Genomic DNA, 72,089 nt, shown 5'->3' with positions numbered 1-72,089 from the left:
ATGCAGTCCATTCTGTTACCTCGTTTAAAACTTTTCTATGCCACTTTCCGCCCCACTCAGGGCTCCCAAGTTGGCAAACATTACTGCATTAAAGCATTCCAAACACTGAAACTGCATTTAAAATACAAATATACTTTTTAAAACAGTTCAATAAAACTTATAAACTCACAAAGAGGGAGGAGGTCTAGTAAGAGTTAGTAATGGAATGCCGGGGGGGGGGGGGACCCACTGAAGTCTTTGCCTGCTAGAAGAAAGCAGTGCTATAGGAAGGGTGACACATCTCCCTCAGGAAAGAGTTCCAAAGTATTTGTGCCATGATTGAGAATGCCCTTTCTTGAGTTGCCACCCACCTAGCCCCAGACAGCAGGGGCACCCAAAGCAGGACCTCTGAAAATGACCAGATCGGTCAACATGTTTCATATGGGAGGAAGCTGGCCTTTAGTATGCTAGCCCCAAGCCAACAAGAGCTATAAATATCAGCACATTAAATTGGGCCTGGAAGTAAATTAGGAGCCGTTGTGAACGGAACAAGATAGGAATGATATGGTCCCTGCAGCCCACTTCAGTCATTATTCTGGCCACGGCATTCTGTGCCTACTGTAACTTCTGGACAGACTTCAAGGGCAGCACCACATATAGTCCAGTGCAGCAATCTAATCTTGATGTTACTAGGGCATGCATTACAGTGGCAAGATCCTTTTTGGCCAGGAAGTTCTGCCCCTGACTCACCAGCCAAATCTGGTGAAAGACACTTCTGGTCACTGGGGCCATCTGTTTATCCACCCGGCAATCTAGGTCCAGCATCACTCCCAGACTATAAACCTGCTCCTGTAGGGAGAATGCAACCTCATTCAGAATGGGAGACATCCCAATTCCTAGGTCAAACCTCCCCCTACCAGTAGCACCTCTGTTTTATTGGGATTAAATTTCAGCTTGTTAGCCCTCATCCACCCCAAACTGCTTCCAGGCAGCTGTTCACAGTTTTTACACCCTATCTGAGGTCTGCTGGAAGAACAAAATGGAGCTGAGTGTCATCCGCATATTGCTGGCAACTCCGCCCAATTCTCTGGAGGACTTCTTCCAGCAGCTTCACATGTTTAAAAGTATGGGGGATAAGATGGAGCCTTACCAGACCCCGTTGGCCAGAGACCAAGGGATGGCCCATGTCTTTTCATGGCATAGAGGTAAATAACATCACCTTGTAAATAACATCCTGTTAAACCTCTATTAAAGATACAAGATATTTTTCCTCTACCTATTTACTCCTGACTAGAGCTTCACAAACACTGTTGCAGGGTGCCGATTATTGGAAGATCCAATCTCACATTAGAACACAAAAACATTTTCTTTCGAATACAGGCAGTTGTGAATATGAGCACTCTTTAGAATTCCAAGGCAGAGAAATAAGCTTCCTTTTCACTAGGGATCATTTTGTAGAAAAAGAGCTGGAGGAACGCATTAGCATAACTCTTTAGCATAACTCATTAGCATATGACACGCCCCTTGCCAGCACCAGAAGTGTGTCATTAGCATAACTGATTTGCATATGCCACAGCCCCTGACATCACCTATCCTGGCTGTTTTGGACTCAATCCTGGCCATTCAGGGCTGAAATTGGGCCCAAAACAGCAAAAAGGGGCTGAAAAGGGCCAAAAGGGGGCCCCAAATGGTCAGGATCGGGCCACTGCTGAGCGGGCCAAAATGGGCCCAAAATGGCTGAGTCAGGTGGGCAGGGTCGCCTGTCATGTGACCTCTTTGGGGAACTGCAGGAACTGTGTTCCGGCACGTTTCCCCTCAAAACGAGCCCTGCTTTTCACTAGTATTCAGAAAGCAAGGATGGGTGCAGTTTCAAAGGCTGGCTTGAGCATCATCTCATCCTCTTAACAGAAAATAGGAGCCCTTGCTGTACCACACCGATCTGCCTGGCATTAGCAACTGTAGCCCTCTTTCTAAAGCTGTCATTTTGTGTTAGCTTGGGCAGCAGCTGGTCACCCCTGATTAGACTAAGGTGGATGATGACCGAGCAAACAAGGAACTGTTACTTTTACAAGATCATTGCAGCTGTTGGATTAGTGAGGGGTGGATAATCCCCAGGGCCTCTTCCAACTCTGTGATTTTATACCTTTAGAAGAACAATTGAGCAACTGTATGCTTAGATTCCACAGATGTCAGTGGTTAGTTATATAGGGTGCCAACCCATAATATAGTTTGTCTGATGGTGTCCCTTTAAGTAAGTCTGCTTATTTTTTAAACGCATGGTTGAGTGATGACTTCTTTCTTCCTTTTCTCCCCCCTGTAGAATGCATTAATATATAACTTTTACATCTGGCCCTTTTGATTTTTGCAGCCGTCTGCAGATGTACATCTTGAACCTGACAGCAAACTTCCGAAATGACTTATAGACTAGCCGAATCACCATCAGACAGCAAGTTTGGAAGTTAATACATACATTTTTTAAAAGTTATCGAAGGTGCTGAATGGATTTAGGTTATTCTGCCGTGACATTTTTTTTAAAGTAGTAACATCCTGTAGTGAATTAATTTTCGAAACCAAAGGTGTCTATAATCACTCAAGAAACAGCATCAATTAAAAATCAGATCTTGCTTAACCCTGTTTCACTGAAATTTGTAACATCACACCATATATCAATAGCTGTTAAAAAAATTAATGCTCTACAGCATCTGAGATCTGACAATTCCCCACCCATTTTCATGACTAATCCTATGTTGTGTTATGCAAGGGCCCCAGGAGAACCCAGTGCTAAAGGTCATCAAGCCAATTCCATGTAATGTATTGTAGGGCTCTGTGATGGACTGCACTTTTTAAAAGCTTAGAAGTGCTGTACAAACAGCTGAAGGACTGTGAAGGGTTAATCTTCACAGAAACAGAGAATCTTGAGTGACAGGCTACTCCAAAGAATCTGATTGGGTACCATGAGCTGAACAGAAAATGATTCTGAACTGGAAGCTGGGGAGAAGAAAAGACTAATTTTAGCCCTAGCTGAGAGGAGCTGAGTACTGACAGTTTTGAGATTCAGCCCTGACTGAGCGCAGTTTAACACAGACAGGAGAACTAGGGGAAAGTTGGCAACGAAGTTTGGGAAGTAGGCGCAGACTCTCATTCAGGCCAAAGAAAGGGGACAGATCTTCTAGTGAGAGGAGAATTTCCCTACCCAGTCAAACAGGGAGTTAGCTCTGAAGAGTGAAGAGATCTCATCTTGCCTCTTTGGAGACCTTAAGAGTCAGTTAAAAACTTAAGACGAATACTGGTGTTTCAAGAGAAGGGGCTTGGGTAGTGGAAAGAGGATGACAGCCTTCTGGAAACCAAAAAGAGTAAAAGAATAAAGTGTACTAGAGTGATTGGGAAAACACTGGAACAAAACTTCCCAAAATAAAGATTTAAGTAACTGTGAAGAGCTTAAGAAACTCTCTGAAACATTAGGCCTAAAGTCTATGCATGTACCAATTGTACCTCAGAATTATCCATATTAACTTACCTCAGAAATTTTCAATCCTGGTTTCACCTGACCTTTCCCATCTAGGTTAAATAAAATATTTTGTTATTTTTGAATTTAAAAATGCCTCTAGTCCCATTTACGTTGTTTAAGTCAAGGGGGGAAGGCATCATAGGCTCAAACCAAGACGCTGCCAGGTAAGACACAGGTTCTTTGCCACCTGTACCACTTGAACTGTTGGTCAAGCCAGGGCAGCCTCAAGACAGCCCCAAGCCCTACGGGCCCAGTGTCTCAGGCTGACACTTGAGGGCAAACCCAGGGGTATCTGATTTGTTTGTTTGTTTATGTCATTTATAGTCCGCCTTTCTCACTGGGACTCAAGGCGGATTACACAGTATGAGATTAATACAATCAGTATCAAGTGCATTTCAATACAGTATCAAGGACATTTCCATAAACAATACCATAGGGTAAATAGATACAAGTTTAAAAGACATAGTATTAGCAAGAATCCAATACAGAGTAGAAAAAATACTGAAGCAGAACATAATCAATTCGAGGACTAACATTAGACAACATGGAGCATTGGTGGTACATAGGAGTACATGTTTAAAGCAGCAAATATAATGTAAGGCAATGTAGTGATGAAGTCTAGGGTCCCTAACTCATTAGCGAAGCATCTGAGACCCCAGCCCTACAATACAGCCCTTCCATTTGAGTAAGAAGCCTTTTTGAACAGTTTGGTTTTGCATCATTTACAAAAAGCCAGGAGAGTGGGGGCTCTTCTGACTTTCTCAGGAAGGTCATTCCACAGGATAGGGGCCACCACAGAGAAAGCCCGTGAACGGGCTGCTGCTGACTTCACCTGTGTGCAGCCTGGAACCTGCAGGAGGAGACCCTGTTCAGATGAGCGAAGCTGCCATGGAGGAACATAGGGAGCAGGGCCACCAGCTTTTCCCATTACACATCCAGACTGGAGGTATTTGGTTTGTCTTGTTTGCTCATCCTCCCCATAAGCATATTGTTGGGCCCAGCATCCCCACCCCTAGCTGTTCAGGGCTGGGATCAGCATACCTCACAGTGGGGTGGCTGCCAGGGCCCAGTGCTGCTGTTTCCCCATCTGCCCACTCGCTCACACACTCTTCTACCACATTCATTCCCACCACTCTCTGTCCAGGTCCCCTCAAAACCTGGAACCAGCTCTGCTAGTTGAGGTGTCCACACTTTTCCTGCTGACACTGAAATTAAAATGATGTTTCTGCATGGTACTTAATAGTGTTGTAGATGATAGGCCTGTAAATTAAAATAGCATACTTTTAATTCCAATGAGGCACGAAGATTAAAAGCCTAAATAACAGAAGCTCTTCATTGACTTTGGTGGGGTTGTAAAGGCCGCCTCAATGATAGATCAATGTAGGAATTCTCCTCTGTCCCTGTCCTAAGTTCTGCATAGATGACACCCACAACACTAGCCTTGGCAGTTTCCCATCTCTGACAAGTCCACACAGGAAATTTCAATTTCTGAGCAGTGAGTGGGATGCTCTGGAAATCAAACTTTCTGGAGCTTGCTAAGCATCATCCAGAAGCAAACAATGAGGAGACTGCAGGTGCTGGCTCCACCAATTCTGCCTTTTCTAGTATCCATAAAGCACACTCATCCCATTGAACAAGCTGCTTGGATAGCAAACCTACCAAGTTAATCAACAGTATATATCTCGAAATAGTAAGGAGTCCAGAAGTACCTTTAAGACTAACCAACTTTACTGTAGCATAAGCTTTCGAGAAGCACAGTTCCCTTTGTCAGATGCAACTGTGGTTCTCGAAAGCTCAGGGCTTTTTTTCAGCAGGAACACGGTGGAACGGAGTACCGGAACCTCTTGAAAATGGTCACATGGCTGGTGGCCCCGCCCCCTGATCTCCAGACAGAGGGGAGTTTAGATTGCCCTCCGCGCTGCCGCCACGCAGAGGGCAATCTCAACTCCCCTCTGTCTGGAGATCAGGGGGCGGGGCCACCAGCCATGTGACCATTTTCTCCGAGGGCAACCCACTGAGTTCCACCACTTCTTTTCCCCAAAAAAAAGCCCTGCAAAAGCTTATGCTACAGTAAAGTTGGTTAATCTTAAAGATATTACTATTTCATTACTACAGACTAACACGGCTACCTCCTCTAGTATATATCTCATAGCTAATATTAAGGTCCAATCTAAAATTACACACAGTGGAATGCATATAACGGATACCAGGAAAAAGCAGAATCAACAGCACCCACTTCCACATTGAGAAGTGTACGCTGTAAACGGAAACCACATGATTGTGTTAACAAATTCAGCAGAAGCGTTTGTAAAATAAATCAAATCCATCTCCATTTGTAGGTGACTAATTATTAAGATCCAACTTGTCCTTTTTTCAATAAATATTGCTTTTCAACAAATGATCTTTCTTTCCTTTGCCTGTGTTGACTGATTTGTATTATGGCTGCTGTAATAACACCTAATTTCCATATAGATTAAAAATTACCTTGAAGCCCATTTACACCCTGATGAGCCAAAGACGATACAACAAAATGCTGATATACGGGTTCCATTAAATCCATGTTGCATGAAATATTAGAATGCCTTAAACACTGGGATTTACTTCCATGGGTCACTTAGGCAAATTGGACTTTGAAATACCATCACTGGGAGACTTTCATGACAGAAACAGCCACTGTATTTTTTAAAAAGTCTTGTCTGGTCATACACATACATGTGTATGAATGGTCTTAAACACATTCATGGAAGAAAGATCTACCAGCAAGTATCTTACCACTCCACTGAGCAAAGTTTGAAGCTTTCCACCAACCGAAGATGCCTTCCTCTATCCTAAGTGGCTCTACTTCCAACAGAAGTGCCACTTAAGATGCAGGAAAACTCCTTGGGTTGGAGATCCAGAGGAGTTAGCCGTGTTAGTCTGTAGTAGCAAAATAGAAAAGAGTCCATTAACACCTTCAAGATTAACCAACTTTACTGTCGCATAAGCTTTCGAGAATCACAGTTCTCTTCGTCAGATGCATGCATGCATCTGACGAAGAGAACTGTGATTCTCGAAAGCTTATGCGACAGTAAAGTTGGTTAGTCTTAAAGGTGCTACTGGACTCTTTCCTTAGGTTGGAGGAGCCATGTAGAGTATATGACATGGGCTATTAGCCATAAGAACTTAAAAACAAAAAACCTCAACTTTAACAGAAGGTATTATTCCTCTACTAACAGGTGCTGGACGTAAGTAGTAGGTTATTTCATTATATTCTGCTTATGAGCTTTGCAGAGGTATCTGGCGAACCGTTGTTGGAGACATGCAACTTGATCTTGTGTGTGGCTACTCAGAAGCCCTGTTGAATTCCTTAATAAAGGTGCTTTAAGGTTGCAGTTTTAAGTCTAACTGTAAGCAGGATTGCAGCCAGATGATTATTTAGACCAGGAAGGCTCTTAAGTTTGCCACCCAGGTAGGTTGTGGTCTTATATGCTTTTGCGTCAGCTATTTCTCTTCATACATGATGTTGCCATATTCTGTTGGCACAAGATATAAAAGAAATGCAATGTAGATAACTGAAACCATATCCATTTGCTTATTCATTTGCTTCCTGTTCTTGGCATCTGCTTTAGTTTTAAGATGAAGTAGATCAGTAAGGATCTCTCTCTCTCTCTCTCTCTTAGTCCATATGGCAGGATGCAACTGACCTAATCAAGTGCTCCACAAAAGAATTTTTAAAAGATAATTTAACTAGAAAGCAAAATGTACAGCAGTTAATCCACCAAGAAGGGCTTCATTTGCAGAACAAGCTCAAGGGGTGCAGGGTGAAGGAAGAATGGCAAAGACACAGAGACACCAAGTGGAGTTAAAAGGGCCACAACTTTATTGATTAAAATTTGCTGGAGCCTTGGCACAGCAGGGGGCTTAGATCCAACCATTGGCAGACCTGCTTGCCAGTTGATTGCCCCTTCACCTCCACATGAGCATAAGCCTCTGCATGGATCCCCTGCCACCTGGGAGTGAGCATGCCCGAGCTGGGCTTATCCCCACCAAGGATCACCCCCCAAGATCCCTTAAGGGGACCATCATCTATGAGGAAATACAAGCTATGTTTCCCCCAGAAAGGATCCATGCCCACTGCCAAAACCACCAGCCCTCAAGCTGTGACAAAACTGGAACAACCAAGGAAACCAACCACAAAACCCATGTACAAGCTGACAGCACACAACCGCTAACAACACCGATACCAAGAACCAAAGCAGAGGGAAGGATGGGTAGGATGCCACCTGAAACAACTGCCAAGGGGCCCTGGGCATCTAGGCAATTTAAGCCAAGCAGTGGACCTGACTAGAGACTGCACTCTCCAGGACTACCAGCAGGGCCTACCCCCAAAAGCCTGGCCAGCATAACACCTATAGGCTGGCCGGGCAATTTGAATCAATTGGCTACAGGGAGCTGCCTGGGCCCCAACAAGATGGCAGCCACCCCGTCCCTCATCTGGTACACCGACAGCAAACTTGGGGCCCCAGGTGATTCTGGAGCTGAGGCTTATCATATTTACATTTGTGGGTGTTATCAGCTTCCTGTGGCATTAAAAATCAAGAATTTTTCTGAAATGGAGTATAATCAGGATATTTTATGCTTAAGAGGTCTTAAGTAATTTTCAGAAAGATAAATTAAAACTTACTCAGAGATATAACATCTTGGTAGAAAAGTGCCTTTTGGGGCCACCCCCAAAGCATGTGGACTAGATCAGCTATCAGTGTTTGGCAGGGCCAACAGGCATCGTTCTTAGTAAGACCTACGTGGCCAGATCTAATGGGGTACAATGTACTTGTAAAAGAGGTTTTTGATGAAGAAACCTTAGATGGAAATCCAGGGTAGCAGATTTAATGCATTTAAGTACATTTTGCCATCAAGACAAGTGGACTGGGATATTCAATTCCAAATTCCACAGGGAATGGGTGGAATCTCTATCATGTTTGGTTCGGCTTCTTAAAAAGGTATATATAATGAGAGTACACCTAAGGAGAATTCATGAAGATTGAGACAGAGAAAGCAGTGCGTGGGTTTCTGAAACAGCAAAAGCCTCCGGACCAAATACAGAGGTCAGACAAGATGAATATAGTTTGGTGGGTAGCTGTGTAGCTCTGCAGTGTCTGGCTATGGATGGCAGGCTATGGCAGATAGGTCCCTGCACCGTTGCAGCAAGAAATCCAGGCTCTTGGTTAAATGGCTTTATTCAGAAATCAGATCATTTCCACAGATATGTCCATAGAATTACTCAGAAGCAAGGTAAGCATCTAAGCAGTAAGAGCAAGTTGACAGGGATAATAACATGTGGGAAAATCCTTCCTCTTAACACTTAAGTTTGCTCCTTCCCCCTCCCAACAGCAAAACAGGACTTTTGGCACGAACTTGTCCTGAGAACGTCTGTCATATTTGTACTATCAAGTTGAGACACTGAGAAAGCAAGAGATCAAAGTTGATACATAGCAGTGCATGGGAGTGAGCAGAATACAAGGTCAGAAGCACTGAAAGTTTCTACAGTCCATTAGAGAAAGCACCTGTGAATAAGCCTGTGAAAGAAACAGTTATGGCACTGGCAATATGACATCAAGTTATAGCACGAAATATTGGTTCAGAACAACAGTTCAGCATCAAATAATGGCATGGATGGGGCACAGACATGACATGCAGTAGAACAGCAGTCCAGTGGCACCTTAGAGACCAACAAGATTTTCAGAATGTAAGCTTTCGAGAGTCAAAGCTCCCTTCCTTGGACACTCAAAGGCGTACACCCTGAAAATCTTGTTGGTCTTGAAGGTGGCACTGGGCTCAAATCCTGCTGTTAACTGAGTGTATTACCAACTACCTATAGCTAAGAGATTACATTCTGTGCTGAGAGTGCACAGGGTTTGAACATTATCATTCAGTCTAATAACTGAGATAGGAACATTAGATCACTAAGCCCCCACCCTCCTCCCCCTCCCTTCTCCACCTATATATCTGACCAGTTTCTTCTTACCCTCCATGCATCTGAAGAAGAGAACTGTGATTCTCGAAAGCTTATGCTACAGTAAAGTTGGTTAGTCTTAAAGGAGCTACTGGACTCTTTTCTATTTTTGCTGCTACAGACTAACACAGCTAACTCTTCTGGATCTATATAAACACGCACTGTTTCCAAAAAACTTCATTGTTTCCTATCTTAGGATTTTTCCAAATAGTTAGATCTTGGTGCATGAATGGCAGTTTTGATGGGATCAATTACCTTGATTCAGTAGTTTTTTTGTGAATGTGGTGACTGTAGTACATACAATGAATCCGGGGTATCTAAGGGCTCCTCACTCATCTCAGTGGAGACGAAAACCTCATTAGGCAAAAGGATGCCCAGCAGGAACTATTGCTTTCTCTGAAGTGCATAGAGAGAGATGCCCATTTGTGTTACACTTCCTTACATTCATTAGAACTTCTGAAAAGCTCTGGATAAAAGTATATTGGCCCATTAGCAAGGTCAGCTAAGATTCAAGGCAGGACTTCCTTGTTATTATACCATGCACAGCTTTCCTTGTTTCTTGAGCTGCTCCGCTTCTCTGATGCCTGCCCTTAATTGCAGCTTAATAAACTCTTTCTTTGGATTTACACATCTGTGGGTCTACTCAATGTAGCATTCATCTCCAGCTCTGATCCTCCCAGGATTTGCACTTCAATTCTCCAGCCACCTGTGCCCAAATGATGACAATGACCAGTGAAGGACAGTTTTTTGGTGTTCTGGAACGGGACCATTTGAATTTCCCCAGTCGACAGCTGCAGGTCCTCTTGTCCTGTCTGCCATCTTGTCTTGTGTTTCACAGCTGCCATTAAAATGCCAGTTGCTGTTAATAGGGCGAGACTGGAACGTTACTGGAGAGACTTCTTTGGGCTTTGGATAAGGTTAAAAAGAGTGCTTTACAAAACCAGAAGCTGCTGAAGTGACACAGCAGGGAATGCAAATAACAGATCCTTGCTGAAAATAATGAACGGCTTCTTTTCCAGGACTGGAGAGGTTGGAAAGAAAATCTATTCCCGCATCCAATTTGAATTAGATTTAGATCCTTATGATTATGGTCTAATAAATTCAACCAAATGGAATGTGTGAGAAGAGAAAAGGCAATATGCTTCAAAAGTGGGTTTGTAAAGGTTTCAGGTGTGAGGTCCTGTAATAACTATCATTGGTAATTACATTGAAGTGTTTATCCAAAATTGCAGATTCCATTTGCCAGATAGCTTGGTCCTTTGTTACCTGTAATTCTAGAAATGCCATGGACTTAAATATATATATATAAATGAATCGTACTGAAATCCAGACAGAGATCATTAGATCACAAATTACCAAGATTCAAAATTAAATTGTAAGGGAGGGGGTATGTTAACAATGTTTGTTGTAGGTTTTTTTGTTTATTATGAATTCAATGTTATTTTTTAAACAAGGAAGCAAGTCGAGCTCTTACAACATGCTAATTATTGATTCAACTTTACTATCTTGGTATTCAACTTGTTCAAAACATTGTTTCAGCCATACACATACGGACCTTGGGATGGAATGCTTTCATCAGATGATAATCAATAAAGATTTATTTCTGCAAGCCTAATCTTTTAATGATTACAAAATGCTCTCTGGGTTATGAGCCCAAATGTAAATAAGTTCTATTTTTTTAGTTCATAAAGTACAAGTAAAAGTCAGTTCATTCCTTTTCCTCACTGTTTCACTGTTTTTGAGACAAGCTACAAGTGATGCCTGACACAGGTTGGACACTTGTCAGCTTCCCTCAAGTTTTGATGGGAAATGTAGGCATCCTGGTCTTGCAGCTGTAATGGACAGCCAAGCTGTAAAACCATTTCCCTTCCAAACTTTCTCATCAAAACCATTTCCCGTCAAAACTTGAGGTAAGCTAACAAGTGTCCAACCTGTGTAAGGCATCACTTGTAGCTTGGCTCTTAGACTAAGGTAGAACTCCCAAACTGATGTTATATGATTGTACCTCATCCACTCCGAGGTTTGGCTCTGCGTCTGCTCTCCTCCCCTAAATTGCAGCAATTTCTTTACTTCTGCATGACATTCTTATGATCTGTCCGTTTTCCAGGTTTCCCTCTTTCATGCTGTAGCTTTCCCAAAATACCACAGAGCATTTACCTTGGCCAGTTGTAACATTTTGCCCTCACCTCTTCTGAAAGGGAAATAATTTCATATCCCCTTGCTCTCAAAATGCTTTTGATTCTGCTAACTGAACACAATCGAAAAAGTGGATAGTGTGTTATTATTATACGTCCTATTTTACAAGGACTTTTGTTCTATATACATTACCCCAATTCTATCTAAGTTCACAGGTGGATCCTATAAACTTTATACATCCTTCGTCCTCGCAGACGGTAAAACACCTTTAAAGTGGCTACATTCTATCCTTTGGCTTGGCTAATAAGAAAGCAGACACTTCAAAACTTTTATTAATCAGCATGTATTAATGAAATTAGAGTATAATGAGGCTATAAATGTTATTGTTTGTATGTAGATTTCACATTTGTGTGTAGACCGTGCTGTTAAACTGATGTTGGCTGATCTTTGGTTGTAATAAATGAAATGAGGATGATGACATTTGCCCCTGCTTCACTTAGGCGTTTGCCAAATCTGTGTTTGTAAAATCTTTCCTGAAAGAACATACTTAAAGCAGGCTTGGAAGCCATATGGAAGGGAAAGTGTGGATTTTCACACCTCCCTGCTCAGATCTGTTATATCACATTCAGTACCATTTTTAAATTGGTAGTAGGTGATCATTACAGCATCATTATTTTATTCAAGGTAGATTACACAGCGTGAGTCAGCACAATTCAATAAACAATGCAGTAGGGTATATGTTATGATGTGGCACAGGCCTTTTTATATTAAGCTGGCCTGTGATTTACCTTGTCAAAATCCAGCCCCGGGGAAAGCCAGGAAGGAAATAGCAATAAACACTGTTTGCTCTAATTGACCTCCTGGACGGGATGTTCTTCTAGCCGTTTGGTACCATCATACAGCTAGAGATCTGACGGATAAGGAAAATGAGACATGACAGCCAGCTAGCCACAAGAGAGAGACTGGGTTTAGGGGAGAGAACCCCGCTTCATTGGGAAGAGAGGGTACCAAAGGCTTTTTGGTGTGTGTGCTTTGGTGGCTCAGAAGGGAATGGAGGGTCCGAAGGGACAGGTTTGCCTTCTCATTTCCCAAGCCCAGAATGCCCATCCCAGCAGGGGGATGTCTCAGGTATTATTTAGTAACTCTTTACATGGTAGTAGCAACTTTCTGTTCTTTCTTTTCTTTTACTTAGCTGAAAGCTTGGTGCATAGCAACTTCCTATGTGTTGTATGCTCTCTATATTTTATATTCACTATAGTTCAAATAAGATTTTTTTTGGTCAAGTTAAGCTGTGCCAACATATCTTCACTCATGAGCCTTCTGTGTAGTCACTTGCTAGCACTCTGTACACACTCAGAGGCTCATCAGCTTTCCCAACAGTTGGTGAAGGGAAAAGCCTGTTTCAGTAGCAGGGGGTGACAGCTCTACTGGGAGAAGCCAATGATTGAGATGGGCGGAGGGAAGTGCCCCTGCTGATCATACCAGTATATAAATGTAAATTTGTAAAGATTTAAAACTAGCAAGAATCCAAAACAGAGTTGAAGAAATGCTAAAACAGCATAAGCAAGTCTAAGACGGACATATTAAACAACACAGAAACTATCCAGTAGGATCATACTTACTGCAACAGACAGTCCATAGTAGTAACATCTATAGTTCCTTCCCCTTTAAAAAGTCCTCTTCAATAATTCAGTTTTAACAGTTTTCAGAAAGCCCAGAGAATGGGAGGTTTTCTCTTCAGGTAGGCTGTTCCATAAGGTGGGGCCACCACAGGGAAGCACATGTATGGGCAGCTGTTGATTTTGATAACAAAGAAGAATCAGTTTCAGATGGGTAGCCATGTTGATCTGTAGTAGAAGAGCAAGATTCGAGTCCAGTCACCTTAAAGACCAACCTTAAAGATTTCCAGGGTATGAGCTTTTGAGATTCAGACAAAGGGAGCTTGGACTCTCAAAGGGAGCTCATACCCTGGAAATCTAGTTGGGTCTTTAAGGTGCTACTGGACCTGAAAGAGAAATCACAAGATGATGACAAAGTAGAAGCCAAACATTATAAAACAAGACAGGTCCAAATCAAAGTGTAACAAGCAGAAAAGACAGGAATGGCACAAAGTTGCTTCTGTTTGCTCCACTATCTTAACTGGAAGTCGTAATTCTAACAGTGCAATCCTAAACCGAGTTACGCCAGTCTATGCCCATTGACTTCAATGGGCTTAGACTGGAGTAACTCTTCTTAGGATTGCACTGTGAGTTAAGACTTAAACATTACAAAATCACTACCAATTTTTTAAAAAGCATAAAAATGAAGGGGTGTCATTCAAGTTTATGGGGATAGTAAAATATTGTAGTTGGGGACAATGGTTCTTTCCATAACACATACATACTTCACCTGTCATAATCATCAAGAAAAGAACGGACTATAATTTGTCTGCTAACATCCCTCACTAAACAAAAGCAAGGAGAATGTACTGAACACAAAACACAAAAACTCATGTTGTCAGCAGCTGTCATTTATTTTTCACAAAATAAGGGCCAGTGACCTGCTGATTAGCAGGGAGGCTGCAATTTCAATAGCTATTAAGCTCTGATGAGTTAGATTATTTTTACAGCAAACAAGGGCATTTTTTTATCTTTTCCTAATTTGTCGTGTATGTGGCCAGCATGGTAGTTCACAAATATTTGTGTGTGTGAGCTTTCCCCCCTCTTTAATCCCCACCCCACCATAAAGGTTCAGGACCAGCTATAGCAAAAGTAAAAAATCACCTTCCTCTTTCACTTTATCCTTACAACAACCCTGTGAGTAGGAGTGCCATTCCCCTGCCTGGGGTGGGGGATCTCTGCTCCCACCTTCCCCCATGCCCCCACTTACCTGGCTAGTGGGGGGCATCCCCCAGGGCACCCCCCCGGACAGCGCAGCGCACCCCCATACCCCCAGTGGCTTGATTCACACCCCACAGCAGTCCCATTTTGGGCCGAATCATGCCCCACGGCGGGGTAATTCAGCCACTTGGTGAGCACAGGAGTGTGCCTTTGACCCGCGTGATGATGTCACTTCCTGGAAGTGATGTCATCACACCAGCCAGGAGCTAGAGGAAACACAGGGACAGAGCTAGGTAAGAGCCAGCATCCCAAACTCCTGCCGGGGTAGTGAAGGGACCTGACAACCCTACCTGTGAGGCAGATTAGGTTGAGAGAGAATGACCAGCCCCAATGACTCAGTGAGCTTCACGGAACAAGGGGAGATCCGAACCTGGATCTCTGCCAGTCATATGCACTTCTGTTGTTACATGCTCCTATCATACAAACCAGGAAATTCTTGATACACATAATACCCATTTTCTCTGCACAGGGCATTCCAGCTTCAGTATATGGGATCAGAAACTTTGAATTTCCACAGTACACATTTATGTGTACTGAAATTGGAATAATCATGCACTGACAAAATGGTGGTTGCATATGGAAACAATCACGCGTGATAGGAGCACCAGAAATGTAACAATTTAAAAGGGTTCATGTCTGGTGGTTTGACTACACTGTACTACACCAACAGCACAACCGTACAAGGACGTAATTCTGCTTAGGATTGTACTGCCACTCGTACTGCTAATGAGAAGATGTAGACATGTCAAGACAACGATTAAACAACGAAAAGATTCTTATCAGGAAGCAAAGTACAAATTTGAATTGCATAAACAAATCGAACAGTCCCGGCTGCAGAAGATTTCATATTATATTAAGAAACAGAACAACAAAGTCCTCCTAGCCCAAAGTTTTTGTCCGAAGATAGATCTTATCATGGTTGCAGAAGGCCTTTTTCTGGTACAATTCTGAAAAAAATCTCTCATAAGTTATTCAAAAGTAAGTGAAAACATGTTGGTTACTTCAGTTTTCAATAGCTAATTTTCTGCTGAAATGGTGTTTTTTGCTGGGTATTAATCTTAAAAATTGATTATGATATTTAACCAGATAGTTAAATTTTAAAAAGCAACTGAAAATGTATTTATTTAATTAAAATATCTGTACCAACACTCAGCTGAACTATCTACCAAGACATAATTCCAACATAATTAAAACAATAAAGCATATCAAACATTCAATAACATTTTAAAAGACCAGCAGATACAATCACACATGAAACATCAACATTAAGGTATGAAAAAACAACCTTTAAAAAGTTCCACAGCAGAATAAAAATGACTTCATAACACAACCTATAGAAAAATTATCATATAAAAATCAATGCAAAAAAATAATCCTATGGGGATGGCTATAGAATGCCCGTTTTGCTAGCAGAAGGTCCTGTTATGAAGCCTGTTAATATGATTTATGATGGAACAAGACTGCCTTCTATTGGGTATGCACCAAATGAAGCACCAAGTTCCATTCCACTAAGATGAAAATAACGCAATGCCTTTCAGATGGAGAGGAAGGAAGGAAATACAAATATAGAAATATATTGGGATCTTCTTCACTCTTGATGCCTGACAGTCAAAGTCAGGGCCACACTATACATAATGATTTGTAACATAGGCTGAACCAGACGTTACATTTATGGGTGAGGTGAGTTGGGTCTGTGTTTTCCTGACTCAACTTGTGTTCCCCGCAGTCACACAGCTGCTGCAGGGAACGTCATTTTAAAGATCAGAGAGAGCCTTTTTGCACTTGGAAGTATGGCGTAGGGATTGGAAGGCCTTTTGCTTCCCGCACAAAAATACTGAAATGCTAAGCTGAAATAACCACCCCCAGAAAGGAATTATTTATATAACTTTGGAGTAGTTGCCAATGAAAGGGGGGACCCAGTGCTCACCTTCTCTCCGCTCCTTGTGTGCTCCTTGCACTTGTGCAATGACATCATTTCCAGGAAGTGACATCATCATGCAGGTGGGAGAGTGCGTGCATGAGCTTCTCAGAAGGCTGATTTGTGTCCCAGATGGGCCCAATTCGGCCTAATTGGGGCCATAATCGGCCTGCTGCCAAGGCAGAAACGGTCTTGGAGTGGTGCGATGATGTCACTCAAGAGAGTAACATCATCACGCTGCCCTGGGAGCATGCCCAGGAGGCCCATTCCCTGCCTCCCCCACCCCACCCCGCTGGCCAGGTGGCAGGAAGTAGCTGGCGGGAGTGGGAGATCCCCTACCCCATGGGGGACCTGGGATCCCTACTTTGGGCCAGCACTTGGAGTACTCCAAGTAGGGTTACGAGGTCCCTTTACTCTCCCAATGGCAGGGAGGGACATGGTACTCACTTTTTTCCAATGTCTTCACGCACACACTTCTGGAATGACATGATCTGGGAAGTGATGTCATCGTGCAGGGGCTGGGAGCACTCCTGTGCTTTGCAGCCTGAGAGGCCTATTCACCTCCCAGCCAGGTGAGGGGAGGGGAGAGGGTGGAAGTTGGGATCCCCCCATTGGGGGACCTGGGAACCCTAACTCCAAGCACATGCCCAAATAACTTCCTGCCTGAGCCTTTAAGCTTCTCAAAACATATTGGGGGGGAGACAGAAGCCTCCCCCCGCAGTTCCATGCACAAAAGGCCACCCTCTGATATTTAAAATGGCATTCCCTGCAGCTGCTACAGGACAGCAGGAAACACAAGTTGGGTCAGGAAAACCCAGAGACAACTCTAAAATGTAACATCCAGTGTGGACCTCAAGCCTGTGGAACCTGGATCCTACATATTAAGTAAAATGTAGTCATACAGTATAGTTGGTCAGCCTCTCTTTTGTAACAAATTTTGTAAAGATGGTGTGTCTATAGTATCAGTTTCTCTCTTGTAGATTGCAGTCTTTGGTAACTACCCTACAAGACGTATAAAAGAGTTGTTCAGGAAGGATAAATAAGAATGACTCATGGTGCAAGCCTAATTTCACACTGCCTAAGGGAGGCCCACAACATCACATTTTGAGTGCTAGATGCTAATTTTATAGATCCCGTTAGTACCATCACCTCCAGCAAAATCTGCTGGGAGGAGATGTCATAATTCATGAAGAAAGAATCAAACATCCTAGAGAGCAAATTTATATGCCACATCCTGTCTCTTACTGCGGGACTCAGGCAACTAAGTGCACCTAATTAATGTCTGTATGAACAAGGTGGCCTGCTGATCATCAATCACTACGCTGAAGCTCCAGTTAAGAATAGAAATGAGGAAGCTTGCTGAATGTTTATCATATTTCTTGAAGTGAATCCATTAAGGTGTAGAGAGGAATGTGAACTTTTTATGAGTCACAAAGATGGGATTTTGTGGCTTCCCAGTAATTTTATTACCTTCACCAATGCTATCTTTAGGGTAATGGTTTTGAGGAAAGTGTACTAACATTTTCTGCTATACCTAGAATTGCCAGGTCTCCTTGCCCCCCACCCAGTGGGAGGAGGGACGTGGCACTCACCTTTTTGGGTGTCTCTGTGTGCATGCTTTGCATGTATGTGCGCTCCTGTGCTTTACTGTGGACAGATTCGGGCCCCAAATTGGCCCAATTTGGCCCATTTGGGGCCCAAATTGGCCTGCGGCAAAGTGTGGGAGCAGTCCCATAGTGGTGCAATTAAGACACTCCCAGGAGTGATGTCATCGTGCTGCCCTGGGAGCATACCCAGGAGGCCTATTCCGCCACATTTCCCTCTTGCTGGCCACATGAGTGGTGGTAGGAGGTGGAGGGTAAGAGTGGGAATTGCCCACCCCCACCGGGGGACCTGGGATCCTTAGCTAAACCCTGGAAACAAGCAGTATAGTACCTATCAGTACCAGTATGGAAATTCCAGGAGATTTGGGGATGGAACCTGAGGAGGGCAGGGTTTGGGGAAGGGAGGGTCCTCAGTAGGGTTGCCAGGCCCCCTCAATCACCTGACAGGAGGTTGGAGTCCCGGCACTCACCTTGTTGGGGAGTTCCCAGCAAGCATGATGATGTCACTTCTGGGAAGTGACATCATCACACAGCTGCCCCAGGAGCATGCCTGTATTCCGCAGGGGGCCAAATCAGCCTGATTCGGTCCAGATTTGGGCCTGAATCAGGTCGAATCAGTGCTGAATCAGCCCATAACGGCTGCTGCAGAGCACAGGAGCACTCCTGCACTCCACAGCGGCCCTATTCGGTCCAATTTGGCACGAATCTGGCCTGATTTGAGCCTGAATCATCCCAGATTGGTTTTGAATCAACCCAGATCGGGCCACTGCTGAGTGTGGCAGTGCTCCTGCATGCTGCAGCAGCGTACTCCCCCCCCCACTGGCCAGGTAAACGGGGGTGGGGGTGGAGCAGGGGACTGGCAACCCTAGACCTCAGTGAGGTATAATGCCATAGAGTCTACTCTCCAAAGTAGCCATTTTCTCCAGAGGAACTGATTCTTGTAGTCTAGAAATCAGTTGTAATTCTGGGAGATCTGCAGCCGCCGCCACCTAGCAATAGTTCTAGGACCTGGTGTTGCCCAGACTTACAGCACAATCCTTAAATCTTCACAAGGCCATGGAAGTCAATGAACTTAGATGGGTGTAACTTTACTGGATTTGGTAGATTTACTCCACTGTTGTAGGTCATCATATAAGACTGAATCTCACCAGCATTCCCATCCATTGTCCTGGGAATTGGGTCTGTTATCCCTTTTTCTCTAGGCAGTTGGGACTTGCCATTACAGCACATAAAATAAATAATTGCACATAGCTGCACTGGTCTAAATCAAAATCCAAAAGCAAAAGCCACGTAAGACCAACAAAAACCAAACAAAACAGGTTTAAACATCTAACCTAATGAAGCGTTGTGGAGAACTTAAAAACTTGCACATTGTTCTACTTCGTTTTGCTTGGTTCTAACAAAAAGTATGACGTGCCTTTTGCTTTTGAAAGAAGATTCAAATATATAGTAATAGAATAAGAAAAGGATGACTCCACGGGAGAAATATACAAACGTGAATGGGACTCTACTTCTGGGAGCTGCTTGGGTTCCAGTCGAAAGTTTTTAGGGGCTTGGATTCTGTAAGCATCTGCCAGGTAACTCGCAAAATGACTTAACTGTGTGAGTTAAAGAACTTTATTGACAAGCTACCAGCTTCAGGCTCTTACTTCATCTTTGACAGGAATGACGTTTCTCTACAAACGCGGGACATATATAGGATTCTAAGCATGGGTGAATTCCCAAATCCCTACTCCTTTCCCCAAGGGCACAGGATTGCCAACTCCAGGTTGGAAAACTCCTGGAGATTTGGGGATGGATCTGGGGGTGGGGGGTGGGTGGGCAGCAGGGTTTGGGGAAGGACCAAGCAGGGTATAATGTCATACAGTCCATCCTCCAAAGCAACCATTTTTTCCCTGGGAACTGATCTCTGTTGTCTAGAGACCAGTTGTAATTCTGCGAGATCTCCAGTCTAGGCCCGCATGGAGGTTGGCAACCTTACGCAGAGCAATGCCTTCAATTAATCTCTTCTTTACTACAGGGAGCACATTTTTTTCATGTGCTTTCTACTTATGTGTGCTACATTTAGTGACTTCTGAATTTCATATAGCATTGGGGAGAAATTTAATTAACTTTTCTATTCACAAAGGGAAAATGCCATTTCCCTCCTTTTCATAGGAGTCTTCAATGCAACAAAAAGTATCTAATCTGGTTAAATCTGAAACACATCCTGTATTCTGTTGTGAGAGTAGAATCCCAGTTTTCCCATCATGCCCTGAAACTAGTTTTTCTATTCTTCTCCCACCTACTTTTTCAAATTGAACATCAAGCCTGATGAAGAATTCTGGAGATTGCAAAAGCTTGCACACTGTTTTGTGTTACTTTACTCGGTCCTACTAAAAGTTATTCCACAATTTTTGCTTTTGAAATACAGTAGAACTTCCACTTTGCGAATAAACTTAAGCAAACCCCAGCCTTTTCCATTCTAGCTTTGCCTCAACTGCATTTCCTCAACTGAGTTTTACTTCTCCCAAACAAAAGCGGATCTAGAGAGGACTGATGTTATTTTGATCAATAGTGGTGGGTGGGCAAAAAGTTTCATGTTCCTTCTTTTTGCTTTTTAAGCAACCTGACAAAAAGAAATCAGAAGATAAAGGTTTTTATTACACGAAGATAAACATCTGCTAATGTTTTCAGACCAAGTAAAGGGAACTGGAGTGGCATGTGCTGGTGTATTGAGGTTTGACCTAGAAGCCCTATTTTCTGTGTCTCTGAGAAGTATGGAAGGTGATAACCAGAGGCAGGACTTATTCAATGCAATGCAATGCAATGCAATGCAGAGTTTATTGTCTATAGCCATAGGCCGTCACAAATTTTCCAAACATCACATCAACTAATAAACAGTTAACTTCCAGTACCACAATTTTAAAAGATTAATTAAAACTGTACAGTATACCAAACTATCCCAGGAGTCACGAAACAGCCTCATTCAGTACCACCTTAGATCTTCTTGGCTGCAAGTGCAAACTGAGAGACTCTGTAAGACACATGATTATCTGCGTCTGGTAACAAGAACACAATCTTCTCAATTTCAGAATATGTGTTTGTGGCTGGTAGGATTCTGGCCAAGAATTTAGCTCTGGGCACAGTGTATAATGGACAGTAAAGTAGGTAGTAGGGAAGGTTCTCCACTGTAGATGATCCACAAATGCAGCGGCGGTGTTCCATAGGGATGCAAGAATAATGCCCTGCCAAAAGAGCTGATTGCATCGTCTGAAAGCGCAGAGCGGTGGAAGACACTCTGAGATTATAATGAGAAATGCTGGCTAGGTAGGTGGCTCTTAAGTGATCAAGTTTAATTAATTTATACCTTATGTTAGAAAAAATCTGTTTGTGGTATGGCAAAAATATAAGATGTTTTTAGGTGAAGAAAGACCATTGTGGATAGTACCAGCTGAAGTTGTGAACCCAAGTCTGGAATATAAAGGAGGAGAATGGATAACCTACAAAGAACTGTTGAGCTGGGATAAAAACGAACCTAGGATTAAAGACAATATAGAGTTACCATTTCAATATAGCTGGTTACAATTTAGGCAAATTAAAGATCTATTTGAAACTGATAAAAGAAAGAAAGGTTTTAGACAGGAGCATGGGGACCTAGAAGAACTTTTGTTAGGTGATGGCCTAAAAATTATCTCTAAGATATATAAACTTTTGTTGAAATGGTACACGGAGGATGAAACAGTCAAAGTTCAAATGGTAAAATGGGCAGTGAATTTTAATAGAGAAATTACAATGGACACTTGGGAATATCTTTGGAGAAACACAATGAAAATATCGACAGCTACTAGTCTAAAAGAGAACGGCTATAAAATGATGTACAGATGGTATTTAACACCAAAAAAACTAGCAAATGCCAACAATCAAATGTCAAACAAATGCTGGAAATGTAAAAAACATGAAGGTTCAATGTATCATATGTGGTGGACTTGCAAAAAAGCTAAGCTATTTTGGTCTAAGATTTTTGCTGAAATGTCATCAATTTTGAAAAGTAATATAGCAAAAAGCCCATAACTGTTATTATTGGGGTTAAATATGGAAAATGTTAATGTTAGGCATAGAGTCCTGGTTTATTACATGACGGTGGCTGCAAGACTACTGTATGCTCAACACTGGAGACGAGGAGCTACCAGAAATTCAAGACTGGATTCAGAAATTGTTACACATGGCGGAAATGGACAAATTAACAAGGAAATTGAGAGAACGAGATCCAAGGGAATTTGTGGAGGATTGGGGTAAACTTAAAATATATTTAGAAAAGAAATGGGACGTGAAAGATCAGTTGTGGTCTCTTGATAACTATTAAGAGATTTAGAAATATAAGATAAAACTTTGCCTTAAACAATAGGGGGAAAGCAACTTAGACTAGAGATAGTTACTAGGGGAAAAGGGGTCAGAGTGCTGTCAACAAGGGAAAAGGGGAAGGGGTGGGATAACATATATTAAGGAAAGGGATATATTTGTTGTAAAATGTTTGTGAAATGTATGTGAACCCATCCAATAAAAATTTTATATATATTAAAAAAAAGTTTAATTAATTTATACCAAGGCGCTGCCTTGGATTTTAATATCGATAGCCGGTCCATCACTGCATCTGACTTGTAAATCCAGTCCCTAAGTGGGAAGCTGTTGGCTGAGACCCTATCAGGTCGTCAGGGATGGTGTACCATTGGCAAATGGTGGAAAGAAAGCCAGGGCATGTGAGGTCTTTAGATAGTAATAAATTTGCTGGTTGGCAGCTTAGAGAGTCAGAACTGGAAAATTTGATCCTTTTCCAGTACTTTAAAACTGCAAGGTGTACCCGCGCCCTAAGGGAGGGGAGTCCTGTTTTGGCTCTCATCAGGGCAGCAGGAGCATCTTTGGGTAAAGCCAAAATCCATCTCAAAAACTGATTTTGGATTACCTCAAGACTGGTTAGAATATCCTCCTTCCAACCCCACACTTCAGCTCCATATAGGAGGTGTGGGACAACCTTGCTCTTAAATAATTTCAGTGTTGGATCTATCAGTCGATCCCCCTTTGTATGAAAAAAATGTATGATTGTCCCTACAATCTTTAACGCTGAGGATTTAACCAACGCCAGGTGTGTCTTCCAATTCAGAGTCTATATAAAGGTTACCCCAAGATATTTAAAGGAGCTGCATTGTTGGACTGGGTTGCCAAGGATGCTCCAGTGGGAGGTTTTTGGCTTTCTCCTGAAAACCATTACTTTTGTCCTTGTGTAGTTGACATTGAGAGCTTCTTCATTACAATAATGGCCAAATTGATCTCAGAGTCTCCTCAAGCCAATCTTGGTCAGGGAAGTTAGGACCATGTCATCTGCATAAAGGAGAACTGAAATTTTCTGTTGTCCCAGAGAGGGCGGCATAAATTGGGGACCAGACAGAGTCTCATTGATATCATTAATGTACAGATTAAATAATAGAGGGGCCAGCACACAAACCTGTTTCACGCCTTTACTAACAGGGATTCTGTTAGTTAAGGATCCAGAGGTTCCCGCCCTAATTTGAGCAAAGGTATCTTTGTGCAACTTGTAGAGCTTATCGATGTTTATTTTGGCGAGCTTGGACCATAAGTGGGACCTATTAATTGAATCGAATGTGGCAGCCGAGTCAACAAACGCCACATAAAGTGCCTCTGTTGACCCATTTGTTCCGGAGTAAGCCAGTTGGTATAGCGTTTGGCAATGCTCTATAGTTCCAAGACCTTTCCGGAATCCTGTTTGTGTGGGATGAATTATTTTTTTGGAGGCCACCCAATCTTCCAATTTTGCCAGCAGATATTTGTTATACAGTTTTGCTGCTGTGTCAAGTAGACTTATTGGTCTATAGTTTTGCTGGTCAGATTTGTCCCCATTTTTGTGTATAGGTACCTATTAAATAGTGGGTTCAGACTTGAAGTAAACCAACAGCTCTTTATTCAGTATAACCACACACAACAACAACAACTGACAGAAACCCTCAATATATATACATACCAGTTTTCCCTCCCAAAGAGTTATAGCCAATGAGAACACGTACTTTAGAATACCCTCGTTTGCATAACTCACATACATTGTAACTTATTTACAGCTCAGTGATTGGTCTTTATCTGGCTCTCCTGATTTGCTGCCACCCGTACTTAGTGGCCACTGATAGCAAAGCCTTGAGTTCTCTATCAGCTACAGTTCGACCAATACATTACACTCCTCCCCCCTAAGTCAGAACTGACCTCCTAACAAATATAATCTTTCAGGTGGCTGGGAGTAGTCCGAGTCCGCTGGGACCTTCGTAAGGTCACTTGAGGCGAGGGACAAAGTGCGTCCGACAATTGAGCCTGTGTTTGGGCAGTTGGTAGCCCGTTACTTAGTTCCGCTTGGTTCTCGGGGGTAGTACTTGCCTCTGCAGCCGGTGAGCTGACCGTTGGTGCCTGCTGTGGTATAGCTTCACTGTCCGTTTCTGGAGGGATGGTATCCTGTTCACTGGGCGTTGGTAAGCTCTTGGCTCCCGTTGTCCTGGTTGGCCATCCGCGTCGTAGCTGGTCCACGTGTCTTCGTAGTTTCCTGCCATCCGCAGCGACAATGGCGTAAGACACTGGTCCCGTTGTGGTGTCCACAGTCGCAGGCACCCATGGCAGACGTCCGCTGTAGTCGCGGGCATATACGAGATCCCCCGGCTGGAAGGTCCTTACCTCTCCTTCCGGCATGGGCCTTTCCTCATCCGCTAGGTCGGGGTGCAGCCTGTCGAGAGTCACGGTGAGCTTCCTGTTCATTAGTAGTTCAGCGGGGCTACGCCCTGTCGTAGAATGCGGCGTGACGTGTTGCTGTAACAGGAACGCAGCCAATCGCGATTGCCAGTCTCCTTGGCTGATTCGCCGAAGGCTGTCCTTTGTTGTCCGCACCATCCGTTCTGCCTGCCCATTGGTGGAAGGGTGGAACGGAGCAGACGTGACTTGCCTGATGCCGTTGTTGGCCAGGAACTGCCGGAACTCCGCTGACGTGAATTGTGTTCCGTTATCTGACACTACCGTGTCAGCCAAACCGTGTGTTGCAAACAGCTGACGTAGGGCCCTAATGACCACAGCAGTAGTCATTGTGGAGACGGGAACAACTTCTAGCCATTTTGAATAAGAGTCCACAACTATTAGGAAGGTTTGTCCCTGAAATGGCCCTGCAAAATCAATGTGGAGTCTCGACCAGGGTGCTCTCGCTGACTCCCAAGGATGTACTGGGGCTTGCGCTGGAGCTGGGCGTGTTTCTTGGCACGGCTGACAGGTACGGACCCATTCCTCGATAGCCCTATCCATGCCTGGCCACCAAACATAGCTGCGCGCCATTGCCTTCATGCGGACTATGCCTGGGTGTCCGCTGTGTAGTGCCTCCAGCACTTGTTGTCTCAGTTTGCTGGGAATTACAACTCTATTTCCCCATAGCAGACAGCCCTTGTGCACTGAGAGTTCGTGCTGCCTAATGAGGAACGGCCGAAACTCTTCGGCCAGCTGGCCTGATGGCCACCCCCTCCACACCCAGTTGAGAACGCGGCTGAGGGTGCGATCTTTAGCAGTGTGTGACGCCACGTCGGAGGCTCTAAGTGGTGGACTCGGCAAGTCTTCCAGCAGCATGATGTGATGAGCTGGAGATGGGTCGGTCCCCTGGTCAGCAAGTGGCAGGCGGCTCAGGGCGTCGGCATGTCCCATTGCTTTGCCGGGGCGGTGCTGTAAGTCGTAGGAGTAGGCAGACATGAACACCGTCCACCGCAGCATTCTGGGCGAAAGGATTTGAGGCGTTTGCTTGTCTGGAGAGAGTAGTCCCAGGAGTGGTTTGTGGTCGGTTGCGATGAGGAACTTCCGGCTGTAGAGGTAATCATGGAATTTTTTCACCCCAGCTACGATTGCCAGAGCTTCCTTGTCTATTTGGGCATAGTTTCGTTCCGCGGCCGACAAGGTTCTTGAAAAGTAGGCGATGGGTGCTTCATGCCCGGTATGCATTCTGTGGCTTAAGACGGCTCCGATACCATATGGGGAGGCGTCGCAGGCGAGTACGAGTGGTTTTTTCTCATCAAAGTGTGTCAGCACGCTCTCTGACGACAGTAGTTTTTTTACTGCTTCAAACGCCGCGGCTTCTCTTCTGCCCCACCCCCAGGGGGCGGAGGAATCTAGAAGGCGGTGCAGGGGTTCTGCAATTGAGGCCTTATGTGGCAAGAATGCGTGGTAGAAGTTTAATAGGCCCAGGAAGGATTGTAGTTCCTTCTTTGATCCTGGAGGAGGTGCACTTTTAATGGCCCGTACCTTTGCTGATGTGGGATGAATACCGGCTGCGTCAATGAGGAATCCCAAGAATTCCACACTCTCAGCAGCGAATTGGCATTTCTCTCTCTTTACCTTTAAGCCGGCGTCTTGTAGTTTGCGAAGGACACAGCGAAGCCTCTCTGCAAGTGCGCTTTCTGACTCCCCCGCGATTAGGACGTCATCAAAGTATGGAATGACGCCTGGAATTCCGCGTAGAAGTCCTTCCATGATGCCTTGGAAAATTCCTGGGGCGACGTTGACGCCGAATTGTAGTCTCTTAACCTTGAACGCCCCTCGGTGTGTCACGATTGTTTGGGCTTCTGCCGTCGCCTCGTCCACAGGTAGTTGTTGGTAAGCCTGTGCCAGATCAAGCTTGGCAAAAATCTTTCCCCCTTGAAGCGATGCCAGGAGATGGCTCACGACTGGTACTGGGTAGGCATGTTGCTGTAGTGCTTTGTTGATTGTGCATTTATAATCTGCGCAAATTCGGACCGCTCCATTGGGTTTCAGTGGGGTTACTATGGGAGTTTCCCATTTAGCGTGAGAAACTGGCTCCAGGATCCCCTGTTCGATCAGACGATCCAGTTCCTCATCTATCTTTGGCTTGAGCGCAAATGGAACCCTGCAAGGCTTCAGGCAGATGGGGGCCACGGCTGGGTCTAAGTCAAATGAGACAGGCGGTCCTGTGTAATTACCAAGGGCCCCGTCGAAGACTGCTGAGAACTCTCTGCATACTGATGCTACCTCATCACGATGCAGCCGCTGCACGCCTGCGATTTGGATGCCGAGAGGGCGGAACCAGTCGAGGCCAAGTAAGCTAGGTTGGCGGCCTTGAACTACCACTAATCGTAGTGGGCCAATAAAGTCCTTGTACTTTACTTGGAATGTGCCGATGCCCATGATCGGCACGCGGCGGCCTTGGAAGTCTTTCAGCACCATGTTTGCTGATTCAAGATGAGGTGTGGATGACCTTCTGCGTATCAGCTTGAGGGTGTGTGACGAGATGATGGATAACGCGGACCCTGAGTCGACTTCCATTTCACATGGCATGTTTTGGATTTTCACGGTTACTTTTATTTTGTTGCTGCTTGGAGGTCGTAATGCTTGCACTGATGACTCACTAGTCTGGGCTACATTAGCGTGGCGTATAGTGACTGTATGGCAGTCGCTCTTGCGGTTGGGTGCCTTGTTGTAGCCCAGTGCTGACTTGTGGCTGGACTTGGGCGATCCGACTTGGTTCTTTGCAGAGCGACAGGCTCGAGCGATGTGTCCCATCTTCCCGCAGTTCCGGCATTGTGCTTCCCGGAACCGGCAGGACTTCCTCCAGTGAGGTCCTCCACAGCTTGCGCAAGGGGTGCCCTGAAATGTTGTGCCCCCCCCCCCCCGGTTGCTTGCCGTGGAACTTAGTTCTCAGGACCTCTTCTTCGTCATCCTCTGATGATGACAGGTCCTCTACACACCCCTGATGTACCTGTTCGGCCCTGCGGGATGATGGGGAAGTGTGCGACTGCCGGACCTCTTTTGCAGACTGTTTTGCTGCTTCAGCAGCGAGTGCCTCCTCATGCGCTGTTTTGAAAGTCAGCTCTTTCTTCGCAAAGAGTCGTCTTTGTAGTTTTTCATTTCGCAGCCCACACACCAACCTGTCCCGAAGTGCCATCTCTAGGTCAGGGAAATTGCATTGCCGGGCTGCCTGCCGGAGGGCTGTGATGAATGCCGCTATGGATTCCCCTTGGGCTTGGTTGCGGTTGTAGAACGCGTGTCTGCTGGCTATTTCTGATGGCTGTGGTGAGAAGTGTTCTTTGAGTCTGTTCTTTATTGTGTCGAACGGTGTAGTTTGAAGCTGGGCTGGCGCCACTAGTGCCCGTGCTATATCAAACGTGGAACGCCCACACACGCTGAAGAACGTTGCTCTCGCGAGATCTGTGTCTTCAATCTTGTTCGCCTCAAGGTAGAAGTCGAAGCGGGTAATGTATGATTCCCAGTCCTCGGCTGTTGAGTCAAACGGTTCGAAGTGGCCCTTAGCGGCCATGTCTGCCTTCTGGACGACGCGAGCGTATGTCGGATGGTGGAGGTGACAATTCCTCACGCTTAAGATTTCAGCTTAGGTCTTGGGGCTGCCTACCCAAGCACCTTGTTAGTGATATCGCTCTGGTATTGGGGCTGCATACCCAATCAGAGATCCCATCCTCGTCGCCAGTATTAAATAGTGGGTTCAGACTTGAAGTAAACCAACAGCTCTTTATTCAGTATAACCACACACAACAACAACAACTGACAGAAACCCTCAATATATATACATACCAGTTTTCCCTCCCAAAGAGTTATAGCCAATGAGAACACGTACTTTAGAATACCCTCGTTTGCATAACTCACATACATTGTAACTTATTTACAGCTCAGTGATTGGTCTTTATCTGGCTCTCCTGATTTGCTGCCACCCGTACTTAGTGGCCACTGATAGCAAAGCCTTGAGTTCTCTATCAGCTACAGTTCGACCAATACATTACAGTACCACAATGCTCAGCTTCCATCCAGGAGGAATTAGGCCTGAACCATTAATTTGAGTAAACACCCTAGCCAATACTGGGGCCCACCAGTCTGGGAAGGCTTTATACAGTTCAGGTGGTAACATACCCTCACCTGGAGATTTACTGGTGGGTAATGAGGCAATTAGTCCTCTAATTTCAGCTTCAGAGACTGGTGCCCATTCTGGAAGGTCCAGAGGATCCTGATGTACAATCCGTTGGCAATTCCTAGTTCCCTCTAGTTGGGGGTATTGAGGCACAAAGACCAGCAAGAAGACCAGACATGGCCTAGAATAAATGAACCAATATGGCAGTAAAGAGAGCTTCTTTTGAATGCAACCAAGTCCCAGACTCGCGAGTCATTTCTTTCAGATAATGCGCGATCTAAGGCCGTTTCTACACGATGTTAAAGAGATGGGCCACTTACTGAAAGCTGGCTTTCCCCCCACAAATTCCAGACGCCTCCAATTTCAAAGCGGAAGCAGCCAGTTTGGCTTCCGTTTGTTCAGCGTCTTTCAGCAGGCACAGGAAAGAGTGGGAAATCCCGTTCTCAGAAAAGACGCTAAACAAATGGAAGCCAAACTGCCTGCTTCCGCTTTGAAATCGGAGGCGTCTGGAATTTGTGGGGGGGAAACGCCAGCATTCAGTAAGTGGCCTGTCTCTTTAACAGCACATGGAAACGGCCAAACTCATTCCAAAGAAATTTAGCATGTTCTAATTTCTTATGTTTAACTAGAGCTTTATACTGAGACCAGAGCTTTGTTAAATTGCCGATCTGAGCCCTATCCCTATTATGCCTGGCCTGTCTCATAGTGTGGAGTTCTTTTTTAAGGGCTCTGCATTCGTGGTCAAACCAGCCACTTTGAGCATGCAATATCAGCTTCATGGGCCTGTTGTTTGTTAAAACGGGTTTAAAATGGGAATTGATTTCGTCAAAAGTTTTAATCACATCTGCGGTGTTTTGTAAAAGAGATGATCTCAGTCTGCTCACTTCCAAGGATGACAAGGTATTAGATATAATGCAATGTAGTTTCCTGGACCGTTTGAGCCCCTACGATCGGGAGTCACGCTCTCTGCAAGGTCTGGTACTGGTTTCGCTAGAACATTAACATTGGCGGCAAGAGACAGTCTCAGGGGACAGTGGTCACTTAATGTTAGATCTAAAACCTGTCAAATCAAAAGAGGTGCTGTGCAAAATATACAAGTTGGACAGAGAAAACAGATGCAGCAGTTTAAGGCCAAACTTGTTTGCTACGGAATCCTTTGCTGAGCGCTCGAGGAAATGGGCGTTCGTAGCAATCTGTGTGCTCACACCATCTCTTGCCTCAAACTTTCCCACTCCAATTCTCGCATTGAAGTCTCCGCATAGAATAACGTGTGCATTTGGGTATTGAGAAGTTAACCTGTCTATTGTGTCATTTAGTAAATCCCAGATACACTCACCTTTCTAGGGTGATAAGCCCCTAGGGGAGATATATACGTTAACACAAAGTAGACTTCTAAAATGATCACCTTTGAGAAGTAGGGCCTGAAAATCATTAGGGCAGGTATTCTCTAGCACTTGTATATCTATGTTTAGGTCCACAGAGATCAAAATAGCCAAACCCCCACTTCCCCGTCCCTTCGAGTGTACTTGAATCGCAGGCACAGAATAGACCCTGTACCCCTGCACAACGGGGAGATCAGAGTTCTGGATCCAGATTAGAGGTGGGCACGATCCAAAAAAAATTAATGATCAAGCTGATTGTGGATTGGCGCCAGCGACGATCCTGAATTAACGATCCACACCAATCATCTCCCGTTTCCGATCCGTGGATCATGGAGTCCAAAGGGGGGGGGCGCTACTATTCCCAGCTATGTGGGAAGGTGGGTGGTGGTGGCGGCTGCCGGGCACGGCGGGCACAGGGAGACGGTGATGAGCTGCCTCCCCTCAGGGGGCGGGGTGTGTGGCCGCTCACCAGCGGCACCCCCCATGTGCCCGCCCGCCAGGCCAAAAAGGAGTGCGCTGGTATTCCTGGCGCAGGCCGGAAGGTGTGTGCTGGCGGCGGCAGAACACCCCCTTCCCCCTCTCTCCCTTGGGTGTCTTCTCCCAGCTGGTGACTGCTTTGCTGCTCCATGGTTGGAAGGAAGCCCTGCTGATCAAGGAAAGCTGGGCTTCCATTCGGGTTTCCAGGGCGACAGAAGGAGGGCAAACACAGCTCAGGCATTCCCCTGGCTCCATTGCCAGGGGAATAGATTGCTGGCGCCTGAGTGTCTGGATCCCCGATCTGAGCCCAATCGCCCCGATCCAGGCCCCTCCTGATCGCTAGATCGTTGGCCGTGGTCGATCACAATCCGCTGGATCGCAATCGCGTGATCGCCATTATCGTGGGTTTTTTCAACCATAATGCAGATCGTGCCCATCTCTAATCCAGATTTCGGGCAAGCAAAAAATGTCATGATAATGTAAAAAGGTTAAAAAATCTGGGTCATATAACTGGTGCTGGTACCTCACCTTTGAAATGCCCTCTTTGTGAGGCTCACCTGGTGCATAACTTACTTTCTTTTATGTACCATACAGAAAATTCCTTTTCACCCAGACTTTTAACTAAGGGGTTTTGTATCTTTTAGCTCTTTTAAGTTCTGCTTCTGGCCTGAGGATTGTTTTATGTATATCATTTTAGGTTTCTTGATATGTGTTGTGCTCTTTTTATTTCCTGGCTTGCTTTTTATAGCTTTGTTTTGTTTTTAATGGCTGTGATTTAATTTTGTTTGTTTTAGTTGTAAACCTCCTTAAGCTGGTCTCTGGCAAAGTGGCATATAAATTTTCTAGACAAACAGACCTCATTGGCCAGAGAACTTTAGTGACTTTAGTCCTGTCATCATCTTTTAAGTTCACCTGGGAGGAAGGGGTCATGAATGCTTCCCTGAGTTCTTTTGTGGGTTAGAAATAAACAGCTGCAAAAGGCATGGTTACACAGCTGATTGAAAAACTGGGTAAGCTTGTCAGTGAGCTATTTCCCAAAAACAAGTATTTTCTGTTCATTTTTCCCCCTCCTTCATCTACAACAGGTTCAGCGAGGGAAAACTGCTTTGTCTCTAAGCTGTGGGTGTTGCGTCCGTTAAGCTTCTTTCTTTTCCCTCATTTATTCTGTACATCTTTCAATTAACTTTCATAAGAGTTAACCAGCTTATGTTTCGCTGCCAGCTGTATTTTTGCCTTAAATTAAAATCTGCTAATATTATTGTTTACTGATACTTTTATACTGTGTATACTAACTGCACATGGCTTCCTAGCCCAGGGTTCTCCAACTTTTCTGAGCCTGTGGGAGGTAGAATTGCTAGTCCCCTGCCCCTGCCCTCCATCCCTGCTTACCTGGCCATGGGGGGGCCACCCGGGGACACTCCCTAGTGGTACAGCATGTTCCCGCACACTGCAGCTGCCCGATTCAGGCCTGTTTTGGCCCAGAATGGGCCACTGTGGAGCATGAAAGCACTCCTGCACTTCGCAGTAGCCTGATCCAGCCCAATCTGGGCCCTAATCCGGCCAGATGAAGGCCGGATCTGCCTGAAACAGGCCAGATCCAGACCAAATTGGCCTGAATCGGGCTACTGCAAAGCGCAGGAGCACTCCCCTGCTCCGCATCAGTCCAATTCGGGCCCAATTTGGTCTATTCCAGCCCAATCTGGGCCGATTTGGCCCCCTGTGGAACACTGGTGTGGTCCCAGGACACCCGCGTGATGACATCATTTCTCGGAAATGATGTCATTGCGCTTGCCAGGAGCACACTCATGCACTGCCAGACCTCCAACTTCCTGCCAGGAGGTTGAGGGGGCCTGGCAACCCTAGAGGAAGGGCGTCTTTGGAATTCTAACACAAGGTGCTGGGTATAACCCCAAAATGGCTGCTACAGGAGGCAAAACCAAACACACAATGTCAAAGTGAAGTTATGCACAGGGCTCATTTGGAGCCAGAACGCACAGGAACAGCGTTCCGGTAGGTCTAAAAAGAGGTCGTAACACAAAAAGTGCTTCCCCTTTTGCCCCTCCAATTCGCTGGACAGAAGAAGTGAGACAGATAAGGGCTGTTGTGAAAAAAAGTATATTTGCAAATATAGGTACAGGCTACAAGATGAGCTCAGAATGTACCCCAGAACAAAGGAGCACATGTTACTTTTAAGGGCTTGTGACATCATTTTGGAGAAACGAAAGTCACATTCAAAATAAGGCGCCTGATCTCTTTTACACCTTTCGATTGGACTATTGTCCACCTTTCAGTCTCGCGACAACATCATTTGCCATCCTTTCTTGGTCTCCATAGCAGCATCTTCATTCCACAACTGGTTAATTTTCTACACAAACTCTCTTCTCCAAAAGAGGGAAGGGGGTGGAACTTATAATTCTCCCTTTGTCTTTTGGCTTTGCCCTTTTCAGATGCCCTCAGGAATGTCCAGTTATCTACCCAAGGATAGACATTCTCTCATTCCATGTACAGCTAGGGAGAAAAGGGGGGGTGGCTAAAAGCAGTGACCAGTTACTTTAAAACATAAAGAATCCATCTTATGCTTCTTGCTAGCTTAATATTATTGCTATATGATTAATCCATAGTCTTTACTAATATAAATTTGCTAATCCCACAAGGTCACATGGGTTTTGGCCCCGCCCACGTGATTTCCTCCAAGTGCAAGCCGAGTGGTGCTGGGCTGCAAAGGAACAGTAAGCTGCTTGGATTCCTTCTGCTCTGCTCTTTTACTTTCATTCGTGACGGGGGTGGGGGGAAGGGGAGAGAGAAAATGAATGAATGAATGCCAAGTGGTGCTGGGCTCCAAAGGAAGGCAAGCTGCTTGGATTCATTCTGCCCTGCTCTTTTACTTTCATTTGTGACTGGGGGAGGGGGAGAGAAAATGAGTGCAAGCCGAGTGGTGCTGGGCTCCAAAGGAAGGCAAGCTGCTTGGATTCATTCTGCCCTGCTCTTTTACTTTCATTTGTGACTGGGGGAGGGGGAGAGAAAATGAGTGCAAGCCGAGTGGTGCTGGGCTCCAAAGGAAGGCAAGCTGCTTGGATTCATTCTGCCCTGCTCTTTTACTTTCATTTGTGACGGGGGCGGGGGGAGAGAGAATGCCAAGTGGTGCTGGGCTCCAAAGGAAGGCAAGCTGCTTGGATTTATTCTGCTCTGCTCCTTTACTTTCATTTGTGACTGGGGGCGGGGGAGAGAAAATGAGTGAGTGAGTGCAAGCTGAGTGGTGCTGGGCTCCAAAGGAACGTAAGCTGCTTGGAATTCATGCTGCTTTATTTTCATTTGTGACTTGAGAGAGTGAGTGAGTGGGTGGGTGCAAGCAGGGCTGGCTCTCCAGTGGAGGGTAAGCTGCTTTGAGTTCATTCTGCTTTAAGGAGACTTTCGCAGAAAGGGGCCTGGGGGGGATGTTGCCTTCTGACACACTTCCGGTGATGTCAGGAGGTGTGGCATATGCTAATGAGTTATGCTATGAGTTATGCTAATGAGTTCCTGTAGTTCTTTTAATAGGAAATGACCCCTGGTTATGCATAACTCCAAAAGTAACTCTTCAGCATTTCCAGTAGAAGCTCTGTTTAACAGAATGCCTTTAAAATGAAGATATTATTTTAAAATGTTTTTTACAGATTACCTTCAATTACACAGTGTGCCGTGGTGACAGCTGTTGCCCCCAGTCTCCTCCTGTATCTCTCCATTTGCCAACTACAGTCCTCAGGTTGCCACTTACTGGCAGCCTGCCTGGCATCAATCACAGTGTATTCCTTTTCTATCATAGATCCTGCTCTGTAGAACATATTCCCTGAGGAGGTAAATATAAGAATTGTCTCTAGAAATTTTCAGGAGCTGCTGCCATTTTTATTGTTGTTGTTGTTGTTGTTATTTTGCCAGGGCTTTTAATGGGATATAGATTGCAGAAATCTTTTGGAGGGAGGGGGTTATTTGGGGATTTATTTGGCATGCCTTAAATTGTGGTTTCTGAGCTACCTTTAGCCAGAAGGAAAGATGAGATATAAGTATTTTGATAAATAATTACACAATTTTCTGATTAATGATTAGGCTGAGGTCCTAGGCAAATGTACTGGAGTGAGCCCAGCTAAACAGTCTGGAGTATACTTCTGCAGTCAGTTTCAAACTCTCCCAGATCAAAATAAAGACAGTTGTTCAAGACTTATAAAAATAGATGTATACCAACTGGTATATCTTTTGCTGTGAAGTTTAGTGATGGCACTAGCATGGTGCAGTAGTTAAAGAGTGTCAGACTAGGATTTGGGAAGCCCATGTTTGAATCATCACTCCGCCAAGGAAGCTCACTGGTTGATCTTGGGCCAGTCACATGTTCTTTGCCTAGCCTACCTCGCAGGGTTCGTAAGCATAAAATGGAGGAAAGGGAAATGATGGCAGTCACTTTGGATCCCCTTTGGAAAGAAAGGCACAATATAAATAAAGTGAATAATAACAAGCTGTTAGAACGTCAGTGGTTAAGCTTTAGGTGGATAGAAAAGGAGAAGTAGCTCCTTTTTCTGAATCAGACTTCAGGTGTTGCTAAATGTTGTTATTGTTAAACAAGATATTGTTTTTGTGTTTCTGGAAATCTGCAAACAGGAATATTGAGATCCCATCTTTCCTCGCGTGATCCACAATGCCTGCATTCTTTTAAAAAATTACGTTGCGAATAAGCCCAGTTTCAAGTAGCTACGGCCTGACAGTGTTAAGCAAGTTTCTATTCTTCATCCTTCTTGGGGGATGTACTAAAAGGAATGACAGCATTGCCCATTGGAAATAATGGGAGAGGCTTGAAGGCCCATTGGAAATAATGGGAGAGGCTTAAAGGCTCATTGGCAATAATGGGAACCAGGAATGCCCATTTCCCATTATTTTCAATGGGCAATCCTGTCATTCCTTTTAGTACATCCCTCCTTCTTGTCTCCCAGATACAAGCGCAATGTAAATGTATTTATTTATTGAATTGCACTTATATCCTGCTGTCTCTGCAAGACAACCATTGCTTGTCTGCCTTCAGTAAACCAGCCCCTTTTTCGTCCCTCATACTTAAGCTTGGGAAAGGAGGCACAGTCCCCATTACTCTTACGCACCGCTTGCAACAACACAACAAGCCACCGACCGCAGCCTCGCTTATGGGCAGCCAATGGGCGACGCTTGCCTAGTAAACATACGAGGCGGAGTCTTTCGACCAGGCCTTAGGGAATAAGCGTCTCGTAAGTTTTCTAAGGCGACGTCCGTTTCTCTGTCGCCGACCCTGAATGCCTCCATGTGCGGGGAAGGCTGAAGGAAGTAAACGAGACTGGGAAAGCTTATGTCAAACATGTAGCGCTTTGAATTAAGGGTGTTTTGGCGGAAGTTCTGATACAAAAAGTAACGCAGTATCGTAGGTTTTTTTTTTTTTTAATCTTCAAAGATGGAACTTTCTTATATGTCTCCGAGTTTCTTTAAACGTACCAAAAAAAAGTAACGCCGTAGCCTAGTTTTTTTTTAAATAGAACGTTCTTATATGTCTTTTTCTTTTTTAAAGATGGAACTTTCTTATAGGTCTCTGAGTTTCTTTAAACGTTTACTAACGTTTCATCTCTGGAGGAAAAACAACAATGAAGTGGAAGTGACCGTTTCCCGCCCCCTCTTTCCCTTTGGAGAGGGGAACCCTCTTCTCTTCATGCTCTCCACAGAGCGCACGCGCACATCCCCAAAGAGCGACGACTCCGAGAACGCGCAGGCGCGATGGCAGGCGAGGTCCGAAAGCGTCCGCCGGCGTTCCTGGCAGGGGGCTTTGCGGGAGAGGCTGCGCGCGCAGGTGCTGTGGGGAAGGGGGCGAGAGCTTTCCGTCCCTTTCCTTGTTTTTGCGCGTCCGTTGACCGCTTTGGGTGGGTGAGTACCCGTCCTCTCTTTGGGGGTCCCCTCCCGAGGAACGACCCGGCGAGGCGCGGTGGGAAGGACCCTTTTAGCTTCCCCTTGGTAAGGCGTTTCTGGGCAGAGACTCTGGAGGACCGCTTAGGTTCAGATTTGGGAGGCCTCGCTTGGTTCCTAGTCCTTATGAAAGCAGTTCCTCGCCAGCGCTGCAATGTTGTCCGGGAGGTGTAGCCCGCTTTGCTGTCCGTGTTAAGGTTCGAGTGGCACAGTGATCTATTTTGAGAAGGCTAGCCGTGTTTGTCTGTCTGTAGCGCTAGAAAAGAGCAAGAGTCCAGTAGCACCTATAATACTAACAAAATTTGTGGTAGGGTATGAGCTTTTCATGACCCACAACTCACTTCCTCAGATATCAGGTAACAGAAGAAGTGAGCTCTGGCTCACGAAAGCTCATACCCTACCACAAATTGTGTTAGTCTTACAGGTTTTACTGGTCTCTTGCTCTTTTCTACTAACATATTTTGTAATTTTTCCCTCCCATTCCCCACCCTGAGAGCAAATTTGGTTGTTCTTGCAATGTAGACTCTTCCCAAGCGTGACCTGACCATCTAATTTTCTTTCAGTGTTGGAGGGAGGGAGTTACTTTGTCTGTATCTAATATCTTTGTGGCCCCCTTTAAGAGAATTAAATTGAGGCTCAAGCTTTAGACAGTGATAGTATTCAAAAAGCATGCCCTAACTTTCACCTTAAGATCTGTGTTCAAGAGATTTGCATCGTGTTTTGTGTTTTCCTTCCCTCCCACCCCTGCATTTGAAATGAGTGTTGGTGTTAAATTGGTGTTTGAACAGGAAACATTCAATTATGCCCTGAATGTGCAAATTTAATATTTTGTTGTGCAAAAAAAGTATTGCATTACAGACAAAACATGTTAAGCTGACAAATGAAAAGTATACTTTGTTCAGGTAGTATTTCTCCTTTGAGTTTGTGTTGTGCACTCTGCAGTTTAAAAATACAGCACTATTAATCCAGACGAGTTAGCCATGTTAGTCTGTAGTAGCAAAATTGAAGAGTCCAGTAGCACCTTTAAGACTAACCAACTTTACTGTAGCGTAAGCTTTCGAGAATCACAGTTCTGATTTTTAAAAAAAAAACTGTTTAAAAATGTACCCATGAAGAAGAAGAGAGGAAAAGATATTAGAAAGGAACAGGTTGAAGAAGAATATTTTAAAATCCTGAACTTGATAATAAGAGCCAGTTTGGGGTAGTGGTTAAAAGCGGCAGAACTCTAATCTGGAGAACCGGGTTTGATTCTCCACTCCTCCACTTGAAGCCAGCTGGGTCAGTCACAGCTTCTCAGAGCTCTCTCAGACCCACCTCCCAGGGTGATTGTTGTTGTGGGGATAATAATAACATACTTTGTAAACCGCTCTGAATGGCCGTTAACTTGTCCTGAAGGGCTGTGTATAAATTGAATGTTGTTATTATATATTATTATAACAAAATGTGAAACTACATGCTTCCCAGAAGTACAGAAGAATAAAGCCATGCTTAAGTATGAAGTTGATGCTAGCCAGTTAAGGACTGCTTCTCCTATTCATAAGATTCCTTCATAACAAACGCTTTGGGTGTGGCGAAGTTAACAAAACCTGTGTATAAATAACAGAATGCAAACATACAGCAGAGTGCACATGACAGCTGTCACATGTGATTAAGGCACCATTGGCTGTATTCATGGATCGCATGTGTTGTGAATCCATAGCATGCCAAAGGACTTCAGAAATTGTTGTTCTAACTGTAGCATATTGTTCTTTTCTGACCACATCTTAATTTACCAGTTTTGACTTAGAGGATAACACTGAATTTGGAACTGGGATAACTGATTTCAAATCTTAAACCTGCCCTTTAACTGTCAAACTGATATAATATTGACCTTACTTCCATGTAAAGATTGAAAACGGGTAAATGAGAGAAGGATTGGGAAACACTTTGCGTGGTCCGTTAGAAATATGTACTAATAACTATTGTGCCTGCCTTAAACTGGCTTGGACTCACACTAGCAGTGTTGTTCTAGTGCCCGGAGCTGTCTTGAGATTGCAAGCAAACCAAGGAGACTTCTAGTCCATTTACTGAAAGTCATTTGACAAGATGGAATATGTGGCAGGGGGCATGCAAAGCTACAACACTTTGGTAATGCTGCCTCTTCACTCTTGAGTTTAAAGATAAAGAATAAATGGTATCTAAATGTGAGGAAACTAGAGGGAAACTATCTTGAAATGAGAACATACACATCTTGGAAAGCCAAGAGCATATCCGTGTAGAAGGATTTTAAAAAGTGGGGGGGTTTATAATGCTTATTGCCATTTTCTCCCTCTGGGACACCTGGGGTAAAATGTAGCTGGTACTCACTAGAGTCTGTTATTTTTATCTCTATTCTTTTTCTCTGTTTGGGTATTTTGGTCTGTCAGCACTGTGGGTCTTGGTTTGCTCTGTAAAAACTTGTGTGGACCCCATAAAAAAGGTAAAGGTCGTCCCTTGTGCAAGCACCGAGTCATTACTGACCCAAAGGGGGATGTCTCATCACAATGTTTTCTTGGCAGACTTTTGTTACAGGGTGGTTTGCCATTGCCTTCCTCAGTCATCTACACTTTACCCCCAGGAAACTGGGTACTCATTTTACTGACCTCAGAAGGATGGAAGGCTGAGTCAACCTTGAGCCGGCTACCCAAACCCAGCTTCCACCAGGATTGAACTCAGGTCGTGAGCAGAGCTTGGGCTGCAGTACTGCCGCTTAGCACTCTGCGCCATGGGGTATAGAAGTATAGATATGATTATGAACCCCATAACCATATCTATACTTTTATGAGCATTTTTATACCATTTTAGTGCTGTTGATTCCTAAAAATAATAATTCAATCTCTAAAAATTTTCAGTGAGAGTTCCCTGTCCATCTTATGGTTGTGATATCAAGTATTCCTTCAAAAGAGGAAATAACTATTTGTCTGTAGCGTGGATATGCTTCATAGTGATACTGCAAAAGAAAGACTCTTTCTGTATTAGTCCTCATGAAAGCATAGTGTGGCTCTAGCAATGCATTTGCCCCATCACTCTCTGCTGGCTTTTACATGTGTAGTATTCCCCATTGTGTCTACAAATAACAAAAGAATTCCCAAAGCGTAGGTATCCAGGAGTTGTTTTCCTGAGATAAAACTCCTACAGGCGTCTTACTGGAAATGTGCCATTCACTTATACATTGATGGGCAATGTGTAGAGAACTGTGCATCCAGAAAAGGGTGGGCTGTTACTATAGGCAATCTCAATCCTGTAGAGCTTCTTTTATATAAATAACTTATCACGACCAATAAAATATTTCTTGAAGTAAATTAACATTTCATTGAAACAATAAAACTTTAAGAGAAAATCAGCAGTAAAAATAAATATTCAATTCTTATTTACTTAATTTATATCCCACTTTTCTCCCCAATGGAGACCCGAAGCAGCCTACATTGTTCTCTTCACCTCCATTTTGCCTTGCAACAACCCTGTGAGGTAGGTTAGGCTGAGAGAGTGTGACTGGCCCAAGATCACCCAGCAAGCTTCTATGGCAGAACGGGGATTCAAACTCCGGTCTCCCAGATCCTCGTCCAGCACTCTTAAGTGCAACACATCAAGGCAGGAGGAAAATTATCAATCACTCAGTAGATAGAAATAAAGACAAATAAGATCAAACAGTTGATATTCTAGATATCCTCCGAGCAGATGAGGAAAAGTCAAAAGACATATTTTGGCCAGGCAGTCTTAAAATATGGGCTAGTACACTATTGTTGTTGCAATCTATGAAACAATGTAATAAATGACTGTTTAAATGGGGATCTGTGGTAGGTTTTCTTCATATGAGAAGATTTGTGTTGAGTGGAATTCATCCCTCTGCATAAACTACATTATCATCATCTCCTAGTTCAGCTGGTTTTCCTGTCCTCCTGTATTTTCATATTAATGAAGATATATGGTATGTAAAAATGAACCAGAGGTTCTTAACCTTTAATTCATTAGTGCTCCATTATCAACGAATGCCCTCCCCTTCCCCCCCAATTTATTTAGTAAAATATTTACTGCTGCTCCAAGACAGCTTACCAAAAAAAAAAATGGCCAGATGGCTGCACAGAATATATGGAGCAGAAAAAAACAGGAGAAAACCCTCCCTTGCATGCTATTTTGACATGGCGAAATAGCTTGAGGGGGGAAGGACAAGCCCCTCTGCTCCCCACGGAGGCATTCTGGGGCCATCCGGGCTCTCATTTATTATTTAACTGCCATTCCCCAAAACTACTGTTCAGCTGCAGGGAACCCAAGTTGCATCTGGGGAACCCAGACCCAACTCTTTAAAACCCAGCACATTTAGCTTGACCCTAAGTCAGGGCTCAGCAAGGGAGAAGCTTTAAAGTAGCAAGCAGGCTTGTGACAAAAAGAAAAAAAAGGCCCTGAAAACAGTGCTGTAGACGAGACAGTGTAATTTATATAGGTTTCTTCATGATGTGTGCATGCGATCCACAGCTCTCAGGCATACATTCCGTAAGACCATTGAGCCATCAGCCAGCTCCTTACTGTTAGGGTTGATACCTGTGTGCTGTGAACCACTTTTTAAAAGCCCTGTGGCTCTGGCATTAGTCTCAGGGCAGGATGAGCTGTATGCTGTCAGTGTGCTTCATACGCTTTCAGAAAATATGGAAGAAAGGACTGCTTAAAATCCTGAATGCTCCCCATTACAGATGCTAATTATCCTGAATGCTCCCCCATTACAGATAATTATCTGCCCCAATACTTGTAGGATACTCACTGGGGATTGTACGGCCCGTGCCTCTTCTGTTTCTTATCTTTAGTGCTGCCATTGTTTCCAGGCTCAATAAATGGAACTTAGTTGAAATCATGAAAATCCCTCTCAATTTGAAATTTTTAGGATTGTCATTGTAGGTTGTGTGCCTACATAGGATTGTTCAAGAGTCAAACCTCCTAGCACTTGATACAAAGAGTGGAAAAAGGAAGAAGTCCTTATAATCCAGTTAGAGGACTGAATCAGGACATCAGATTTTTCTCGCATTACAGATGCTAATTATCTGCCCTTTGCACCCCTGCCCTATCAAGCTGATTACAAGATATATTATAGCTAGCTTCCTGACATTCTAATTTACAATACTGCTCCCATCCTCTGCCTGGATTATAAGGACTCCTTCCTTTTCCCACTCCTTGTAACTGACAAAGGGAACTTTGACCTTTGAAAACTCATACCCTGGAAATCTAGCAGGTCTTTAAGGTGCTACTGGACCCAAATCTTGCTGTTCTTCTACAGACCAACATAGCTACCCCCCTGAAACTACATACAATCAGTAAGTGATAGATTAGGTCAAAATCAGTGTTGGGTTGGTTGAAGAAAGTTGCGTACATGGAACTTCCACATCATTGTGAAATGTACCCACAATTGGTTTCTTCCTCTGCTTGCAACAGAATGGAAATGCTTTGCTTTTAAACAGAGCTGGAAATAAAGTGAGTGATGACCTTAGAGCAATTGTGAATGGATTGGCAAGGCGGTAGAAAAAGAGAGTGAGCAGCTGTGCTCTACACACTTGTTGGTGTATATACAGTTTTATACTGGAAATAATAGTATGAGAGATCAGAAATTCTTTTCTACCAGGGCTTTTATTCATTGACCTGTTACTGATGTTGTGCCGCTGAAAGTAGATGAGTAATGTAAACAATGTACCATTCCACTGATTCATGTTTAAGAGGAAGTATTAAATGGTTTATGTCAACATTATAGGACCACAAGATGCATTCTTCATTTTTTTTAATATGTAGCAAAAAATAATGAACTGATCCTTTGGATTGTAGTAGTATCTGGCACTACCAGCTTGTATAAGGTGTGAAACAGCCCAGTCTTGGATCCAAGATGATGTAATCGAATGTAGATACCAGAAAGATTCTTCCAGCTCAAAATGTAGAATGAGAAGATGGAATGAGGGGGGGGGGGAGTTGCACTGATTCTCCTTTCTTGTTGTACCCCGAGATATCTCATGCAGTTTCTGAGGATCTTCTGATTTTCAGAAGAAGTATTTCAGGAGAATAAGGAACCTATATGGATGGGATTGGGGAAATTTCTTTTTTATTTGTATCTAAGCTCAGGTATGCAAGCGTTCCATTATTTGCCTGAACCTAAATTGAACTTCACAAGAATACACAAAATATCTTACATGAATGAGATTGTATTAATTTTTTTTAAAACCCTTCATAATTGCTCCGGTGTAATATCAACAGTTCTCTGGGCCTATAAGCATCCATGTACATAGTTCAAACAAAACTTACTTTAACCTCATTTTCCTGATATGATGTGTTAAGCTCCTGAAACAAATTTGGTAGTATGCAGAAGATTTGGGAGCCATTGAAAGTGTAAATGTGTACTACTTGCTCTTAGAAAAGATCTAGCTATGCCATATACTCCAGCATTGATGTATGGAAGCCGGTTCAAAAATATTATTTCCGTTGTGTTGCTTGGGTTTGCTGTTGGGTATTTCAGAGTTATCCTCACCAGATTGTACAGCTATAGAAAAAATGTGAACCCAACAGGAATATTTGTTTATTTTACATGACTTATATCCTGCCTTTCTACCCTGACAAGAGCCAGCACAGTAGCTAATAAATTGAAACATACATACTAAAACCACATTTTAAAACGGCTAAAATCAATCAAAAATCAGTAAGGCAAACTGAGAACTAAAATACATACAAAGATATGAAAACGATTAGACCATCGGGCATGAAGAAGGGATCACTGTGGCATTGCTGAACGAAACAAAAAGTCTTCTCCCGTTGGTGGAAGGCAGCAACAGAAGAGGAGAGGGGAGTCTCTCTGAGGAGGGAGTTCCAGAGCTTTGCTGCCACAACAGAGAAGGCCCTCTCCCGGGTTGTCACTCGCCTAATCTTAGAAGGCAGGGGCACCAAAGGCAGGGCCTCAGAAGATGACTGTAGTGGTCGGGTAGGTTCATAAAGAAGTAGGTTATTCTTCAGGTATGTTGGTCCTAAGCCATAATATGTGTTCTTTGAATGCAGTTTTAAAGGCAGTGGCAGCCAAATAGCCCCAATACTACAAATGTTTAGGCTTACTTCCAGATTTAATTAGGATTCCACCCTTATTTGACTTTGTACTCCGATGTTTGGTTGAGGTCCATGGGAGTCTGCTTATCAATTTCACTTGTGCTAAAAACGTTCCAAGATGTTATGGTACTTTGAGGCAATCCAATATCCCTGTGACTGATATTATATGCAAACCTTGTGTGCTGTTCTCTATGTTTTTCAAATTCATTCTCTAGATTTAGAAACAAAGCTTTGATGATGTGACAGCTGGAACCATCATGTCTGCTTTGTGTCCTCCTCCTTCTCCCGCTGTTGCCAAGACAGAGATTGCCTTGAATGGAGAGTCACCGTTGCTGGCTGCTACATTTGCCTACTGGGATAATATTCTTGGTCCCAGGGTCAGGCACATCTGGGCGCCAAAAACAGAGCAGCAGCTTCTCAGTGATGGAGAAATAACATTTCTTGCAAACCATACTTTGAATGGGGAAATCCTTCGGAATGCAGAGAGCGGTGCAATAGATGTGAAATTTTTTGTTTTGGCTGAGAAAGGAGTCATTATCGTGTCCTTAATTTTTGATGGAAACTGGAACGGGGACCGAAGTACCTATGGACTTTCAATTATACTTCCACAAAGTGAGCTGAGCTTCTACCTTCCCCTGCACAGAGTGTGTGTTGACAGGCTGACACACATTATAAGAAAAGGAAGGATATGGATGCATAAGGTAAGCTGCTTCTTCATTGCAATGGGGACATAGAAATGTAGCTTTCTTTGTTTTCTCACAGTGTTGTTGTGAGTCCGTTTTGCTTTTTTGTTGCTGACATTCCCATTGTGTTTATTTTTTCTTCAATTGCAAAAAAAATGACAAAACAATGTTACAAAGTGACTAAATGTACTGAGAAAAGTTTGGTGCAAGAAAACAAAATGATGCAAGAACATAGGTTCGAATGAAATATTATTTATTTATTAACAAGTTTTTGTCACCTCTGCTTTCACAGGACGACTGAAGCAGCTAACAAATTTAAAACACACAAATTAAAATCTTTTCTTAAAAGCCATTATAAACAACACATAGATGCATCATTAAAACTATTTAAAACCAGAATTTAAAATAAATACAGAAGATAATAACAACAGATAAAAACATTGCGGAGGGAGGGATTAAAAATCACTGAGGAAATGCCAAGCGAAACACGTAAGTCTTCACCCACTGGCAGAAGACAAAAACAGAAGGGGTCAAGTAAATCTCTCTAGGAAGAGAATTTCAGAGTTTGGGGGCCACTACTGAGAAGGCCTTTTCTCAGTTTGCCATCCACCTAATTTTGGAAGTCGAGGGGGCAGGCACCTGAAGATGACTATAGTCGCTGGTTAGGTTTATAAGGGAATATGATGCTTTTTAATATATATTGATGTATATTGTGCATATTGGTCCCAAGTTATACGACTTTAAATGTCCACACCAGGACCCAGCAACAGATTGGGAGCCAATGTAGATGAGCCAAGGGAGATGAAAATAGGGATTTTCGATGTAAAGTAGTAGGATTTAAAATATCGGCAGCTTCTGAAATGGTGACCATTCTTTTTCACAAATTGTACTGGTTACCCATCTGTTTGGAGTGCTTGTTTGTACCTTCAATACCCTTAAATGGCCCGAGGTCAGGGTCCCTGAAAGACAGTTTGCTTCTATACTAATTAGGCCACCAATCAGGACCTGCCTTTCCGCCCCTGCTCTCTGTATCCCTGCCTTCAGAGGAGAGGTGGCTGGTGGTGACTAGAGAACTTTTCTGTGGTGGCGCCATGCATCTGGAACGCCCTCCCTCTGAGGCTCTACTAACTACATTCTTTAGGCGCCAGGCCAAATCATGTATTTTTATCCAGGCTTTTAATTGTGTGCAAAGTGTGCTGTCAAGTCACAGCCGATTTATGGCTGGGGTTTTCAAGACAAAAGACTAACAGAGATGGTATACTGTTGCCTGCCTCTGCATATCAACCCTGGTCTTCCTTGGTGGTCTCCCATCCAAGTACTAACCAGCACTCCTTATCTTCCCTGATATGATAAGATCAGGCAGGCCTGAACCATCCAGGTCGGGGTGGCTTTTAAATAAGGGTTTTATTTTACTATCTTTTAAAATGGTCTGCTTCTGTTTTATGGATAGTTTTTGTGCTATTTATGTCCAATGGCTTATTTTTATATTTTTACATGAGCAGCCGTGTTGGTGTGCAGTACAACAGCAAGATTTGTGTCCAATGGCACCTTAAATACCAACAAGACTTTCAGGATGTAGGCTTTCAAGAATGAAGAGTTGCCTAGTATCTGACAAAGGGTGCTTTGACTCTTATATCTTTAAACTCTTGTCTTAAGGTGCCACTGGACCCAAATCTTGATGCTTTTATATTGTTACATTGTTTTAATTGAGCAGGACTCTGAATAGGCAGCATAGCAATATCCTAAATAAATAAATTGCCTGCTCTCTCCTTGGCCTGCTAAACAGATGTCTTAGCCCTGCCACTTGACTGCTGCCTTTTGCCTTGGGAGATTTACCAGTTGATTATTTGATATATAGTTATGGGATTTCGTTTTTGTATTATTATAGGATTTTGTATTGTATTTTACGTGTTTGTATTGTGATAGGATTTTATATTTGTTAGCTGCCTTGGGTGTTCTTCTGAACACAAAGGTGGAATATAAACAAATAAAATAAATACTTTCCTATAGGCAGCAATCAAAAGTAGATTTGAGTTTCCCCATTGTGCCCCTGGCTTTGGAGTCCAGACATCCTTATCCATGCTGAGAGTAAACCCAGTATTTTAACAATTGCATCAGTATTCCTAATGTCTTGGAATATACCACCACTGTGTGGATCAATGATATTCATGACTACTTGGAATTAAGTTGTATTGTGTTCAGTGGGACTTAGTCTCAAGTAAATGTATGTTGCAGCATGATGTATTAAATGATAAATGTTTTCCCTTATTCTCTTGCATTCCCATCTGGAATTGCAAGAGGTTTATTGTAAAACTTATTTTTCTGATCATAATTGGCAACAGCAAAAATTTGATGTTTTCACTTGAGCCACATTTCACATTTGAATCCCAAGCAATTTTATTAGACAAATACTGATCTGAAATAAAACTCAGATCAGACATTTAGAGCGTAAATGTGGCTTGTCCTTTGGGAAGCTGCTTTAGAATAAATTCCACTAACCAACTTGCCTTGGTGCAGCATATGCTTTACTTTATACTGTTGCTTAGTAACCTGTCAGCTCTTATCCACAAAACTGCAAGTATTTCTGAACAGAAGCCTGATCAGAAAGAATTGAAAATGTCTGTACATCTTGTGTATTCAGAGATGTCACTTTTGCTGTTCTGGCATGCTTCTAATAGATAGTGCTAGGATAAGGAAATAAACCCTTACAAATTGAATGTATCCTATATAAACATGTTTGCCAAAATACTTCAAAATTTGTCACAGTATTTTGAAGGGTAGACATAGAGAAGCAACTACTTCATAGTTAGTAAGAATGGACTTGTGAATGTGTTACCTGAGGAGATGAAACATGGCCCATTTAACTGATCTGTAGTAATTTCAAACAAAGGGAAACTAATTCTGCCACTGTGGTATCAAAAGCAACAGTTCCATAACTAGAAAGTGATACGGCAAGACAGTGTGATGGCTCACACCTCAGTTTTCAGGTAACCTTATTTATTTAAAATATTTCTATGTTGATTTTCCACCCAAATAGGGTCCCCAAGGTGGCAAACATTAAAACATTTACACAACAATTTAAATTTAAAACAACATTTAAAATAATATACAGGAACAGAACTAAAAAGAATCTGGAAGATTCCCCCTGACGAAACTACACTCAAAACGTGTAGGGATTGTACAATTATTAATGATTCCTTTCCTCTGTACCTTTGTTTTGCCTTGGTGTGCCCCCCCCGCCCCGCTTTCATTGATTACTAGTATGCCAAATAAAACAAAAAAAAGTCTTCATCTGCTGGTGAAAGACAACAATAAAAGGGGACAAACGAATCTCCTTTGGGAGGTAGTTCCAAAGATTTTATGCCACAACAGAGAAGGCCCATCCTTGGGTTGCCAAATCTCTGGCCTCAGATAGTAGGGGCACCTGAAGCAGGGCCTCCAAAGATGACTGGCGTGAACAGGTAGGTTCCTATGGGAGAATGAGGCCCTTAAGGTATTCTGGCCCCAAGCCATATGTGGCTTTAAAGGTCAACACCAGCACCTTGATGTGGGTTCAGAAGCAAATTGGGAGCCAGTGTAGATGGGACAAGACTGTAGTGATATGGTCCTTATGACCCACTCTAGTCAATGTCTGGCCACAATGTTTTGTACCAACAATAGCTTCCCGACAGTCTTCAAGGGCAGCCCCATGTAGAGTGAATTACAATAATCTAATCTAGGCTGTTACCAAGGCATATACTGCTATGGCAAGAACTGGTGAAAGACACCCCTGGCAACTACTGCCACCAACAAATGACTCGGCTCCAGCAGCACCCCGAAGTTATGCATCTGCTCTTTTAGGGGGAGTGCAGCCTCATCTAGAACAGGAGATAACCCATTTCCTGAGTCAGACTTTCTCCCCACCCATTTCTTGAGTCAGCACCTCTGTCTTGTTGGGATTAAGTTGTGCTTATCAAATATGCATAGACAAATACTAAAACCTTAATTTTTAAAAAAATGTTTTTTTAAAAAAACTCAGGAAAGGCAAGAACATATACAGAGGGCAGTTGTGGAGGGCACAGAAAGAATGGAAGATCAGGTAAGAGTGATTTACTGGATGCATATAGTAAAATGCTCGTATAATTCAGCTGAAGCCAGCAGTGGTAGTAGCAAGACTCTACATACTTCTCTGTAGTTGAATAGAAGTTGCTACTATGAATTGTTTAGGTCTTGTGGACGTATTACATAAGAATGATGATATAAAGGAAGCTTTGAGCAAATTGGCAGGAAACTTATTTTCTCCCATTCCCCACCCTCAAGGAGCAAAATAGAACTTTGCTGAGTACTTCAGACACGTAATACAAAGTTATTTAGATGAATTACTAGTTTTGTTTAAAGTAGTGGTTTCATGAGATTGGTTGTCTGATGATCAGTCTTCTGTCAAAGATTTTTTCTAGATCGTTAGGGGAAGCCTGACCTATTAAATTGAGGAGGATGTCAATTTAATGGACGTCAGGCTTTCACTATTCACTCAGCCTCTTGCCTGAACAGGATGGAGATATGTTTTTCTACTCTTTGAGTAAATGTCATTGATAAACTGTGATTGCTAAGAAAAAGAATCTTTGGAAACGGGAAAAATGAACCTGGGCAACCTGTCGTGATCACAGTGGAATCTACTCTGCCGGAGAAAAGTCTTTTTGACCAACTTGCAGTTACAGTATCAGCAGGAATAGTGGTTACAGTAATTATTGGATATTTATGAATGGGCTATTTTTATGAATGAATTACATGCACCTATTCCTACTGTTATAAATTTATTTGAGATTGTATTGTATCAGATTGGGCTGGTGCAATAATTTAGGATGAACTTAATTGAAAAGATGTGAACTGTTTGCTTTGCACTAGCACTGTATTGATTTGGGTTACTCGTGAGTCAGGACAAGTGGTTAATCTAGAACTCGATAAAAGGAGTGTAGTAGACAGGTTTATGAATGAGACTGATTTATGAATAAACATCAGGGCTTTTTTTCAGTGGGAATGCGGTGGAACAGAGTTCTGGCACCTCTTGAAAATGGTCACATGGCCGGTGGCCCCGCCCCCTGATCTCCAGACAGAAAGAAGTTTATTATTTTTATTTTTTTAATTTTTTATTAACTACATTAACTAACAATACAAGGGGAAGAAAGGGAACAAGGGGAGGAAGGAAAAAAAAAACACAACAACTACAACATGTAACAACTATGCTACACAATGTTTTCCCTTCATACTGCCATTATTCAAAAGTTAAAGCTTTATGTTATATTGATGGAGTGGTTGACCTTACTAAATGCAAATTACAATTTAAATTCAAATTAAATTTTCCTTCCCCTCCTGGGTCCCGGACGCAGTTCTCTCTGAGCAACTGCAGCCGCAGTGCTAGTTTCCTCCCCCCCCCCCCCTCAGACTTCTCCTTTTCGTCTTGCTTGGTGCACTGAAATTCCGGATTTTTATCCTCAAAATCCCTTAGTTGATCTTCTGATAATATCTTGAAAGCTTGATCTTTGTGACTGAACCAGATTCCTTCCGGAAATAACCATTTGGACTTTATTCCACGTTCTCTTAGAAGAGCTGCGAACTTTTTATACTTAAAACGTCTTTTCCGAACTAGAAATGGGACGTCTTTCAATATCTTAACTTTATTACCCAAAAATTCCAAATCTGCATTGTATGAATTATATAGGATAGTGTCCCGGATCCTCTTAGATGAAAAATCAATGATGATCTCGCAAGGCAGCTGATGCTTCATTGCATATTTTGAAGTAGCCCAACGGACTTCCAAAATGGCGCTTTTTACTTCTTCTTTAGTTGCCCTCGCGGGTGTCGCCAGTAGTTCCGAGACCAGACCCCGTAAATCCTCATTTTCCTCCTCTTTCACATTCTGGAGGCGCAAAATTGTCTGTGTTCGTTCCACTTGTAGCCCGATCAGCTGGTTCTCCACCAGCTTTAGCTCTTTATTCGTAGCCTTCACGAGTGACGCACTTTCCCGAGCAGACTTCTCTGCCCCCCCCGCTGCTTCCTTAATGGTTTTCACTTCGCTCTCAATTAAGCCCACCCTTTGATCTGTTTCGTTCAGCTTGTCAACAAAGGGTTTTATGGCTTCACCAACCGCCCTCCGCACTACTTCCTCCAACGACTCTCCCTTCAGGGCAGCCGAAACTGACTTGCCCAGAGCGGGACTTTGTTTTTTCGTTGCCATTTTAGGGGGGGGGGAACCGCCAACCAGATTCTGAAACTCAGCGAAGGGGAAGAACGAGCCTTCTTAGCTTCAGATCCCACCACTCCTTCGCGTGCGCTTGTAGTAACAGAAGGGATTCGCTTACTTGCAGGCTTTCGCCTAATTCTGCTCTTTGCCATTTTCCATGGCCCAGCAGCACTCGAGGCGCCGCGCACGTCTGCCGGCCTCCGTAGGGACAAACGGGCAATTAACCCCCCGCATTGATTCCGGGGGGGCTCTTCCCGCAGCGTCCCGGACCCAGCCTCCCTCACTGGGAGTTTTGGGGGCTAATCTTCGCAGATCAGCCGCCCGGACAGGGTGCTCGGGCGCTTCCTCTCGGACCTGCGAAGAGGAGCGTCCGACATGGCTGAGAAAACGAAACCGAATCCAGACAGAAAGAAGTTTAGATTGTCCTCTGCGCCACTGGTGCGGAGGACAATCTAAACCCCTCTGTCTGGTGATCAGGGGGCAGGGCCACCGACCATGTGACCATTTTCACCGAGGGCAATTTAAACTTTAAAAAACTCCCCCCCTTGTTCCAGCTGACCCAAAGTGTGGTCCCGAGTTCCACCACTGAGTTCCACCACCTCTTTTCCCAGAAAAAAAGCCCTGATAATAATTATTCGAACACAACAATAAGGATTGTTCCTAGTGAAAGCTTTATTATGGTATATAGTAAAATCAACAAACAGCGGTTTACTTTATTTCTTGGTTTCACGATTCTGTTTTGCTGTTACATATTTGTCGTGATGCTGTCTTCAGGTTGTGTGTCTTTAAAAACTGTTCAGTTGTTTTATGCTGGTGCCTTTACGTAGGAATTCCCTTTTTGTCCTGCGTGCTCTGCTTTTTATTTCACAAAACATTATTTATTGCACAGGGCCAGAGCATCATTCCAATGCTGACAGGCGAAGTTATTCCTGTAATGGAACTCCTTTCATCTATGAAATCACACAGCGTTCCAGAAGAAATAGATGTAAGTCTTTATGTTAGCTGCTTCATGAAAGTCAAGAGTTCTGCTGTTCTATTTCTAGTTTTCTTTTTTAAACTGCCTTTGGTAAAATAAACTATTACAAGATATAAATTGATATCCTTTTTTGCTTTTTGGCAGCAAAAAGGTCCCTAGGTAGATTTTTTTTTGCTAATGCCAGTGTATGTCTTGTAAAACATCTCAGCAATAATTTTTAAACTCTGCTTGACTCAATTGCTTGTCATCTGCATACAGTGCTTAAAATGTAGAGATTTGTGAAAAGTTTGCTTTATTATATAATGGTAAAATCAGGGCTTTTTTTCAGCTGGAATGCGGTGGAACGGAGTTCCGGCACCTCTTGAAAATGGTCACATGGCTGGTGGCCCCACCCCCTGATCTCCAGATAGAGGGGAGTTTAGATTGCCCTCCGCGCCACTGGAGCAGCGTGGAGGGCAATCTAAACTCCCCTCTATCTGGAGATCAGGGGGTGGGGCCACCAGCCATGTGACCATTTTCTCCAAGGGCAATCCACTGAGTTCCACCACCTCTTTTCCCAGAAAAAAAGCCCGGGGTAAAATTAAAATTTTAATAGAATCCAAGGGTAGGATCTTTGGGACGATGTAATAGTTTCTACTGGGTGGTTAAGATACCAGCAAAACAAATCTGGTGATTGTTTGTGTGAGTGTGTGGGGTTGTTTGTGTGTGTGGAGGGGAGGAATCTGGATGAAAATATAATTTGGGGTTATTTATTTTTTTCTCTTTTGTCTGTGCAACCATAGACTGCAGAGCCCCCCTTCCCTTTCTGGTGCTATTTCTTTTCGTCCACCTTAATCAGAACTAAAGATCATGTCTGAAGTCAACCGTGGTTAATGCCTTCCAGGTGTGCTTAGTGGAAGGTTTGAAAGCAGGAGCTTAAGCTGGTTTCAAAACCCTGATAAATGGCTAACCCTGATCAACATTAACCATGGTTAATGCTGGTGGAGGAATTCTGTAGGAAAGCTAACAATGGAAGGGTACGTGCAATTCTGAGGCTGAACCATTGATATGTTATATCTCATCAGTTCTTAAAAACCAAGGTTATATAACTTGGGGTAGTTCCTTGCTTTGCATGATTCTTGGAAGTACTTATGCTTAGTTAAGCTTAAGTTTTATTGAATCCTAACCATTTAACATATACTCAAATTTGGCTAATTCTCCTTCCCTTGTTTAATTGCATTCCAGATAAGTGACACAGTGCTAAGTGATGACGACATTGGAGACAGCTGTCATGAGGGTTTTCTCCTGAAGTATGATCACTTTCCTCCTTTGATTTTCTTTACTGTTACAATTCTAAGTTATACCATAAAATCTGATATAACCAATTTTGTGATCATTACGCAGCAATCTACATGGTTCCATTCTTGTTTGCTAATCTTAGCAATTGCTAGTGAAGACTATTTGTTTGCTTGTGCAGGGCAAAGTCTTTCATTTGAGGTAGCTGTATTTTTGTTTCAGGTTACAGATTTGTGCATGAACGTAATTTTAATCAGATTAATTGGAATGTTTTTTTGCCTAACTCAATGAGTTTTTTAGATTTGTAGTAATTTTAATTTCAGATTATTGCAGTGACCATGCAGTTGGTTCTAAGGCTGCATTCTGATATCATAATAAGCCAAGATTGTGCACAAACATTGCTTAGAAGCTATACTCATGTGCACATGCCCCCGCCTCCTTCTTGTGCAGTGTGCAAGTACAGATTTCTCATCTGAAGCAAATTCTGGTTCCTCTGTGACAGATGAATGAATGAGAGATTGCTTACATCCCCAAAACCAGGATTCTAAACTGTAATTTAATCCAGAACCCAGATTTGCAGAGTTTAAACAAACTCTTGGTTTGCCCAGATGTGCATCACAGGTATTGGAATCCATGTCAAACCAGATGTGTTTAATGTAAGGCAGTTTGGCAACAAGCTGTAATGGTATAGAAATCTTAATTGGATCAGCTTGTGACGACTGATTGCAGCTTCAATACTGACCACCTATCAAACCTGGAATAGCTTATAAAAAGGAGACCCTTGGACATCGATACTTCCTTGAGTTCCAGCATGTGAAATTCTTCTGCAATCTCTTATATTGCTTATTATGTTTAATTTGCAGAGCCATCAGTTCACACCTGCAGACTTGTGGTTGCTCAGTAGTTGTAGGAAGCAGTGCAGAAAAAGTGAATAAGGTAAAAGTCTTTCGATGCATTATAAAAACAAGTTTCCTAATTACTACAGAGATCAACATATTACCTCCAATCACATAAATTGGCATTGTTCTTTTATTTATAGATATATCTTATTAAAGCAGGCCAGTTCCCCTCTCCTGGTGGCTATAAATTTTGCTACTTCTATGGTTTGAAAAGTTAAAATATTAATTGTGTCTAGCCCAGTCCTGGATCCTTAGTTTGATGCTACATAAAATTCGTAATGGAGTAATTCAGCTTACTTAGTGTTATAACAAAGGTATGGATATGGAAAAAATACCTTAGTCTAAATGCTTACATTTAGTCTCATTTTTCAATATATGTTTGTGACTCTGCTGCTTAATCATGTTTAATCTAGCATGCTAACTGTTGTACTGCCTTACTGAAAATGTATTTATACCAATTCTACTTCATTAAAAAGCCCAAGAAACCTATTTCATAACAATGTCTTTTAAAGCATTAGACAGCGCACTGCTAAGAACACTTTCCTGAGAGTAAGATTCATTGAGTAGACTTCAGTAGGATTCTAAGTAGACCTGCTTAGGGTTGCTCTCATATTTACTGATCACTGTGGTCAAATTCTTTGACCTAGATCTTGTCAGTACCTAGATCTTGTCAGTAAATGTGCAGTATCTTTTTTCCATGCTGTGTACGGTGGGGGAAAGTTCTGTTGTTGGGGAGTGTTGCCTGTGTTTGTGTTTGGGTGAAGGTTTCTTTTCAGAGCTAATAATGGAGCAAACATAGCTTAGAAATATAAATGAGGGCTTAGAGAAGAAATGTGCAACAGTGTGGAGGCTTGCTCTAGATGAGGCAATGGCCTTGCCAGTGAAGGTCATGTATCGGTCATAGGTTGTCTGTTTGCGTCCTTTACAGTTTACAGGGGGAGAACCTTTTAAAAGTGGGTGTTAAAGTCTCAAAATGTTGAAATGGCCTTTGGCTTTATACAATAAAATGGTGCTGGGACAGGCTGGAATATTGAACTCCATAGCAGTGTCATGAACCTATAGTTGAAAATAACACCTGTACAGATAGAAGTTAGTGCATTTACTGGAGAAGAAAGCATATTTTCCTTGTGGCAAAATACACAATTTGTATGCCGAAGAAATGCACTTAACTGACTTTGTAGGTAGGGAAAAAATATCTGGCTCATAAGTACACGCTCATTGTTTTATGTAACATTTGACAATATAACAAATGTTTGGCTTTGCTCAGTTGCCCTGCCTGTAGCTTTTACCGTGTTTTTGTATTGCAGATAGTGCGGACTCTGTGCCTCTTTCTCACTTCAGCAGAGCGAAAATGTTCCAGGCTCTGTAGAAATGAAACTTCCTTCAAGTATGAGTCAGGCCTTTTCGTGCAAGGGTTGCTCAAGGTAAGATCTTTATTTTTGTTTCCTTGAGCTAAAATTCTCTTTAAAAGCCAGTAATTGGAGTGCTCACTAGCTTAGAAGAGTTTTGGAGTATATCAGTTATTTTTTTTCCTGCTAGCATCACCTCTGTACCTAATTTTTTTCTGACTAGATATTGTAGTTAGTTTTTCTTTAAATTAAAATGCAGATTTCCTCCCAGGTGTTTAGCAGGTTTTTCTGTTGACTTCTTTGCAGAGGCAAAAAAAAATTAGGCTTTTTTACCCTAGCCTTTTGCCATGAGATGAGTACAAATTTTAAAAAGAATTTAACAAGCAAATAATAAAATAAACAACCACCAGTTTCAATTACAAAAAAAGCTTTAAAAGAAGCCACAGATAGCCAGACATATAATAGGTAGTGTCAACCATAAATGAATTAAGATGACCACAAAAGCCATAAATAGGTCCTGAAGAACCTCTCAGCTATTGAAATAATAAAGCAACCAAGAATGGGGGGGGGGGGGAATGAGAGGATGAAAATAGCTTAAACGATGCATTTTTAATTGGATTGGATACATTATTAACCTAAATACCACTTTGCCTATGTGTAGAAAGTAGATCTGGTAGCTGGATAAACTGATGTTTGCTTTGGTTGCCCCTCTATTCAGACAATGTACTTCCCTCTTTGTTCTTCTCTTGCAATAAGGAAGAAGGCCAAATTTTATATTTCCTTTCTCCCTTACATTAAGAACTGCTTACAGAGCATATATTCTTAAACTTATACTGGTGTCATAATTATGTTGTCATACAGGATTTAACTTTTAAAGTCAGATCCTGTCACTCAAAACTTTTTTTTGACAGTTTCCACTTTTATTATTCCACATGATTAACAAAAAGGAAAACTACATAGCTAGTTTCTATCTTACTTCTGACCCTTCCCTTTTGTGATGCTGGGACACTTCCATGTGTTAAGTAACTTTACGGCATTGGTTTATGTTACAGTGACAGCACTGTGGAAAAGTAACAGCACATCATCCCCCCCAAAAAAGAAAGAGAGATTGATTTCACCTGGAGGAGGGCTAATACCGTAGCGGATCAGCTGAGCTTTCTACTCCAGTGCATGTTAATTAAAGTTTTTTCCATTCAGTCAGGGAAGTTTCACCAGGCTGCAGTTCTGTGTATACCAGCTTAGGAGAAAGCCCTCTTGAACACAGTGGGGCTTACTTCAAGGAGAATGTGCACAAGCTCAGAGCAGCACAAGTCTAGAATTTTTTTTTCTTTAAAAAGATTCATAAAGGCCAATTAAGTAACAACTTGAAATTTACATAATAAAGCCTAGGAATTTAGCACCCCAAATTAACAAAAAAAAAAACCCTCTCCAAACCCATCACAAATGCATTACCCAAGAATCCTGAACAAATGAAAGATTCCCACTGCCCATACTTGAACAAACAAGTACAGTACAAGAAGTAAGTGCTTAATTACCAACATTTGCACTCAAAGATACATTACTGGTTAATTGCTAACATGAAGTGAATTACCAGGGCAGAAGCGCCTCACCCCAAAATACATGCCATCATTGGTGGATTTAGTTCTTTTATTAAAAGGTTAAAAATAAAACATGTAACAATCTAATATAAATACCAAAATAAATCCAAATTTACTAGAAGATGTGCATAAGACACGATTCTAGAACTTTTTTGATATGAAGGAAGAGGTATGGTGGAGGAGGAAAGTGCTGTCAAGATACAGCTGACAGGGCAACCCCTGCTGCGTCTTTAAAGGCAAGAGGTGGTTTGTCATTGCCTGCCTCTGCAACCATGGTCTTTCTTTGAGATCTCCCTTCTAATTACTAATCAAGGCTGACCCTCTTTAGCTTCAAAGATCAGACAATATCGGGCTTGCCTGGGCTATCCAGATCAAGGTGTAGAAATGGGTAGCACATTAGAAAATCAAGTTCTGGTTTTGAGCGATCTGTGCTAGACACATGAAGCTGCCTTATAGTGACCATTGGTTTATCAAGATTAATATCATCTACTCTGACTGGCAATACCTCTCCAGAATCTCAGATTGAAGTCTTTCATATCACCTAGTACTTGATCCCTTCAAGTAGAAATGTTGGAGACTGAACCTGGGACCTCTTGTGTGCAAATTAGATGATCTACCACTGAGCCATGGCCTCTCCCCATGTAACTACATGAGTAATTTTATAAACCATGATTGCCAAACAATTTCAGAGTGAAAGGAAGAATACAGCGAGCAAAACCACAAACCACAGTTCTGTTTCTTTCTCTGACAAATGGGCTAATTGTGGCTTTGCTACTAAAAAGGGTTACAGTGGGGTTGTGGCCCCAGCTGACCACACTGAGTTAGCTTGGAATGCATGAAAAAGACCCCATAACATTCTGGGATTGAGAGAAGCTCTCACAAGCGTTCCTGCTTCCATAGGCATACCCCACAGTTTGACAACCATGGCTTTAAAATGAAAATCCCAGTTATAAATTTATTTACTCAGAGATAAGTTCTAATTATTTCAGTGAAACTCCTGTTTGAGTTTCTCCTAAGGACACTTACTATCTTGAGCATGTTATTTTGAATCAAGAGCCTGCAGTAAGTAGTTTATGAGCCTACCATTAATGACTTTGGGGGAGCCTAAGATGTGTGAAAATACGTAGCTTTCTCTTTAGCTTGTGTATAGGAAGGCCCTGCTAGTTCAGCTCTGCTTGCTCCTTGGAAGCTTATTTTTGAAAAAAAGGTAGGATACCTCTTTTAAATCATTAAGAATTTGAATCTTGCCTATACTGTGAACTTTTTGTTCTGTTGGTTTTATTTGAACATTAGAACCACTTTCAACAAATTCTTAACAGTTGATAGCCTGATTAGCCTTTGTTTTTAACTCCTGTCACTTTTTTTAGTAACTAGATTAATTTTTTTCCCAATGTAACAGGATGTGACAGGAAGTTTTGTGCTACCTTTCCGACAAGTGATGTATGCTCCGTATCCTACCACTCATATTGACGTAGATGTCAACACGGTGAAGCAGATGCCTCCATGCCATGAACATATCTATAATCAGCGGCGCTACATGCGATCGGAGCTAACAGCGTTTTGGAGAGCCACTTCGGATGAGGAGATGGCTCAGGATACCATTATCCATACAGATGAAAGTTTCACTCCTGACCTGTATGTATTCCCATAGAGTTGACAGAGGAATAATTATGGAACATCCATGGAGTCAAACCTTTAGAGCTAACATAATAGACTTTCAGACATATCAGATGGCACTCAGCATGAATTAAATGTAACATCTATATAGCCCTGGGCCCATTGTACTATCTTTTATACTTGGCCATTAAATTATCAATGATTGCCAGACCTTGGGGTTAAGTTCCCTAAGGAACAAGGAAAGACTATTCCCATTTTTCCAACGTGATCCAACTCTTGAATTCTGCAAAAGATCTGTCATTAAGTTACAACGTCAGTTTAACTTTGTGTGCTACACTGAAACTGATATACTCAATTACTTCATACTTTGTCTCTGTCTTTATAGGAATGTTTTCCAAGATGTTCTGCACCAAGACACTCTAGTAAAAGCCTTCCTGGATCAGGTAACTGCTGGTCATGTTAATTAATTAAAACTGAAGAGCAACATGTAGTAGTTTGGGAATAGTTTCTTCTGTATAGTACAGTGGTGCTCACTCAGCAGCTTCTGGAGAGCCACATTCACAATAAACCAAAAGAGCCACATTTGCTTCCATTCTTGGTGTAAAGCCTGCACCTCAAGGTGGCTTGCAGCTTACCTGTTCCTCTGGCAGCAGCTCTTTTAAGGTGGAAACCACCTGCCAGTCACAAGCCCCACTGGGCAACTTTCCCGAAACATGGGGCAGATGCCACATTGGGGATCAGAGCTCAGAAAAGCCACAGGTAGCATGGCAGAGAGCCACTATTTATGAAATTAGGGGTTTCGGAAAAGGTTGCTATATAGCTAATGAAATTAATTTCTTGCTGCCTGTTTCCTTGAGTGATAGATGGGCTCTCTCGAACTCACCTTGGAAGTGGAATCGCACCATTTAGCAAATAGCTTAAGTTATTTCAAGCCCAATTCCAAACCCTAAGATACGTGGGGATCCTGAAGACCCCCCACTCCACCCCCAGTATATTTGCTGCCGCTGTGCTACAGGTGGTGCATGGGCTAGCTGGGATCAGGGAAGGGTTTCCTTGCCTCTACCTTTCCTGAGCATGTTCAATACGAAGCATTCCCTGGGAAATGAGGGTCCCAGGATGCCTGAAATTAGGTTTTCCAGCTGACAGACTGGCCGACCACTGCTACCCATCCCTGCAGCAGAGCAACAGCAGATTATGAGTAGATGAGCAGGTGAAATTGAAGGCTTGTGGTGATTGCTTTGGGTTGCCGCCTTGAGTCCAAGAACATAAGGCAGGGTAGAAATGTTTTAAATGAATAAACTTCAACATCATTGCCAGCTACTTTTTCTTACTGTTTGCTAGATCTTCAAGTCAGTAGTAGTGGTCTGCTGTCATAGGGCCAAGCTACACATGAAGAATGACACTTGAACGGCAAGTGTATTTCTCCCTGTTCACTTGCCCTCCGCTCAATCCACTTGCTGTTCAAGTGTCATTCGTCATGTGTAGCTTGGCCCTTAAGCTGTAGAGGTTGAGGTCCAAATCTCACTCCGTTTATTTTTTATTTACTTCATTTTATAACCCCACTTTTCTCTTCATTGGGGATCCAAAGCAATTTTACATGGTTCCCCTCTCCTCAATTTCACCTTCACAACAACCCTGTGAAGTTGATTAGGCTTAGATTGTGAGTCTGGCCCAAGATTGCTCAGCAAGATCCATGGCAGAGTGGGCATTTGTACATGGGTCTCCCAGATGCAAGTGCAGCAACCTAATCACTACGCCACACTAGCTTTAGCAAGTCCTAGTACCTGAGAGACCGAAAAGAGAGATGGAGACTCGAGTGTGACCAATAAACATTTCAGGGTAGAGGCAGACTTGCTTCTCAGGGATTGTAATCACCAGGAGCAGAGGGTGGGTTTAATCCTCATCCCCAACAGCGTCTTGCACGTACCCTTTTACTTTTCTCCCATGCTGGTAAATATTAACATTCCGTGATGGAAAAAGATCAAGATGGGTCGCCGTGTTAGTCTATCTGTAGCAGCAGAAAAGTGCAAGAGTCCAGTAGCACCTATAAGACTAACCAAATTTGTGGTAGGGTATGAGCTTTCGTGAGTCACAGCTTACTTCTTCAGAAGCGGAAAAGAGCGTGAGAGCAAATTTCGCAGTAGCCATTATAGCAAGCAAGAATGTCATGTATTCAGGTCAAGCAATTTAGCAGTTTGTTACATGTTTGGTGATGAACAATGAATGTGATTCCTTAACAGTTGATCACAAGCATTCAAGTGGTATGTATCAGTCAGTCAATGATTGCAAAGTATGTTCCTTTATGGAGTTGTTGCAAGGCTCCTCAGCAGAGTTAGCCTGAGGTGGTTGCTCTCAGCATACATGCTTTAATAAACTGTGTGTTTGTTAAATTTGGTTTAAGAGTCTACTTTGACAAGTGAAATGCATTTGGAAGGTGCTGATGGCAACAAGGCAAACCCAGCCAGCCCGAGTGGCTGATGGGAATTTTGCAGAAATGTATAACGGCTTGGAGCAGATACTAGGGTCCAGTGGTCTCTGTTGCAGGCATGTTTGCCAGTATATAAATAAAAGGTGGTTTATGTAGCTGCCGGTGCAAACGAGAGTGGGGGGCAAGTGGGGAAGTATTGTGTCAGGCCTCTCTGCTGAATCTTTTCCTCCTGATTTTAACAGGTCTTTCATTTAAAACCTGGATTGTCCCTGAGGAGTGTGTTCCTTGCACAATTCTTGTTAATTCTTCACAGAAAAGCCTTAACACTCATTAAATACATCGAAGATGACACGTAAGTATAAAGCTAACAGGAGAAAAAAGTACTTTTGGAGCTGTTTTAAATCAAAGCATGCAATTCAACCACATCCTTTCCACCTCTTCCCCAGGCAAAAAGGTAAAAAGCCTTTTAAGTCTCTCCGAAGCTTGAAGATAGACCTGGACTTAACAGCAGAGGGCGATCTTAACATAGTAATGGCTTTAGCTGAGAAGATCAAGCCTGGTTTACATTCGTTTCTCTTTGGCCGACCTTTCTACACTAGCGTGCAGGAACGTGATGTTCTAATGGCATTTTAAAGATGCTTGTTTCTGATTGGGGTTGCTATAACTCTACTAGGCTATTCAAAGAGAATAGAGACAGAAATGCAGTGTTGCTGTTTAAAGCATGTGCTGTTCACCAGTGCAATTTAATGTGATGTACACTACAGTCCATAGGAGAAAGGGGAATTAGTGCTGTAAGGATCAAGTCTCTTCTGTTTAGGCTCATATTAAAGGCTCTATTTTGTTTATAGGGAGAATAAAATATTATTGTGAATTTTATTTTTTTTTAAAGTTTGTGCTGTTTTGTAGCTTCTCTAACACCAAATAAGGTTGTGGTTTATGACTAAACAAGAAGACTTTAAAAATGGGCTCCTAAGATATAGCACTGGATTTAACACTTTTTTTCTTCAGTTTGTGTGGATGTTTAGGCAAAATGGTACATATGCCCATTCCCCGATTGTAGATTGTTGATTGCAAAATGAATTTCAAACGTGGTTCTAAAGATTCAAAGTTCCACTGTGTGTTTTAGTATGAACTGCCTGCATGGTCTTCACACACACTTTAAAAGTCACCAGAAACTTATTATAACATGTAAGCGTTTAAACAGACATGAAAAATGCAAGTGTGTTCTTACAACGGGCAAATTCAGACCTGATTATTCAAAGTACTATTTTGAGACTGAATCATGAATTACATCCTTTATGTCCAAGTGCCAAGTAAGGATATTCTGTCATTGATTATGTTGAATCATCAGGCATGTTGCAGTGTTTAATGATCTGCATAACTTAAGAGCACAAAAAAGAAAAAATAGGTTTTATGTTGGAGAGAGCAGTTGCCAGGCTTTCTGCAATAAACTGCTGACTAGAGATGAGCACGAATCGCAAGACAAACTGAAGTTCGTCACGAACTGGGCCGGTTTGTGCTTCGCGAACTGGCAGTTCGTGGAAGCCCATTTTCCACAAACTTCCATGAACTGGTCTGCCAGTTCGTTGGGTTCATGTTAAACCCCAGATCAGCTGCTTGTCGGGGATCTCCCTGACAAGCAGCTGATGCAAGCCGGCTGGGGTGAAATGCCCCTTTCCCTAGTGCTTCAAAACAGCAGGGAAAGAGGCATTTAAACCCCTGGATCAGCTGCTTGTCGTGGATCACCCCGACACGCAGATGAGCCAAGTCGGCTGGGGTGAAATGCTCCATTCCCTGCTGCTTTGCAGCCCCAGGGAAAGGGGCATTTAAACCCCTGGATCAGCTGCTTGTCAGGGATCTCCCCAACATGCAGATGAACCAAGTCGGCTGGGGTGAAATGCCCCATTCCCTACTGCTTTGCAGCCCCAGGGAAATGGGCATTTAAACCCACAGATCAGCTGTTTGGCAGGGAAATCACTGCCAAACAGCTGATCCAAGCTGGGAGCTTTCCGTTTCAAACCCCTATCCGGTTTCATCCAGCTGCAGGGCATTTGAAAGCCATGAACCAAGAACCATGAACCGGTTCGCAAACTGAGGCCAGTTTGTGGAAGTTCATAGTTCCTGGTTCGTGAAAAGTGATGAACCATGAATCGTGGTTCGTTGCAATTTCCTGGTTCATGGCCATCTCTACTTTTGAGTAAAAACCAGCTAAATCCTTTACACCTCCTGTGCGCATATTCTTTTTGAAGAAGTTTTAAAAAGTCGAGCTTAGTGGATTTGAAATCAGCCGGAAGGGCAGTAGTGACACACTGCTGTTCCATTAGATGTCTGTCCAACTCCAGAATATTTCCGATTCTCCAGTTTCTTTTTTCCATATGGAGACTACTGGTTATATATATATATATATATATATATATATATATATACACACACACACACACACACACACACACACACACACACACACACACACACACACACACACACACACACACACACACACACACACACACACACACACACACACACACACACACACACACACACACACACACACACACACACACACACACACACACACACACACACACACACACACACACACACACACACACACACACACACACACACACACACACACACACACACACACACATATATATATATATATGGAGAATACTGGTAATATATATATTACCAGTACTCTCCATAAGGAAAATGCGCCTGCATTTGCATTGCTGTCTATGTGTGTGGTGTCGTGTGCCGGTTTCACAAAAGACAGGTCTGCCATCATGCTGTACTTGATGTGATGTTTTAGTGCATGCTGCTGTGTTCACTCTCGCTCCCCACACCCGGCCAAATACATATGTCTGCTTTTCTAAGTGCTGTTTTTTGATGTTCTTCTGTGGTTTGGGAACTTTCATTGTTTCAGAAATATCTACATGTGTTTAGCCAAGGGTTTTGTTGTTACAGCCATTCTGGAACATTGTAGAAATTGAGTATTTTCTTGAAACCCCATTATCTATTCTGATTCAGTGATAGCAGTTCATACACAGTTTGGCACACAGTGTGTGTGTGTGGGGGGGGGTGTCTGTCCTATATCTAGGGAAACCATTTGTACATGTGCCAAATATCCCCCATCAATAAGACGGGAACTGCTTGGATGAAGTTCAGTTTGTACATTCGAGCCCCACAGATCTCTGAATCTGCCTCCAGAAACAAAACTACTATGTCAAAATATTATTGGGGAGTGGAATGCCAAAGCATTATCTTGTGGGCAATGGACCAGGCAAGAAACAATAAATGAGTATCTTCCTCCTCGCTCAATGTGGTCATGTGCCATGAGAGAGCAAGAAGTAACTTGAAATCAAAAATGCATCTCAATATGAATGGCTAAATATAGCCCTAGTGACCCCACATTCCGGCATTTTGCATAATAAGGCTTAAGCCGCAGGTGATTCCAGTGCCAAGGTCAGGAATCCTGGACAGCTTTTTGCAGTTATTATGCAAAACTTTTTAATACAAGATATTGATATTTTTCCAGTTTATCTCATTGATACGTTTGGGAGAAATGTTGGGAGTAATTGATACGTTTGGGAGAAATACCTATAATAATTACTTTCTTCTAAAATCTGTTATTATGTTGTCTGTCTGAAATGTGACTGTAAGAGAGCCTATACAGCTGTGCAAAAACTGCACATGTAAATTAGCTTATTTATTTCAAATCACTGTTCTTAGATTGTTTACACATGTAATTGTACACTAAGGTTGCACTTGTATCTGGTTTGTGTTTTGGGAATGATTAGGAAGTGGTTTGAAACAAGTCTAGTATTGGCTAAGATCAAGCTTTGGCTAAGACCGTGTAGTTTCTTTTCTTATCAGTCTAATAGGGCGGCATGTCCCCCACTGGCTGGTGGTCAGATCTCACCTAAGATCTTGTTGTATTCGCTGCTGTCATGCTGAGAAGAGGTGATACGAACATTCTCTAACAAGTTACCTGTTCTTACCAGTTCAATAGGGTGGCATGCCCCCCATTGACTAGTGGCCAGGTCTCACCTACAATCTTCTTATGTTCACTACTACTACTACTCTCCTGTGCTGAGATGAAGCAATACACTCTCTTACTTACCTATGTATCCAGGGTCTATGTATATTTTTCATACTTCTAGAATTCTGTATGGCCAGGTATCTGAAAAATCAGTGCGAGTTATTGCTGACATAATATAGTGATAAGATTCAAACTCTGCCATTTTATTAAAAGTTGCACCATATGGTCTTAAGGGTAGCTAATGATTTTTAATGCTACATGTTAAAATGGTTTGCATGACTTTAGAGTTCTCATGAGGAAGAGCTGGAGAAGATCAAACACAGACTGCGTTTCAGAAATGTGGATGTTTTGGAATAGACATTAGTGACATTACTAAAAAAAGAAAGCGCTGTGTCCTGAAACACACAATGAAGTCCAGTTTTCTCTTTGGAACATCGAAATACCAAAAAGTTGCTCCAAATTCTGATGCACTTTTGTTCTGCTTGCACAATAAAATAAAATATTAATGCCTACTTGTGTGTTGCTTATCTTTATCACTCAAGGTAAAATTGAACTGTTGAAACCAATATTTCAAGAGAATTGAGAGGAGTGGCTGCCTGTTTATTTTGTTCTTTTTGGTCCACTTGAATAGAAAGATGCGCTCTGCATTTAGAAAAACAACAATTCCAGTCTTACTAATACCACCCCTTCAGAGAGACAAGCAGTTGTTGCGATGTTACAGTGATGCCATAACATAGGAGGCAAAGCATTCCCCACCCAGCAGTTCTTTTCATCACATCAAGATAACCCCTTGATGCAATCAATCTGGCTATCTGGAAGCATGCCACAATAAGATTGAGACTAGACTAGACTAGACTACTGTAATGCTCTCTACATAGGACTCCCCATGAAGTCAACTAAGAGACTAGTTAATGCAGAATGTTGCAGCATAGCTGTTATCAGAAGACAGATGGAGCATGCGTATTACCCCCATTTTGCAGTCACTCCATTGGCTGTGGGACCACTTCTCTCCCTATGTTTTTGCCACAACAGCTTTGCCCATCAGAGCAAGGCCTTCTGCAGGTGCCAACCTGCAAATAGGCAAAATCTAGAACTGCCCATACACATGCATTCTCTGTTATGGCCTCCACATTATGGATGAGGTTAGGAAAGCTCTCACTCCTGGCTTTGTGCAAACTATACAAAACTAAATTATTCGATGGGGCTTTTTATGACAGTTGTATGACAGGTAATGACAGTTGTAATGAAATAGTTCAGAAAGCGACTAAAGTGTTAGAGATTGTGGTCTATGCTACTGTGTATAGTTCATGCTGCCTGTTGCTGTAAGTAGGACCCTACTAAGTAATTTTTGCATAGTTTAACCCATTTTAATACTTAAGCTTGCTTTAGTTCCATTTTCAGATTTCTGGTTGGTTCCAGTTTACTACAGTCCAAATCCTACTGCATTGTTTATTGATTTTGGTTGATTGTATTGACTTGTTCTGTGTAATCCGCCTTGAGTCCCAGTGAGAAGGGCAGACTACAAATAATGTGCATAAATTTATGCTATGAACTAGCCCCATCCCATTTCACACCGTAGGATCTGGGATATCGCTAGCAGTGTCGATCCTATGCAGAGTTACGCAACTATAAACCAATTGTAATGAACAGAGTTAATTAGCATAGGATTGTACTATAAATGGTTTGTACTATAACTGTGCTAACCATTTGTAACAGTGCTGTGATAGTACAGTCTCCCCAAACTGAACATATCACTCCCTTTTTGCAGTCACTCCATTGGCTTCTCGTTTGTTACTGGGCTCAATTCAAGGTCATGATGACTGTCCCATTCAAAGCCCTTCATGGCCTTGGACCATCATATCTGTGCAGCCATCTGTTTCTTTATGTTCCACCATGGCAGCTTCGCTCATCTGAAAAGCGCCTTCTGCAGATATCACCCAGGAGTTGGACAAAATCAGCAGCTGCCCACATTCCTTATGGAATGGCCTGCCTGAGGAGGTCAGGAAACCTCCCACTCTCCTGGTTTCCCACAAACTATGCAAAACTGATTTATTCAGGAGTGGGCTGTGTCGTAAGAAATAGCTCACAAAGATGCTTCGGTAGCCTCAATTTTAAAAAAAAAAGAAGATGCTTCGGTAGAGACAGACTGTAGCTACACTATTGGGTATTGTCTGCTGATGCAGATATGCGTGACTAAGGAGTTTCTATCTTGCTTAATATTCTCTGTGCTCGACTTTGTTTTCAAATTTTCTGCTACCATACTCTTGTATCTGTTCACTGAACGTCCTAACCGTTGTTCATTAGTGTACTTGCTCAGTGAATTCCTAGCTCTTGATTATATTGTATTTCACTTGCGCTGTGTAATCCACCTTACAGCTCAGTGAGAGAGGGGGACTATAAATAAATAAAAGTCTAGTAAATGTGTAATGTTCTTGTTGTTTTGATCCTACCTTAGATCTTTAATTCAGCTCCTCCTTAAGATACCTTAAACTTTTACCTCAGGAGGGCCCTTGTCACAACCAACACAAGTACATAAGCGTGATGGTTGCAAAGTATTGATAATTGTATTGGTGTCAAAATAGTTCTTAAGTGTGGTGGTTTCAAAAATAGCTACATCTTCATAAAGTTATATTCACAGACCCAGTCACAAAAACTTATTTTCCACACAGACCTTCACTAACAGAATAAACACTCCTTTCATCTACACAGACATAGAGTCACTCAGGCATTTCCACATGGTTTGCCTGACCAAGATGTAATAACCTCTCTGAGATATACACAGACTGGCCCAGGCATGTACACACAGTTTGCCTTACTTAGGCAAAAGAAATACTTCCTCTGGGATACACTCAAGTAGTTCAGGCTCCACACAATTTGCCTGGCTTAGCAGAATGAATACTTGCCCTCAGTGCTCTGACTAAACCCCCTAGGGTTCAGCTACTATCCAATCATAGCACACTCTCTTCACCCATTCAGCCCCCCCTTTCATCAGAGGTGTGCATTTAAGCCCATCGTGACAAACATTAAAAACCACACATTAACCAGTAGAAATAAAGTACAAAGACATAGTTACATGCAAAGCATTACAGGAGGTGCCAATCAAGATGAGATCAAGAGGTTGCAGGTGGTGGTAGTGTGAGGCAATAGTGAAGCAGAAGTGCATGGGTAAAAGATGTTAAGCCTCATTTAGATTCTGCCAATCTACTATGCTTAGAATTTCACTATTAAGTTTAAAACCACATATCTCAAACATTCCTGTGATCCCCCCCCCCCCCCGACATTAGAATGCCTCCATATAATTCTGCAAAGCATTGGAAACGGTGTGGGTTTTTAAACGTATTGCTGCGTTTTTAGGTCTGTGCAAGAGAGAGGATTGGAATGAGAGCAACATCTGAATATGCTTACATGTGAAAAGTAGAGGGACTGCTCTTTACAGGAATTGTAATATTTTAGAGGGATTCTACAGCACAGGACTATTAAAGAACTAGCTGTCATGAAATTCTTAGTTTACCATTTTAGTTTTTTGAGCTGAAGAATTGTATCCTCTGTGTTTCAAGAGCATTGTAGTTGCTGACATCTCATTGTTTTCTTCCATACCACTCCCTGTAACATCTAAAAGTTCCACTTACTTGGGAAAGATGGATTGTGTAATTACTACTATAAGACTGTCCATTCCTTTAGAAAGTGTGGAAAATTTAAATGTTACCGTGCATAACCTTGAAGTAACACAGAGGTCACACAGCTCCAGGTAATATATAATGGGAAGGCCTTAGTAGCTTTTCTGGTTTGAAGACAATTTGCCTATTTGGAATAAATAGTGCAAAGGTGAACAGAACCTTTGGCCAGTTTCCAGTGGACCACCTAGCGCCTGCTGATTGCTTGCACTCTTGCACAGAATGCTGGGATAGATGGAGCTTGATCTAGGAAGACATTTCTTACATTCCTAAGTAAGTGTGCATTTAGAACTACTTGGCATACATTAGTCATGCCTGAACTGGATATGCACTCCTGCTTTGCATATTTGAAACGAGAACTTGGAGGATTAGAGAAATTCTGGTGTAGAAAAAACAGACCAGGAGTTAACTTTCCCCCTTTTTATAATGTTCAGTGTTATGCACAGTATTGTTGTTAAGGTTTTCTGTATGGTACGGTATGGTATGGTACGATACACGATATGCCCCAGATAACCTTTCTTTAACTTACATCCTTTTGGCTTTAGAGGCAATTGTCTTCGAGCCATGTGAAATGTTTGTGGCCCTCTTGATTTCTTTCCCCTTCAAGTTGAAAGGGTTTTCCGATCAGAAACTTGTAGCCCTTTTTAGGGAAGTTGTTCATCATTAGAAAATAAATCATAATACAAACAAAGTAGCCCTGACCTGGATAGTCCAGGAAAGCCTGATCTTGTCAGATCTCAGAATCTACCAGAAAAAAGCGAAAGCACCGTGACCAACTTACTACGAAGAATAACAACGTATAAATAATGAAACAGTATATCCAGTGACTTAAATAAACAATCAAAACAGCAGGCTTGTAGTACAATTATTTCACACAAATGGCTTGTGGTTGCGCAAAAACTCAGAGGCAATTTCTATAAGTACATCATACAGGTCACATAATATTTGGAACTATCTTATGAAATATAATCCAAAGAGCTTCCTTCAAGTAAACATAGACATCAAGTGACCAGTGCATTCAATAAAATGTGCCAATGCCTCGAGTTGCAAAATAACTGTCTTGACAAGGAAATGTTCCACAGTGGAGGTGTGACTGCAACGGGCGTACCAGTATTGCCTTCCCGTTTCCGTAGTCCTCCTTCCCGCAGTTATCAAAAGAACCACTAATCCCCAAAGAGAACATTTCCCAAATTTCTCCTACTGTCGATCGCAGCTGCTGCTGCTTTGTGTATTGGGCAATTGTTGCTGGGAAACATAGTCTGAGGCTGTTCTGTCTCTGCATCAGTTCTGCACCGTGGAATGTCTTGGTGGGGGAAAGAATGGCATGCTGGTGATTAATGGGCCCTGCCTCATCTATACCCTCTGGCTTGCCCTCTGGTCAGCTCTGTAAAGAGTTATGGGCAGGTTGGTCTTGCAGAACCAACTTCTAATTGCAGGCCTGTGAAGGAAGAACTTCCTTGGCCTCACCCCAGGGCCAGGACCTCTGCAGGATGTGGTTTGGGGCATCCTGCTTCAGGCACAGCTGCATAGCTTATGACCCTGTAGGCCAGATGAAGCCTTCCAGCCGCGTATGGCAGCTTTTCAGGAGCTTGGCAAACCTGCTTTCTGTTTTTTTTTTTTCATCTCTGACTAAAAATAGGATAAAGGTTAACAGGCACTTGGCAGTACCACGTGGGGGTGGATGGGTGCCAGGTTCCCCTGTCCATTTCTAGACTATCAAACAGTCATGCATGGTCTGAACATTGCACCCCGGTGTCCTCAGCAATGTCATTAGAGCTTTGGGTGGGAGGGTATATCTCTCAGACTGTGTCAAACTGCAGCATTTGAGGTAACAACGTTTTGAGGCAGCCCTGCCAAGATGGCACTTTCTTGATCACAGGGCATAATAGACTTAACTTCCAAATGATCTGTTTACCTCACTAAGTTTTTCTCATCGGCTTCAGGTTCACTAGAATCTCTTCAGTAACGTTGCTTGTGTTTTAGGTGAACTCTCACCACGATGTCACTCTCTTACTATTAAGCCGCTTGAAACATTGGTGTGAGCAGATTTTAGATATTTTGAATGAAATACTATTGACCAATGAATAGGACAGAAGGGAAACTAGAATAAAAAGGTGTCATTTATCCTTCCACTTTATCTTCACAACATCCCTCAACTTATAGAGAGAGAAACTGACTGCGCCATGGTTCCCCAGTCAGCTGAGTGCTTGGTAGACTCAGGGCCAAACTACAAGTGACGAATTACACAGGTTGGACACTTGTCAGCTTCCCTCAAGTTTTGGCGGGAAATGTAGGCAGCTTGGCGGAATGTTGGACAAGTGACAGTTGAAAAGTCCATTGGACAGCAGTCGGAGAGCCAAGCTGCGAGACCAGGATGCCTACATTTCCCATCAAAACTTGAGGGAAGCTGACAAGTGTCCAACCTGTGTCATTCATCACTTGTAGCTTGGCCCTCAGTTGTTCCCAGAAGTAGGTAAAAGGTAAAAAGTAGTCCTTTAAAAAAAATCTTTTTATCCTTCAAAATGCTGATAGCAGAGTGGGGGGGACTGGTTTTGAAGAACAAAATCGTAAAGACTGATTAATCACCCTCTCCCTTCTTGCCTGGTCCCGAGCCAAACAGGCTTCTTTGGTCCACATCTTGCATTTTTTTTGGCCCTACACATATCCCATTACAGTCCTACTTTGGTCTCTCTTGAGCCTAATCACTACATTATGGTCTTTCATGGCACAGTTCCTGAAGAACAGGAAGAGGCGCTCCTAAAACTTAAACTTTTACACTTGTATTTAGCAGAAGTGTATGGACTTAACTACAAAAACTGCTCTTTTGTCCCTCTTTCTCTTCATTCTGAATTGTGCTTTCTCTCTTTCCTTCCTTCTCTTGCTTTACCATATGTTTCTCAGTAACTTTTAGGGAAAGCTGTGGCTTAGGGTGGGTGAAATGAAGGCATGTGGGTGTGTGGCTCTTCATACTGTGTATACATACATACAAAAATTACAGGCAATAAATGTTTGCCACTTAAAAGAGCTGAGTTGAGAAAAAGCACATCTCCAGGACCACTTTTGTGATATTCTTTAGGATTTGATCCTTAAAAGCTAGTGCCAGATTAAATCAAAGCTCCTCATCTCTGACCTTGAAAAATAAGGAAAACTGTACTAAGTCTGAGCTGCTAGATAGTTCTCGTTTAGGGATGCCCCCACAAGTTATGGGCTGAGCAGAATAACAAAGCCTTAAATTAAAACTTTATACTAGGAAACATTTTTTTTTCATTTAGGAATATAATCTGAGTGAGTGCCAATATGAATATTCTTATCTTTGTTTTCTTGGCTTTGCTTTCAGTATATCGCTTCCATGGAGAGATAAATGTATTAAATAATCAAAATATATGTGGATTGATCTGGCTATTTTCCCATTGATGAAAAGAGGTTTTTTTCTGTCTCTTCTTCTTGGCAGTTTTGGTACATATCTGTGATAGCTGTTTGTA

At 42.8% G+C, this 72,089-nt stretch overlaps 1 protein-coding gene across 2 annotated transcripts; it reads left to right on the top strand.

Annotated features, from left to right (window-relative positions):
• The first annotated feature begins 36,573 nt into the window (after positions 1-36,573).
• C9orf72 (C9orf72-SMCR8 complex subunit) lies at positions 36,574-63,319 on the top strand. Of its 2 annotated transcripts, none has more exons than XM_054986104.1 (11): positions 36,574-36,714; positions 44,056-44,541; positions 48,542-48,601; positions 51,633-51,728; positions 52,944-53,008; positions 53,858-53,930; positions 55,201-55,317; positions 58,240-58,475; positions 58,843-58,900; positions 61,128-61,237; positions 61,332-63,319. In XM_054986104.1, exons 2-11 carry the CDS (start codon positions 44,098-44,100, stop codon positions 61,516-61,518), a joined length of 1,446 nt encoding a protein of 481 aa, XP_054842079.1. In that variant the 5' UTR covers positions 36,574-36,714; positions 44,056-44,097; the 3' UTR covers positions 61,519-63,319. The 2 variants fall into 2 exon arrangements, with proteins under 2 accessions (XP_054842079.1, XP_054842077.1); XM_054986102.1 differs by having other exon boundaries at positions 36,574-36,718.
• The last annotated feature ends 8,770 nt before the right edge of the window (positions 63,320-72,089 follow it).

Source organism: Eublepharis macularius, chromosome 8, assembly GCF_028583425.1.
Source record: "Eublepharis macularius isolate TG4126 chromosome 8, MPM_Emac_v1.0, whole genome shotgun sequence".
NCBI classification, from domain to species: Eukaryota; Metazoa; Chordata; class Lepidosauria; order Squamata; family Eublepharidae; genus Eublepharis; species Eublepharis macularius.
This window is presented reverse-complemented; position numbering and strand designations above follow the sequence as displayed.

What these genes read in the sequence shown, in the direction of transcription:
- C9orf72 (XM_054986104.1), top strand. Translation starts at nt 44,098, where the DNA reads ATGTCTGCTTTGTGTCCTCCTCCTTCTCCCGCTGTTGCCAAGACAGAG. An exon ending in GAAAGTTTCACTCCTGACCT is followed by an intron (nt 58,476 to 58,842) that starts GTATGTATTCCC and finishes CTGTCTTTATAG; the next exon opens with GAATGTTTTCCAAGATGTTC. An exon ending in TAAAAGCCTTCCTGGATCAG is followed by an intron (nt 58,901 to 61,127) that starts GTAACTGCTGGT and finishes TGATTTTAACAG; the next exon opens with GTCTTTCATTTAAAACCTGG.